Raw genomic sequence first — 72,089 nt, 5'->3', positions numbered from 1 at the left:
GGAATCTGGAAATGGAAGAAGACAGAGGAGAATTTGGAAAGCCTTTAGGGAAAGGACTTTTCAATAAATTCTTTCACAACTTCACTAGGAAATTTTAAAACAAGGTCACTCAGGAAAAAGCAAATAATTGCTTTCCAAAGGAATTCCCATGGAGAAGGGAGATAATGGTGACTCCTTTCACGTTTTATCCACCTCAGCTTCAAACCCTCCATTGCTCCATTATTAGACATTGCAACAACAACAACAGCAAAACATAGCTCTTCTTTTTCTCAAAGAGAATAGGAAAAGCATTGATAAAAAGGTATGTGCCAGAGTCAAACTCAGATGACAAGGTACTCACTAGCTAAGTGCCTTGGGGAAGTTCATATACATTTTCAGAGCTCAAATGTCACATCTATCAAATGGGCTGATGACACCAGCTCTAGCTCCCAAACACCATTGTTCAAACACTAAAATATCTTGTTGAAGTACTTTTTAAAACATAAAATGAGACAGAAATGTGTTATATATTATATTGTTACTGCTGTTTTTATTATTATTTTATATCTTGGGACCCCTGGTTTAATTACAACGATACCTGAATATCAATAATCACCTGAATCTGCATCCCTGAGTGTGGCTTATCAATACAGCTACAAAGAATGCTCTAATATTTCCCAAATGAATATTCAGTTTGCAACATAATAAATTCATACAATGTCAGATAGAAGTTCAAAAGCACCTCAAGGTAATAAAGGTAACTAAAACTATTTTAATGAAGCAAGAAAAAGTATTTAAGAGAGATTGTTGGTATTGCCCAGAAAGAACTAAAATAGAAATGGAGATGAGTTGCATATGTAGGATACACGATATTCCAAATTACATTAAATAGAAAAAAATTCCAACCTTATAGTCCCTTGATTATCCTGAATAAAATAGCATGGCACTCTGATTTTATTATTAAAAAGACAACAAAACCTCAACCCTCCTGGACAAAGACTTAGTTCATCCACTTTCTTACATCTGCATTCTTTTAAAAAAAATTTCTATTGGTATTTCCTTTTATGTTCAGTGATTTCACAATTTCATGAATAGTTCAAAGTTTATTGTCCTCTATGTCTTGCTTTAAAAAGTTCTTCATGCTGTTTTATCTGTGTATCATTTTTCATTTTCTCTTATTAGGGGTCATTTTTAATTTCCACTGCTTTTGATCTTCTCTCCATCTCATTTGCATGAGTGTCCTGGTGTGTCTGCATTATGCTGATGTTTCCTCTGCTGTTTCCCCCTCCTCTTTCTTAATCCTACCCATCTGTCTTTCTTCTTATTATTATTATTGTTATTATTATTATAAAACACAAGTGGGTGGCCTTAAAATGTTGCAAGAACAATTTGCTACTAGGATACTGGAGGGGAAAAGAGCCACATCAAAGTTTACTCTAATGAGTACGTTTCTGTGAGTGTGTGGTGGGGGGCAGACGTCGACTCAAATCACTAGGTGGCACTATTCCAGATATAATTCTAGTCAGATGGCTGTGCCCCTCCCCCTTCTTCCTTAACGTTCATGTCCTATATATGGATTTTTATTCAAAAATTCATTTGATCCTCTGCAGCATCCACTTTTAAAATCTAGGACATTCACATCAGTTCTCAAAAATAACATAACTTAACACTTAAGGCTTTATGACTGCTAATTTGAGCATGAACTGGGGAGGAAATGGTTCAATTGATTTGCTTATCTTGCATAAAAATAATTTAAATAACTTTAAAGAACTTTATATGTAAATATGCTAATGCATAAAATTCTAAATACCAGTCCAAACACCCAGTTTGTGAAGCAGAATGTATTAATGAGCATTTCATACAAACATGTCTTTCAAGATTTCCAAATCTTGATTATTAGATAATTTGAATGTGCTGTATTCTAATGATTATGTTGTGAAAACCTACTATTTTTTGCTCACCCTGCCCTGTTGTCTTTTGTGAACCTGACCTTGCTCTACCATTTACTAGCTAAGAGACTTTGGACATATTATTAAATTTCACTGTCCTTTAGTTTTCCAAATCTGTAAGATGAGAATATTAATGGTACATATCACATGGAGTTATTCTAAAGTTTAAATGAGTTAATATCTGTAATACATTTAGAATGATATCTGACATATAGCAAGTTCTCACTGATACCTATTATTTGTTAAGATTTCTTAGACCACCTATTACTTTTAAGCATTTGATTGGAGGATGGAAATTAAAAGGAAATGTTCTGTAACTTATAAATAAAGATACAGACAAGTAATCAGAAATCACAATGCAGTATGGTAAGTGTGATGATTAAGGAAGAACACAGAACTTTATAGAATGAAATACAATCAACTGACTCAGTGTTTGGGCATAAGAAGGAGAAAGAGAAATCCGCCCAGGGAGTTACATCCCTATTGAAACACAGAGAGAAGGTTTAACAGAATGAATTGGAGGAGAGGTTGGGAAAAGTATTTCTGGAAAAGGAATGAGCATATGTTCTTCCTGCAGGTATGACTAAGAAAGTAACACTGGCTTTATTCAAGAAGTAGGCCAGTTTTTTCTAATGCTCACAGGTATTTGTGAATAACTCATTCTGATTCTCTATAAAACACAAGCAAAGGAGTCATTTCAAGGACCAAGAAAAAGCGATTAAAGCCTGGCCTACTGAAGTGTGACTGTGAAATAATGAAACAGACTTTTAAACAAAATGTGGCATGACTCTTTTCTCAGATAATGTGCTGGTCTCCTCCCTATAAAATGCTACTAAATTTGAATGAATTATATTTTCCACAAGTGGTGATGGGTTTATACTGACTCATCGATTATTCTCTCCTTTGGGCCAATTGTGTGAATTTGCAAATTAGCTTGATGTAGGATGGGAGAATGGCACAGTCTGGAACCAGTCACTAATTGAAGCCACTGAACACACCAAAAAAATAAAAGTCTGGATTAAGTTGATTAAGTTTTTCATTTTATTTATTTATTTAAACAATCAACTGACCTTAGGCTTTACTCACTGGAATGAGAGCACCGAGGGTGAAAGCTGGAAGGAATGAGTTCCCCATAACTTCTACTCCCATAAAGATGTAGTCGTGAGTTCCCAAACGGAGAAAATAAACTTCCTCTAGTATGCAAAACCTAAGCTGACCTCACTTGCCTTTTTTTAAAAGCCAGCGGCAGAAACGTGAAACAATGATTTTAACTATCCAGAAATGGAGCCAGAAACCCACCTACAAATCCCTGCAGAAAAAATATATTTCTGTAAAGCAGAGACTTGTGGACACTTTTTGTGATGAAATATGTAAGAGAAGCCTCATGGGTCTGTGTGTGGATGCAAAGTGATTAAACTGAGCACTTACTGTAATTGCTTTCTACTACTGAGTCAAGTAGTGATTTAAATGGCAACCAGGTGGTATGGGTGGCAAAAGGGTCAAGTATATTTCCAGCTCTGGGTATGTCCTTCCAGTCTTCTTCAACTTCTCTTTTTATGATCTCCCTAAAGTGCATCTCCCTTTTTATATTAAACTATCAGGCTTGAAGGTTCAGAATCTTTCTTTCTTTTTTCCTCCCCTCCCCTCCCCTCCCCTCCCCTCCTCTCCTCTCCTCTCCAGATCCAGATTTAGGAATTCAAGAGAATCAGGGATCCTAAGTAACTCCTCCCTGACCTACAGCAATGATGGGTCAGATAGAGCTATGAAGACTCTGAGAGCAAGGTCTCCCCAGCCCCTGCCTGCCAGCAGGTATGTGGTTCCCACAAAGGACTTCACACTTCCTCTTTCTCCTCCTGTTTGAATTATGTATGGAAAACCCTTTCACCTCCTCTGAGCAATTTGCCACCTGGTTTTTAGGAATTTCCTGGAATGAAAGTAGCTAGTGATACTACTTTTCTTTTCAATTTTAGATTTTCCCTGATACAATATCTCTACTTTGAGAAGAAACTTAATGACCATTATTCCCTTATGATTATGTCTCTTTTTTACTTCCAATTAGTTGCAATACCACATGTTTTTAGTATAATATCCTATAAAAATCACATAGCATTAAATATTCAACAACATTCTCCTCTAACACACTGATACACATTGCATTATTGCATTCCTTTTATCACCCTTGTCTTTTACCATTACTATTTAATTATACTCTTACCTTTACTATTTAAAATAAAACCGCCCAACTATTCCTGGTCTTCTTTCCACTTGGATTATGTGTGTCTCCTTTTCCTAAAGGGTTCCACTCAGCTAGGCTCTTAACTTCTTTTCTTTTACTCTATACCTGCTTTTATATTCCTTGCCCAACCCCCATTTTCCTACCTTCCTTGACTAACTGAGTAGTTTCATCAATGATCTCCCTCAATACCATCCCTTAGTATCTAATAACACTTAAGTATTTGTCTATCCCATTGCAGCTCCACACCAAACCCTTTGAAAAATTTATTCACTTTGCAGAAGAATCAAGGGAAACTCCAAACCATTAGAGTACATTAAAGGGAAAAATAAATAAATATATATTGAGTGAGGACACTATGATGTAATCAACAATTTCTAAAACATTAGATGTTAGAGTTAGGACATGGCAATTCAAAGATGAATGGCTAAGAATAATGTGTGTTTGCTGTGTGTGCATTATGCTGTACCTTAGATACTGAAGGCTAACTCCTCTGCACCTGATATGTTGGAGAAGTTTTTAAACAGTAGACAATTCACTATCCATAACTTACTCCTCTGCCTGGGAAAATCAAAGTTCATTCTCAAGCATTCTGCTGCCCTGCTAATTGTGCTTTCACTACAAAGGAGGCTTGAACTTAAATACGTGATCTTTTTGTCTCACTCTAGGTTTTCAGAAATGGCCTGTTTTGTGGTCATGGTTTTGACCTTGATCCCCTTTCTTCACACCATGTAAGAACATGAGGTTTTTAATATGACTCATTGAATAGCAAATGTAGTATCTCATCAGTGAACTACAATTTTTCCTAATTAGACCTAAACTCTGTAATATCAGGCTAAGCTAGGACAAAGACAGGGAAAATGACCACTAAATTGTCCTGGGCTCTGAAGGAAAGGTATCAATGCACTTATCGAGACACAATATACTTCTTTAGTACTTTCAATATTATCAAGTAAATTATAACACTTCCATTTTTATTTCAGATCCTGAGTGAACTGAGGTAAAAAGTGTCTTTAATCCCAAACCACCAGAGTCTCTTTCAAGTGGAAACATCAGAACAGGTATTATTCTTCATGGTCTCCACATTTCCTGGTAGAAAAGGGTACATAAGAACAATGACCAAGCATCAAATGCAGAGAGGGCTGTCAGGAAGTCAGCAAAATTTGAAAAAAGACCTAAACTGAACAGCTTTTCTGAGATTGAGTTTCAAGAGTCACTCCAGTCATCGTCCTCTTTGCCCAGCCTCCGTCTTGCCCTCTCAGTCAGCCTCAGGAATGCTAAAGCCTGACCAAGCAGTTTCAGTGAGAACTTGCTCAGCCCTTGCCTATGGGAAGAGAAGCAACTACTCTGGGCCCTCACCCTATGGCATTTGCCTGGCAGCAGAGTTTCCAAGAATAGCTATTTTCTGTGGTTTTCTCAATCCCCACTCCCTGGGGAAACCGGGAAGTATAAACTTTTTTGGTCCTAAGGTTGTTACAAGCATCAGCAAAATGTTTGCCTTGAGTTTTTGCCAGCATCTTATTTAGTCCAAATGAATTCCCAGATTTCAACTTACTCAAACCAAAATGCCTACCAGACAGATCAGTAACTTCCTATTCTGTAACTTTAATGGAAGCAGAAGTAATTAGAAGGAGGCTCAGTGACCTCCAGAAAGAATATTTTTTGAGCAGCAGGTAAGGAAAGTTAAACCTGAAAGCCAGTGCCTCGGTCTGGGAGTAAAGTTTTGTTTTGAGCCACAGTTGATGTTAATTGCTAGCTAAGGGAGCTCTTTCAACACACCTCTGACTAACTGAATGGAGAAAGTTAAGAAGGAAAACAGAGTATCTCTGAAAATTCATTTTTAATAGAAAATGAAAAGTAAGGCAGGGCACTAAGCAAAAAACTCACAGCTTCATTTAACCTCCAACACATAAATAAATGTTTTGAGGGGACTGCTTTTGCCACTCGAGTCAAGACTGGAATTACAAATAGAACACTTATGAATGTCTCCATAAACTTGGAGTGCAAATAAGTCATATATCTTCTGGTTCCTAATTAACCAACCTAAGCTTTCTCCTATAGTATTAGCAGGAAGCTCCCTTGAGAGCCAGCATAGCAGAGTGGGAAAGATTACAGACTCTGGGGCTAAATTGGTTCCGTATTCTTCTCACTTAACCATTTGCGTGATCTGGAGAAGCATAGAAAGATTAGGTAATTTTTCCAGGATTACACAATTACAGTCCCATTTCCTCACCAAGCAGTCAGAGCAAGGGATCCTATAGATTTACTTCTGCTCCCCCTGCTTTGCCACACAGTAGAGCTATAAACAAGTATCCATGTGAACTGGATGCATAGGTTATTGATAAGAAGTCCTATCAGTTTAATGAATAAAGTAAACTCCCACAGATCCAGCTCTGTAAATGGGCCACCAGTGGATATCCTGAGAGAATAACTCCCTTCCCTCCAAAGCTGCCCCTTGCATAGAAATGGTATATTAGCTTTCCAGGGCTGCTGTAAGAAATTACCATGAGCACAGTAGTTTATAACAGTGCATCCTTGTTCTCTCACACTTCTGGAGGCCAGAATTCTGAAATCAGATTCACTGGACTGAAATCAAGGTTTCTAAACCATGCTCCCTCCAGCAGCTCTAGAGGAAAATCCATTCCTTTCCATTTCCAACTTGTGGTGGCTGCCAGCATTTGGCTTGTGGTGGCTTCACTCCAATGTCTGCCTTTGTGGTCACATCACTTCCTCCTCTTCTGTATGTGTTCATCAAATCTCCCTCTGGCTCCCCCTCAGAAGAATACATGTGACGGCATATAGGGCCCACCTGGATGATTCGGAATAATCTCCCTATCTCAAGATCCTCTCCGAGCAGAGAAAGACACAAGATCTTTTTTTCTTTACTTTTTCAGTAATAAACTTATTTGCTTTTTCTATTAATTCTAGACACAATATTTCCCTCCCAAGAAAAATTTACATACCACTGCACTTCCATATTCAGAAAATGGGAAGGTTTTCCAATTCCTCAAAAATTAATAACCCATCTAAGGATAACCAAGGTGACTCTCCAGTTTTGGGTTTTTTTTGGTTTTGGTTTTGGTTTTTTGCATTAAAGCAAATTAAAAGCAACTTTGTCCATGTAATGCCACAACAAATAAATAAGTTCCTACCTGTGTTGTGAGGTAGTGTGCAAACCAGAGAGTGAACTGAGGAGACTGCTCTTCCTTTCCCTCTAGTATATTTTAAACAATTTTCTTCTTGCTCCTTATTACAATCTATAGAAGCTTAGTCCCATAGCTTCATGGTCAATATTCTCTTCTTGGCTTGTTGTAGAAGTGTATACTATTGTTGCATGTATAGTTGTTAAGGATATGGACTCAGGGCCACAGAGGCCAGGGCTCAAGACTCTGCTCAACATTTTCCTCGTTGTGTAGTCTTGGACAAGTTACTAAATCTCTGCTCTATACTTGTTTCTGATCTGAAGAGTAAAATCATTGTCTCACTGTCTGTAATGAAGGTTAAATAAGTTAATATAGTACTTAGAATAGTGTCTGACACATACTAAGAACACGGTAGATATTAGCTGTTATTTTCCTCTTTCCCTTCCTTATTCTTTCCATGTGGAGAACTCCCATTCATTCATTCCCCCACATTCACTGAAGGCTTTAGCATGTTGTACACAGGCTACCTTTCAACTTCAAGAACTGGAACCATGATAGATAATTTTGGCATCCTCAATGATGACTTATTTCCAAACTCTTAACCTACAGGTGTGAATTTACCCTGAAACCAGTAAAGCAGAATCTTTAGGGTCCCTGCTTACTTGCATATCCCTGTTCAAGGCCAATGACTTATTTTGTCATTTATAGTCATAATTTGTATTCTGTCTTTTAAAGAAGATTCTGCCTCAATGTTGTAAGCTTCAGGTCCCACGAGACTTGAATCGATCCCTGCTCCCATCTAGTGAGTTTCTTAACCAGTGATCACTATGGAAATTGGCAGCTGCTGAACCTGTCCTGGTATTAAAGCTGCCTTCTGTGAGCCAAACACACTAGTTTTTTGAGTTTTCTCTCTAGAGTTCCTTAAAAAAGTCAGGTTTATGATGCCATAATCATTTTGATTTCCATAAATTGTTAGTTAGCTTTTCATTAAAAAATTAAAGAAACTATGTAATCCACAGATAATTTAAAAATTCAATTATCATCATGCATGAGGTACCTTAAAATATTTTGATCATGGAAAAAGCCTTTATTTTTAACAAATTAAAAAACCCTGCATTGGAGTTACTGGTATAAACCACACAGTTCATTTTAGATTGCAGATCATCAACTTTCAATGTACCTGTTTACAGATCAGGACTTTCCTTACCATGGTGGTATTCAGTGGAGCTATATTCACAATGAGATGATGGGCAAAGTCCTCTCTAACCACAAACACATACCCAGTGCCACCTGTCACTAAGAACATTGCCTCAGAATATTGAAAATATTCTAAGGCAACCATCTATGTTCTTATCTTAGGCCCAAAACTAATATTTCAGTATACTAGAACTCAAAAACCTAAATGCAAGTGTTAATGAGGGAAAATTAGCATCAAAGATTTGCCTTGGTTTCTTTGATTGTTCTAGAATATTGTAATAAAGAAGAGGCAGTACATTGTTTATATGTCAGAATTCACACTGCTGGATTTTAATTTCTGACTTGCCAAGTGTGAGACCATAATGAAATTAACCAAACTTTTCTTGCTTCATTTTTCTCATTTGTAACCTAAGGATAGTACAGCATCAACATAATGGGAATGTTTTGAGAATTAAATGTTAAAATTATGTGGAATAATACCTGACTCATAGGAAACACTTTATAAACATTAGCTGCTTTTAATACCAAATGTCATCTTATAAAAAAGCAGACCATTTGTTGGACTAGAGAAGTATTTCTAGTCATATTAAAATTTGGTGTAAGTTTTTATTAGGATTGTATTTTTATCCAAGATTTTACCTTCAATGTAGGCTAGAATTTTCTCCAGAAATAGAAAATTATATAATTATGAAATCGATGTCCAAACTTTAGTAATAAAGCTGAAGGACTAGAATTTCTGATGAACTGTCTTTAAAATACATATTTACACATGGTATACAAGCCCAAAATATCAAAGACTAAAAGTACACCCAAAACTGTGTGTTGCTCCAAAAGTGTATTTTAGGAGAATATTCCCTGATCAAATGTTTATTGAAGATGGCACGATAATCATATTAAAATAAAAAGTATCAACAAAAATTTATATTCTGATGAGCTTACAATCTAGTAAGAGATAATACACCTGTATAACACTGTGAAAAGTGTAAGGATTGAATATATAGGGTTTTCGAGTATTTAAGTTTAAACTTTTTCTTAATTAGAAATAAGCCATTTTACCCATATTAAACAGTATGGACATACATTTTAGTGATTATTTTTATTTTAGACTCTTTGTTTACTAATGAATTCATCTTCCCACCAATGAATTCATCTTTCCACCATTGTTACCTGAGGCCACGCAAATGTGTTCTGTTCTAGTCCTTTGATGAAGTTTTAATGTCAAACATGTTAACATACTGGTTAATTTTCTCCTTTAAATAAATTGAATATAGAATGATTCAGTATCACTCAATTTAGGTACATAAACCCAGAGACCCCTTAAACAGGACAAAAATTAAGCCTGCTTGTCCTCCTTGCCAAATCAGTACCCAAGAGGAGGAGAATTTTGAGCAGAAGATTAGTGTAAATATATATCCAATATATAGCAAATTTTGCACCCAAGATAGGGCTTGCCTTTCAAGCAATCAAAGCAGTGTGCCTTGCATTTTGACACCAGAAGTTAAAAGTCAGAGAACTTCAGTTTGGCCTTTGAAGGCTGCTGGCCAATAAAAGCAGAAGTGTCTCATCTAAGCCATTCAACTCAGATGTATCAAGTGATTAGGGTTTTTCCCAACTTTCTCCCACTTATTCAGTGTGTGTGCAATGCCTATATGGCTGATGCATCAGTGAGTATGGCCAGGTTATGATGAAGCATAAGCAAAATCCCAACAATCCAATTGCTTGTGGTGAATTTAGCCTCACTTCAGAATCACAACATGTAGTATTGGTTAGTTCCACCTCCCAAGGGCAGAGAGCAGAGAACGAATGCTGGAGCTGGTGGTAGGGGTGTGGTGGAAGGAAATAACTTTCTTCCTTTTATATTTGAGGAGGGGTCTAGAAGAGAAATGTATGTGAAATGATTTATGCTTCTCTACCTTCTTAACTCTTCTCTGGAATGAATAGACTGCTTTGTCATACAGCTGCAGGAGGCTGACCCTCCACATTCCCACAGCCTCCTCAGTCTACTGCCTGAGCACCTTTGAAGCCAGGATTTAAAACCCTAAAAATAGAAGCAGAATTACTGGTTGCAGACTGCTGAAAAACGTTAAATGCTTCCTGGAAAGAGGTGGGGGAAGAAAGTACAATGGCATGAGAAGGGATTCATGGGGAAGGGGAATGTCAATTTTTAAAAGAAATAGTAAACTCCACTATAACACAGCAGTTCCATAAATCTGACTTTTTTTTCCTGACTGTCCAAGATCTTGTGGATTTTTAGTTAGATTTTATATCCAGTCAATTTGAGTCCTTATAAAACGTCCTATTTTCTTCCACCAATTTAAATTCATTCCTTCCTTATTATCTGCATCATTGCTAAGACTAAATTAAGATATCCATTTACTGATTTTGCTGGCTCATTTTTTGCCGGGGTTTTCTGGTTGACAGCTTCACCCTGTCTACATGTTTATGATTACCATAGATAACCCTGGAGACAGGGTCCAGCAAGGTGCCACCTACTGGCTAAAATAAGCAAGCTTTATGTACACTTTTATAAACCGAGGCCTTCTACATCAGCACAGAGTGAGTGGTAATAAATATATTTTAATAATAACATTTGATACTAGATTTGAAACTGAGACCCTTGTGGGTACCTGAGGTCTTGGGGCTGGTCACGAATATTTATTTTCACACTCCTGTCAGTTTCTATTAGAATAATAGCACCTCATCTTTATCGACTCAAATATGGCCACGTGATTTCTTTTGTCCAGTGGAAGGGTGTTATGAATGTCAGTTCCATGCAGAAGCTTTAAGAGACACTGCATATTACCACATGTTCCTTGCCTCTGCCTTGCCAAATGATAGTGTTCCAAAGGAAAGCCTGAATCACCAAGAAAGGATAACAGCAATGTGAGAACACAGACCACAGTCAGTGAGTAGAAATAAGCCTTTGTTTTAAGTGAGTGATATTTGAGAACCGTTTGTTACTGCAGCACAACCCAGCCTATTCCAACTTATATATACCATAACATGCTTCTGGGTTCATTAAGTTATTGAATATCATTGTTTTTCACTTTCAAATATCTTTTAAGGAGCCTCTTTTCATTGAATGTCTTCAAAGTAATTTTACATATCTTAAAAGCACTAGAGGAGAATGAAAGTTAAGTCTAAACCTAATGAAATCCTGGCAGAGTAAGAACAGAACTCAAAGCCGCAGCTGTCCTCTAGCTTCCACTGTATGAATATTTTTGTGGGAAAGATATTTTGCAGACAAAATTAAGTACATTCTTCGTACCAATTCTTCACTAATACAAGAGCAAATTTATTGCCCACCACAGGACAGAAAATACAGTTTATTATTAGTTTATCAACAGTAGCCTAGAGAATATTATTAAACTGAGATAAATAAACAAAAATGTTGTTTTAAAACAGAGAAGGTAAACACATAGAGATTTCTAGCTCCACCTTATTGAGACTGGACCACAATTAATTCAGCACTCCAAGACATTCTGATACAACATTTTACTAATATAGAACACTTTTCTCAAAATCCCAGAGGGATTACTTTTCTAATTATTTTCCTTTTCATGAATTGAAACTTTTTTAAAATCCTTTTGCTATTTTTCTCCTGCGTCTATTTTATTTTAAAATTTATCATATTGCAATTTTCTTCTCTAAGTTTTAGTAGAGTAAAATAATGTCATCTGTTCATTTGTCAGGTATGAATTAGAATTTGAGATTGTTATATGGAAAATATGTCTGTTTCTCCAGAAACAAAAGATTGATTTCAAAAGCCCCTTAGAATTTCATGGCTTAATTCCACAGCATTTAGACTTCACTCACTTTAGTGTTTAAGAATAACAACTCTTTACCTAATCAAGACCTCCCTAGCATAGGGCTGAAATGGTGAATATTACTTTCAGTATAGCAGAACTTTTTACCTGTTGCATAGGGTGGTGATTCTCTCAGAAATGCACAGAGAAAGGTAAAGACTGGAGATTCCTTAGTGATATAGACTAGAATCAGCTATTTTGTAGTAGTAAAAACAAAACTGAAGTCTGTCACTCTATGTCTCCTTCACATCAGTTTTCTACTCAAAACATTTTTATGATAATGGGACCTTCTCTGTGGATCTGAAGGCACCTAGCAGATCTTCCACTCCTTTTCTTTTTCATTCTTTCCAGATAATGTTGCTACAAAAAATATTCAACCTAAATTCTTGACATTTTAGAACTTCTTTCCACATTTTTAAAAAATTTAATGCATGTCTCCTATGTGATAGGCTATGCTAGCCTTCAAGAATATAATGGTGAGCAGAATCTATATATATTGGCCCTTTCCTGGGGGAACATGTATTGAGAAAGATAATCAAGTCACCAGCAATATAATATATGGTAATAGAGGATATTCCAGAATCACAAGAATGTGAAGCATAAGCACCTACTCTAGTCTGGGAATGAGAGCAGAGGGGGATACAAGAAGACTTCTGATCTATTACCACCATAAATTAAGTCAGCCATGCAAAAGCATGCAAGCATATCTCAGGGTTTAGAAGCTAGAAAAAGTACCTTTGAGCACAAGTTTCTGATCAGAATCTTTAGGAAACTAAGGTGGATATACACTATGGACAAATGGAAAGTTCTGTCATGTTTTGAGCACCACAGTTCTAATAGCATATGAAGCAGAGAACAGTGAAGAAGCAGGTGACCATTGTGTGAAAAAGAAAAGGGTTGAAAAGAATTGTGGAAGCAGGTGAGCTGGCACTAACTATTGTAACTGTAAACTGTAGCACTGCCAATGCAGAGTCCCTACGTGTATTGTCATTCAACTGCCACCATAAAGCTGTAAGGTAGGTAACATATTAACCCATCTTAAAGATGAGCAAAATGAGGTTTAGATAGGATAAGTAAGCAAGGTCTTTCTACCTTCCAGTCCTGAGCTCTGAACTACTCGGCTACTGAATTGTCCATTAGAATTTTCCATTACAATCACATTTAAAACATGTGGTTTTTTTAGATCACAATGTCCAGGCCCACCCCAGAGCAATAAAATCAAATTCTCTGGGGTGGGGCTCAGAGAATTTTATAGCTTTCCAGAGATACTCTAATGAAAAGCCAAAATTGAGAAAAATCGAGCCAAAATCTAGTGGCTCACTCTGCCGCTGAGCCACTAGACGACTTTGAAAAAATATATAATTTTTCCACTTAGATTCTTATAAATAAATCAAAGATCTAAGACTATATTATTTCTCAGGTCCCTTCCAAGCCAAACATTCTTAAGTTATATGACAAAAATTCTATTAAATGGATGTTTCCAAAAGATTTGAAAGTGAGTAAGGGAATTTATGACATAAGTAGGACATTAATTACATAGATCTCATCTTGTCAGTAGTTAGAATACTGATCTATACTTATGGATAATCAAAATCTGGCCTTTCAATATCATAAAAAGTCCACTATTGGAATCCAGTGAGAGAGTGAGCTAATTACTCCAGTGTTATGTGATAAATTAGAGAAAACAGGAAAAACTGAAAGTCAGTTCCAGTTAGTGATCTTAGATAATATACAAGCCATTGCAGTAAAAGTTATATAAAATTATGATGCTTATTATTTTTTAGAATTAGTATGTAACCTATGTGCTTTTTCTTCTCACAGGCTTCCTCTAACATCAACTTTCAGAGAGCTGTTAAATTGATCCAGCCATGAAACAAAGTTAGACGTTTAAAGAAAGAAATTGGGAGCCCTGGCTGGTGTAGCTCAGTGGATTGAGCGCGGGCTGCAAACCAAAGTGTCGCAGGTTTGATTCCCAGTCAGGATACATGCCTGGGTTGCAGGCCATGACCCCCAGCAACCGCACATTGATGTCTCTCTCTCTCTCTCCCTCTCTCTCTCCCCCGCCTTCCCTCTCTAAAAATAATTAAATAAAATCTTTAGAAAGAAAGAAAGAAAGAAAGAAAGAAAGAAAGAAAGAAAGAAAGAAAGGAAGAAAAAGAAAGAAAGAAATTGAAACTGAGGTCCAGTAATAAGAAAGGGTCTGCTAAGACTAATAGAACATTTTCCATGCTTAGTGGAGCAGTTCAAAAGACCAGAGAGTAGAAAAAGAGAGCAGATAAACTATAGATAAGTGAGATAGAAATCCAGAGGATTTATAATTTGAAAAATAATCAATCAAGGCCTCCCAGGGAACTGACTGAGCCCATAAGAAAGAGATAGGAAAAATAGGAATTCTGATTGTAAGAACTGAAGAAGGGATCAGACAAGCAGATGCAATAGCACTTAGGCAATTTTCATGTTTTCAAATCCACTGCAAGGTTGACAGCCATACGATGGGACCATGTTCAATTGCATAATGATGAGGCAGAACTGTTCATAAAAAGCTCAGGCTCCTTTACTTCCAATAAAACAATAATTGAGCTTTTAGTCATAATCAAATATGATCTCACAAGTTAAAAAAAAATAGCCACAACTATCCATTAGGCCTATTCACAGAAAACGGGTCTGAAGGCAACCTGGACTTTGGAATGCTTGAACCTTAGTCACAGGCATTAAATGTTAATTCACTAATAAACAGCATCTGGTGTTTTGAATGTTTCCTGTCAATGTTGCTTTCTCCACCAGGAATTACACAACAAAAAGAATTAAGGAATCAATCATGCTCCTCATCACTTCACCCCAAGGTTGTAAGCCATTATGCCCCTTGCTCCCTACATAACACTGCACATATACAAAATGGTGAGTCTGCCATACAGCTTCCACCACCTCACTTCACAGCTACTTTATAACTCGCCACCATGAAATTTGTCTACAGACATTTTTACCAACCACTCAGGATAACAAGCAAATAGAAGAGTCATGGGAAAGAACATATATGTCATTAAAGTAAAAAAGCAGAAAAGGGAAAAGAAAGAAGGAGGATAATAGAAACAAAGGGGAGAAGAAGGAGAAAGAATATAGAAAAGGGAGGCTGTGATATGGGGTGACGAGGTGCAAATTACCCTGAACTACATTCAGTAAGAATCTAGTTCAATTCAACAAATATTTGTTGACTACCATCAAACTGTCAGGCACCATTCAGACACCTATAGGTAACAATGTACAAGATCCAGTCCATTATTTAAGGAGCTCACTGCCCCTTGAGTAGACACACATATATGCATTTAAACATTAAACTGATAAACTATTTGTTGAGTAAATACTATACACCAAGCATCATCCTAGGGGCTTAGCATGCCAAAATTAATGTCATGTCAAGTACTAGCAATAAGAATAAAACACCATGAGGGCACAGAAAAGACAGTGAAGACTTCCATAACAAGGCCATAAAAGGTTTCCGAAAGCATTGCCATCAGAGCCTGGGGGGCAGTACTAGCTCTTATACTTACCAGCTTGTGACTTTGAACAAGTTTCAAATTACCATCACCCACTACAATACAGAGTGGGGCAAAAGTAGGTTCGCAGTTGTGAGTACAAGGAACAGAGTTTATTATTATATTATTATTTATTTATTATTGTATAATTTTTTCATACCAACAACAGTAACCCAACTTTTGCCCCATCCTGCATTGTTAGAAGACACACATTATTTTTATCCTGTGACAATTGTAATAATAGTGCCTGGGCATCCACATTCATAGATTAAAACCATTGAAAGGACAATTCTTTTACTCTACAAGGGTGACTCAATCAGATTTTCCAAATTGAAGACAGTCTGCAATTGAGGCAGTCTATGCTGGTCATCACATTTCTAGATAACCAGGACTGAGGACCAAAGGAATCTTAAAGGAAATACAATGCCTGCTCTCTGCCCATCAGCCCGAGTGACGGCAGGCCGGCCAAGGGGTATAATTACACTGGACACAGAAGCTTGCTGGGCACTCTCACAGTTTCCCACTCCCACACTCTTTATGGCTCATCGAAATGAGTAATTCAAAAATTTGTCATTTTATGCAGGCATAGAATGCTGAACCTGCTTAAATATCTAATCTAACTCCTGTCAACAAACAGTAAAACAAAGGAAAAAAGTTGAATGATATCACAAAGTTATACAGCTAGTTAAAAAGCATCTAACATAAACGGCTACCCAACCCAGTTAAGAAAATGATCAGGTTTTGGCAGGGGGTAAAAAATCGTTTTTGTGGGTCTGCCTATGCTTCTGTTTCAAGAAAAATGGTGGAGTGATAGTGGAGTCAGGAGGAGTAGGAGAGGGTTTTTGAGGAAAAAAATAGAAGATGATAGGAAAACTAACTAATCACACACACACACACACACACATACACACACACTTAGTTTTAAACATCAATAAGCCACCTGTTCTTGAATATTTTAAAGGAACTACTCAGTTCAAAAGAAATAACTCTCTTATGCATGTCTTTGAATTTAACCAAGAGCTTGCTTTTCTATTTTAACAGGACAGCAACCCAATTTTTTCTATATGCCTGACGTTACCAGTTCATAAATAAATAACTAATAAACAGCTGCAGACAAGTAAACCTCAAGAGGCTTACAAGGTACAGCTTGGATGTTTATGTTGATAAACCTAGTCTCAAATAGACCTGGCAATCTCAAGAGGAAATTGTCTGGAGCAATTCACATCTTCACCTATTGTTGCAGGCACCTCTCCACAAGTGTTTCACTAACCTTAACCACCACTTTATAATGCAAAATGGGATTTGGGTATATCAATCTATATTTGTTGCATGTTTAAAAAAATGGCTAAATATGTCAGAATGCTATATTTTATCTAGAAGAGTTCAGTCCACTTATAGCTTCTAATCAAACCAGCTCTTTAACAAAACTAATATTAGAAAAATTTTTATCACTACTCCTTCCCTCCTGTTTTGCTGCATATTGGTAACTCCTCATCTACAGATCCTAGCTTATTCTGTATGTGATGGCAGCAGGGAGAATCAATGGTAAATTGAGGAATCTCTAATTCCCATTGAGATTCAACATAAAGGTTGCAATAACTCATCCGTTGGTTGATATGGTTGTTCATTTCTTCCATCATATTTGAACTCACATTCAAATATGATTGTGTGGGGGGGGGGACTGTGAAGGTGAGGAGAAGAAAATAGACAGATGGTAATGATAGAACTTAGACATAGTATCTTGAAAGGTATGTCTCAACCACAGAAGTGACAAAACTTGGCCAGTTCTTACTCTTTTGTAAATGGGTTGACTGGACAGCAGAAACTTTAGTGACTTTCCTCACACAAAGTGGACAAAGGAACTCATAAGTTAATGCTTATTATCTCCCAGATTATACATCCCCCTTAATACCTAATGCGTTATCAATTTGCACTTAACCAGTTGCTTTAGGAATCTTCTTTTTTAAAATTATATTCTATTGGTTATGCTATTATAGTTGTTCCAATTCCCCCCGCCCTTGGTTTACTTTGGCAAATGTTTTATTATCCCAACTAGATATGTTTCTTCAAGTCATACTCTGTATCTGCTCTGTCTCTGATGCTCCTTCCGTGTTCCTTATCTCCATTGTGTCTCTGATTCCAACCCCCACCCCCATTTATGGCCAGAGCACCTAGGACCTGAGGAAACTGAATAAATATTCATGACTTGAACACAAGTTATACCATCTTTTCTGAAGCAGCTATGATAAGGCTAAACTTTTGAGACTACAATATGCTTCCTGTTCTTAGATTCACATTTTTTTACTTCATGCCTTACAGTCTCAGAGCTTTTATCCAAATCCTGCCTTCTCAACAAATAACTGTTCTGATTAATTCTATCTTTCCAAAACAGGCTATCAGAAAATTCTTCACTTTTCATCTGTAATAAAATTCTAAAAATAAATAAATAAACAAATTCTAAATGTCTCTTGCTTTTGACCTCAGCCTTACAAAATTTTTATCAAGGGTACAGTGAAGAAGCAGTGGGCTGACGGTGAGAAGCTGGCAGCTAAGTCTTGCTTCTGCCTGGTCTGGATGCTGTGGCTCTCTCAGTGTTGCCGTGTTTATGGCCTGATGGGTGAATTAGTAACTGGGTGAATGTGTCCCGGCTTAGAATTCTACTTGTGACAGATTACATAGTCTTTTGGAAACTTGATTCCCTCATTTGCATAACAGGAGTAGTATAAAGAAACAACACCATCATCTAAAAAAAACCCTGAACTCGCCATATTCATCACAGCATTACTCACACTAGTCAAGGTATGGAGACAACCTAAGTGTCCATCGACAGGCAGATGAGTAAATAAAATGTGATGTGTGTACACAATGGAATGTCATCCAGCCTTACAAAAGAAGGAAATCCTGCCACTGGCAACAACATGGGTAAACGTAGAAGTCATTATGCTAAGTGAAACACAGATGGAAAGACAACTACAATATAGTATCACTTATATGTAGAATCTGAAAAAAGTAAAGTCACACTCATAGGTGCAGAGGGTAGAAAAGTAGTTGTCAGGGACTGGGGATGAGGTAAATAGGAAAAAGTTAGTAAAACAATACAAGCTTTCAATTATAAGATGAATAAGATCTAAGGATTTAATGTGTAACTAGGTGATGATAGCTGATGACAATATATTTTATAAGAGAGTAGAACTTTAATGTTCTCACACAAAAAAGTGAATATAAGAGGTGATGGATGTGTTAAATAACTCAGTGGGGGGTTGTTTTTACAATGCATACATATACAAAGTCATCACATTGTACACTTTAAACATCTTACAATTTTATTTGTCAATTTACATCAACTTAAGAACCACATAGAAAAATTAAAGGAAATATCAGTTACCTTATCCTGTATTTAAAATGTAGAGTTGCAAAAATACAGATAATGATTTCAGTCATTACACTCTTTTTACACGGGAAGAAAACTGCAATTCACTGAAACTATGTACCTAGCCCAAGGTCTCGCGGTGAGGAAGCAGCAGAACTGATTGACAATCTCAGGTTTGTCTGCCTCCAGCATCCGTGCTCTGGCCCCTCTGCCACCCCACTTCTCTTTATCCTTCTAGTTCTGTATCTCTGTATGAATTCCAGTGACCAGTCTGCACTTGATTTACCTAAAGAATGCCTTAAATCTCATTAGCTTCCAACACTTTTCAAGTGCCTTTAAAGAAAGCATGCCATTCAGAAGAGGTAGGGGCTGTTTCCCATAATTAATAGACCAATGGAAGGGCTGTGTTATAGGGGATACAAATATCTCAATTTTTAAAAAATCACATTTCTTCTCAACGTTTATTCATGGTAAACACTTTGTGGTCCCTTACTGAGTGGCTTTTACAACTCTGCATAGAGTTACACACTGGGCTTCAATAAATGCAAACAAAGCCTTCCCTTTTCTCTCATCAATTTCACTGAAAGTTTAATTATTCTAATAGTCTGACATATCTGGATTTACAAGTAATCTCTTAAGAGTGCCCTGCATCCATTTTGCTGTTCCCTGAAGCTAACCATTTCTGTCTGCTAAAAGAGCACACAATTCAGCAGCTTTGTTTATTTTAGTGCTTATGCCAACCTGCAAATCAGAGGTTAGTGACAAGAGGGGAACTCAGACTGCAGGTTCCTCCATCTTTTCTGCCTGCAAACAACAACATGAGGCTGTAAAAACTGGTGGCATTTTCTACTTTTAGGAAAATGCCCTGTATGTCCCAGATATAATATTAAGCCAATTTCATAGTTGTTTTTCAGGCTCTTTTCACTGACTTTGCATGTGGTTTCCTTTTACCAAAAAAGGTTTCATAACAGAAGAAAAGTTATTCCACTTTTTAAAAGAGATGATCTCATGAAATCTATGACAAATTTTCACAGGGTTTTTTAAATTAAAATTTAGCTTAAATAACAGTATACAGATGATGTATCATAGAATTGTACACTTGAAACCTATAAAATCTTATTAAGCAGTGGCACCCCAACAAATTTAATTAAAAAATTAAAAAGTAAAATAAAAATTACAACACTATATTGTTGAAAGCTTATGACCAGTTATCAGGAAATGAACCTGAAGTGCAACCCCAGTTAACCAAAATAGACTGCTCCCTGCCAATGCCACCCCATCCCATCCATTGATCTGGTTCTAGCCCTCAGCACCTAGTCTCATTTTCCTTCCACACTCATGGTAGTGTCTTTAGATTACTCATGTTTTGAGTGATGATCCAAGGGCGTTATAAAACCAGAGTCATCCAAAAAAGTTCAAGCAGCATTAGACACCATAATTCCAATCACAAGAAAGCTCATTAATACATTTTAGAAAGCCTATTCAGTAACTAAGTTTCAAATAGAATATGGTCATGGAACTCATTCTTAAATGAGAAATCCAACTAAATAGAACAACCCAATTACCAAGAAGTCTGGTTAATCCTATGTTCCAGTGCATTTCATACTTGAATTCACAAGGTCAGGAATATCCTGCTGTCCCCAAAGTTAATTTTGGGTTGATTCATGTATAAACAGATATTACACAGAAACGAGGCCAAGTGTTCCTGCAAAAAGCCAGTGAACTTTTATGGTTGTTCCTCCCACTGGTGGGAGGCAGGAGGGGATGGAGGATAAAAAGGCAAAAAAACCTCTGAGGTCAAATGCCAATTTCTATTGAGGTTCAGTTCACATTGCTCCACTTATTCGACCTGACTTCGTCACAGCAGAGAGTGCAATGCCATGAGCCAGATGCGAACACCCTCTTTTGGAGCTGTCAGACATTTTTGGTAGTTCACCAGTCTGACCTTCAAAATCATGTTCATGACATTTATCTCAAACCTAAAAGTTCCATGCCACAGAATTGAAATTGTGTAAGCATAGAAATAGCAAGCTTTTACATCAAAGTGCAAATCTCTGTTTAATTAAAATAAAACATGCAAAAAGCAACTTTGTCCCACCACTTAAATTTTTAAATCCTAGGAGGGGTAAAAAACAGAAAATATTGCTTTGTTTTGCTTTGTTACTTCATGATATCAAATCATAACAACTGAAATTTAAAATTGAAGCTGGGGCACTAAGTATCTTTTTCTATATATAAATAACCTACCACATGAGTCAGGTTTCTCTCCTCTGTATGTTTTCTATTTATTTCATGTTCTTAAACACATCTGAAAAACTCAGTCATAAAAGTAAAGTATATGGTGGATTTTTTTGTAAATACCTCAAATGTTTTTACAGCCAAAGCTGCCGGCTGTCTTTCTTTGGTTAAACCATGAACTCTGAGTTACACTCTAAATAAGACAGACAGCTTTCTCTCTTTGATGGAGCCACCCTGGGCTATCAGGCTACACTTTGTAAAAGTAAGCAAAATAATACATTTGCAAAAAAAGAAAAAAGAGAGGCAAATCTACCTACACATCAAGTAATCAAGGCCAGCCCTCCTGCAGATTTCCCCAGCTATTTTGTCCTCCAGCTCTGATTGGTCCTTTTCTGACTCTGATTACACTTCCAAATAGGTCATCAACAAACATAAGCACTTTCTAACTTTCTAAACGGGCATACATGTCAATCTCCCTAAGCTGCTGGATTGTGAGGAAGAAATCTTCTCTTCTCTCCCTTTGTATTCTCCACAGTGCTCAGCCAGTAAATATTTAAGAAATACTTGCTGATTTAGTCTTTCTTCAAAACCACAAAGCTACACAGAAACATACAAGAAAATTGTCCTTCCAAGATAGAAGGGGGCTTCTTTGTTATACAAAGTAGATGATCCTTTTAAAAGTAGGTTCAGGGGGCTGAAAGAGAATCTGATGCACTTGGCCAGGCCCAGAAAAACTGTCCCAGTGCTCTGTGCAGTTGAAAACAATGAGGTCCATACTGACACTGGCACTTAACATAACACCTGCTGGCCCACCCTGCTAAGTGGGCCAGCAGTGTAAGGTAATTATCCAGGTGACTCATGGAAATAAGTCATTTTTAGCTGAAATATCTAAGCTGTTCAAGCTAAACTAGGTTGTTACCTGGGTCATTCAGGCAAAAGCAGGTTGTTTTGTTTAAATTTTCTCACAGGACAGGGAAGGGTGGAGGCCAGCTACACCAAAAGGTCAGCCAGAAGGTCTCCCCAGACTCTGGAATTGTTGCTAATAGCATGGCAAACAGGCTTCATGAGCTCTTGAGAAGGGAAAGAAACTAACATTTTCTTGATCTCATGTTCTACTGCACACAGTTTTAATTTGAAATCAGGAGCTTCTTATCTTAAGAAACTACCTTTTACTGTGTTGGTTCGTGGAAAGAGGAACACTGGATGGTAGAGACCCTGGCAGTTGAAACACTGAAAGGTGTTTCACAGACATCAGTTTATTTTAATGGTAGGTCCTGACACTACAACCACAGTAAAGTTCCTGGTCCTTGTAGGAATGACTTTTAAGATCTGTGTTGTTCATGTTGAATACAGTACTGTTTCCTGGCTATGGCATCTGATGCACATGAGTCCTTTATACACTCTAGCAAAGGGTTGACTGATGACTGCTATCAGGAGAGATGGGTGCTAGCACAGAGCTTCCCCAACTTGTGTCTGCTTGGGAGCTTTGTTGAAGACTCCTTCCTACTCTTTCCCACCAGGGCCAGAAACCATTCTGCTTTGTTGGCTCCCTACAGCAGCACTGCTTGAACTTGGGCCTCAATAAGATGTTCCAAGTTTTGTTTGCCTACTCTGCTTACTAGAATTCTAAACCACAGTCCTTGCCAAAGAGACTCTTGTAAGTCATTGTGTTGTTTTTTTCTTACCACAGCAAGCTCAGCTTCAGACAAAGGGGACAGAGTGACAAAATAACATAGAGTACAATGGGTAAGACGCCTTTGGAATAAGGTCACTCATGCAACCTCCAGGGACATTTCTTGGCCATATATTAGTTCACTGATAATCCATTTGATAGTAGTTCACAGTATATATACTCTCTGGAGTTAGGCCAGTTGTGCATAGAATTCTGGTTCTTCCGTTTATGAATGGAATGCCTTTAGAAAAGTTGTTTTAACCTTTCTAAGCCTCAGCTTTCGTATCTCCAATATTAATACAGCTCTACACAGTTGTTGGAAAGATTAAATCAAATAATGCCTGTAAAACACTTAGCATAAGGATGGTACAAATAAACTTTCTAAACTGGTAAGCTGTTTGATCACTATCATCATTTTCTTCATAGTGCTTTATTGCATGCAGCTTATTGCTCCTCAGGAGTGACATTTCTTCTCTGAGCCACCACAAAATGAACCAGATTAAGAGCTTTGCCCTCACTTTCTTTTGCAACCCAAATCGAGTTTTTCAGGATGAGATAGAAGAGAGGAAATTCTAGCTGGTGAACCTGAGAAGAAAGGAGAATTCTTGATGCCATTAGACATAATGGCTATACTTTTTAAAACAAGAGTGAGTCACGTGGTTATATCTAAAAATCATCAGTGTAGCCCTGGTGGTGTGGCTAAGTGGTTTGAGGGCCAGCCTGTGAACCAAAGGGCTGGTTTGATTCCCAGTCCAGATATATGCCTGGGTTGAAGGCCAGGTTCCCCAGTAGGGGGTGTGTGAGAGGTAACCACACATTGATGTTTCTCTCTATCTCCTTCTCCCTCCCCTCCTCTCTGTCTAAAAATAAATAATCTTTAAAAAAATCATTAATGCACCTAACATGCAAGAGAATATTTATAACAAAACTGTGCTAAAAAATTAGAACTTTGGGGTTACTACCAGCTGGGACAACAAATCTTGGAAAGCCTTTCTTAAATATTAGAGTTTGGACTGCTGGTGTTTAATCTAGCATGAAGTCCCTTTCTATGGGACCTCCTTATCTAATGATATTGAGTCCCCATCTGTATTAAACTGAACAAGTTTTTCAGGTAGCATTATCAGCCTGTGCAAATTTTGCTTCTCCTTTAGAACTGAAAAAAATCTATATCTATGTTTTTTCAGTTTTTTAAAATATATTCTAAATGTATTTTATTGATTATGCTATTACAGTTGTCTGATTTCCCCCCTTGACTCCCCTCCCCCCTGCACACCCTCTCCTACCCACATTCCCTCCCTTTAGTTCCTGTCCATGTGTCATAAGTTCTTCAGCTTCTACATTTCCCATACTATTCTTGCCCACCCCTTGTCTATTTTCTACCTACTATTTATGCTACTTATTCTCCATACCTTTTCCCCCTCTCTCCTTCTCCCACCTCCTTGTTGCTAACCCTCCATGTGATCTCCATTTCTGTGGTTCTGTTCATGTTCTAGTTGTTTGCTTAGTTTCTTTTGGTTTTGTTTTAGGCGTGGTTGTTAATAATTGAGTTTGCTGTCATTTTATTATACATGTTTTTTTTACCTTCTTTTTCTTAGATAAATCCCTTTAACATTTCATATAATAAGGGCTTGGTGATGATGAACTCCTTTAACTTGACCTTATCTGAGAAGCACTTGATCTGCCCTTCCATTCTAAATGAAAGCTTTGCTGGATAGAGCAATCTTGGATGTAGGTCCTTGTCTTTCATAACTTGGAATACTTCTTTCCAGCTCCTTCTTGCCTGTAAGGTCTCTTTTGAGAAATCAGCTGACAGTCTGATGGGAACTCCTTTGTAGGTAACTGCCTCCTTTTCTCTTTCTGATTCTAGGATTCTCTGATTAATTTTTAATCTTGAGTAATATAATTATGATGTTCCTTGGCCTGTTCCTCCTTGGGTCCAACTTCTTTGGAACTCTGAGCTTCCTGGACTTCCTGGAAGTCTATTTCCATTGCCAGATTGGGGAAGTTCTCCTTTATTATTTATTCAAATAACTTTTCCACTTGTTGCCCTTCCTCTTCTCCTTCTGGTACCCCTATAATTCAGATGTTGGAACATTTAAAGATATCCTGGAGGTTCCTAAGCTTCTCCTCATTTTTTTTGAATTCCTGTTTCTTCATTCTGTCCTGATAGGATGTTTCTTTCTTGCTTCTGGTCCACATCATTGATATGAGTCCCAGTTTCCTTCCCATCACTATTGGTTCTCTATACATTTTCCTTTATTTCCCTTAGTGTAGCCTTCATTTTTTCATCTAATTTGTGACCAAATTCAACCAATTCCATGAGCATCCTGATTACCAGTGTCAGATAGGTTGGCTATCTCTTCATCACTTAGTTGTATTTTTTCTGGAGCTTTGAATTGTTCTTTTGTTTGGGCCATATTTTTTGTCTTGACATGCCTGTTTTGTAGTGAGGGGCAGAGCCTTAGGTGTTCACCAGGGCAGGGCACCCCATTTCTGGGTTATGATGCTCTATGTAAGGGAAAGGTCTGAGAGGGAACAATGGTGCTTGCTCCATTCTCTGCCAGATTTCAGTCATTTCCCCCACTTCCCACAAGAAAATTGGGCCCTCCAGGTGCTGATTCCCAGGTGGGTGGGCTTGTGTACATTCTAAGACCCCCTGGGTCTCTCCAATGAACTCTCCGGTGAGGCTGGGAGTCTCTCCCAGCACCTCAAATCCATAGGTGTTTTCAACTGGTGCTTTGAGACTTTATTTCCATGTGCTGAGACCCTGGGTTGCATGGTCTGTCTTGCTCCCCAGTTTCACTTGCTTTATCTGCACATGAATGTGGGACCTCCCCGTCTACCAGCTGCCACTTGTGTGCCCGGGGTTCACCCCTCCTACCGTTCTGGATGAATGTGCCTTCTTTAACTTCTTGGTTTTCTACTTCCATGAGGCGTAGGTAGACACACTGTACCCCCTCACACAACCAAAACAAGGACAACACAATTTAAAAACAAAAAACAACCAGAACTGACAGAAAGTTGTTTTTTCAGTTTTGAAGGTATTTGGAGACAAGTTCTGATATTCACCTCAGCTCTGTTGTGGCTATGTGTCATTTTTTAATTAAAATTGTCTCTGGTTCCATTTCTAGTATTTGATATTGGGTCACTGATAAGAGGTCTGCCACTTCTAAATCACAGTATGACAGATAACTAAATCCAGCAGAAAATTTGCTATTTACAAATTCTTATCCCTCACAAGGACTTCAAGCTAAGAAGAATGTGGTCCTTCAATTACATGCAAATTATCTTCTTTACTATCTGCAAAATAAATTAGAATAAAAATTAAATTGAAAAGTATGTCTTCAGTAGGAAAAAAACCTGAAGGAAAATTACTTCCATAATCAACAACAGTATGTTTTATTAAAATCCAATTAAGTTGCACTGTTTATCATGTCTCTCTCCTGCTTAAAGCCTCTCAAAGACCCGAGTTTCCTTCCTGTCAAATCTATGATGCTGCACACGATTCAGCCCTCCCTATCTCTCCACACTCACTTACCACGTGCCACTCTCCTCCCTGTTTTCCTTTCTCTATCCACACAAGCCTTCTTTAATCTTCTAAAGAGCTACAGCATATCCCTTCCTGCCCCAGGCCCTTTGCACATGCAGATATCATTACTGGGTGCTCTTGCTTCTCACCCTGCCCCTCCTCCACTCTTCATTTACCCTGTTGCACATACTCCTACCTCTATGTACTTATCGTTGATAGTACATATTTATAATCATAATTAATTAATTAATTGTTGGAGTGCTATCTTTTTTCCTGCTAAACTCAGATTTCCATGAGAATAGAAATTTTATCCTTCTTATTTATAGTTCTATTCTCTTATTCATATCTCTATCCTTTAACAAGAAAGCATAAAGTAAGGTGTTCACTGAACTGATTTGTTGATGGAATAAATACCACAGATTTTAGTGAAACCTATCAAGTTATCATATTACAGCTTCTTCCTTGCTTAACTATCAATGTTATAGTTCTGAAAAGTTGGCACTCTTTTGTAGGTACTCAGCAGTTAATGCCAATAGTCATGTTTTTTAGTCCTCGAAGGAAATGATTCCTGCAACTGTTCGCAGTGCATAGAACCACCTTGACTTGTGTTTGCGTAAGATGAAAATACCTAGCTTTTCCATGAAATTTGTTGCCTTCTGTCTGTCAGTTTCAACTAGAATTCTCTCCTCCCCACCTAACCAAGCTTGTGGAAGATAAAATATTTTCTTCTGAAAGTTGAATATTATATGTTTATTTTAGCTTTATAGGAAAACCCTAACAACTAAAACCTGTTTCATTATGAAATTCTTACCTATTTTCCTTCTTTCATTTTTTAAAAATAGTTGTGTTATCAAAAAAGCAACTCTGGTGTTTCACCAAACACTGTAGACCAAGAATTGAAACTATGTTGCAATTGTCCAAATTATAATGAACATAACATAAAAAGTTTGCTATTTCCTGTTCTCTATTTTCAGAAAATGTAAGTAATTAAGAACAAGCAGAATTACTACTGCACGCAACATTATTCATTCTAGAAATTTGAAGAGGGGGAGAATAGTCCTGTACTTTCAGTAACATAAGTGGAGGTCACACAAATTATCTTAGCAATCCAAGTTGACCCAGAGCATCATGACCAGCCAAGCCTCCTTTAATGCCCTGCATTCCCCACCCCAATGTCTACTATACAACACTGCTATTGTTTACTGTCCACATGTGGTTAGCACTAAAATGGGGAGGTGAACCAACCGTAATCATGTTTGTGAGACTTTTTAATAATTCATACCATAATCAAATAATTCTCAAACTGGCCTGTCCTGAGATTTAAGACACAAGACCCATTCAAATAAAGAAAATGGAAAAGCTGTAAAAGCTGTTTTTGAGTGCCCAAAGAGAGGTGTGTTGATACTGGTTTCCTTGGAGCTGTCCTGTGATTAAATCGAATCAATAGCACGAGTGTCCCCCTAGCCTTGGAGAGGGTTAGTTCAGGGAGCAGCAGAGTTTACACAGGATCAGCTGCCAAATGTGAACCTGGGTTTGGCTCCACTTCCCCTGTGAAAGTAAAGAATGGAAAGTCTTCTCACACTGGACATTCAGTTAAACTTGATTCAAATATTTAGTCTGTGACTACCCACAGTTAAGTGGGATTGAAGCACAGTTAATTTGACTAATGCATTCCCCCTTGCCCCTGGGCCTCAGTTCCCTCCCCCTCCCTAACACACAAATGAATGCGCTCTGCAAACTTGAACGTCTCTTCCCTTTTATAGTCCTCTTTCACCCCATCTCATGTCCTCATCTCTGGTTCTATTCCCCTTCTCTGTGTTCCCACAGTACCCTGTGCTTACCTCTGTCAAATAATTTAGAGCTTATTTTTAATTACCTGTTTCCTTGTCTTTCACCTGAATAAGACCCACAAACTGCTTAATGACAAGAATCTTATTTTATTCTTCCTTATATCCCCAGCATCCAGTTCTGTTCCTGATCAGTAATAATTTGATTGAAAAATGCATTTAGGAATTATACTAAAAGGTTCCTTATAGAATCACAAAATACTCAACAGGGTAACATTCTTAGAACTGAGGATGCTGTATCATGTGACTGCTCTCCTGAAATCTGTAGCCAAAAAGTACTAGCTCTGAGATTCCCAGAACTGCTCTCAGAAATGACATAATGCCTGAGGAGCACTGCAATTGACTATGAGCAGCAGTGACTTAAAATTCAGGAAAAAAATTTTTACCCAAAGACTGCCTTCATGTCAATTGAACTTTCTGTGAATGCTGTCACTTCCCTCTGTACCTCCCATGAGAAGTGCTGCTCATTGCATCCCCTTGGCCTCTCATATCAAGGGGGCAGAACGTGCAGACTCTTGATTCTTTCCCATGGCTGTTTTGCTCCATCATCTTTATCGCTTCCTTGAAAGCCTCTATCCACTGAGATTGCTCTACTACTCACCCCATCTATCATCAACCAATATCCAGTGTGCAATTCTACATTCTTTAAGGATACTGGAACTTAATTTAGTGTTTTTCTCTTCCTATAGTCTCTACCTATTATCTTAGCCAACTCCATTATCCACCCTAAACAATCATTTATATCTCTAATTCCTTGAGCTCTTCTGATTCAGTGTCTTGTATCCAAGCACCAGACTCTTGATTCTTCAGGTTACTTGCCCCTTTCTGGCTGTTTCAACCCTATATGGAGCTGCTGATGAGGAAAGGAGGTGGATGGGTGGAGGCAGTGGGTAACTTAGGCGAGGAACCCTAGGCAAAAGAGAAATGGGCTGTGAGCCAGCCAACAAAGAGAAACTGGTAGCTCATCTTGGACAAAGAAGAACAAGGAAGTAAGGGTGGGTCGAAAACAATAAGCACAATGAAGGGAGGTACAATTAGCCTGACTGGTTAAAATCAGGAAAAATGTTAATACAGAAGTAGTCACAGTCTTTGGCATTCTCTTAGCTGCTTAAAGGACTCTGTAGTTATTGGCTGAGCATCCCCCTCACATTCCCCCTCCTCACTCTCATCTCTGTCTTTGGAAACAAACCTGACTCAGCCAAATCTGTTTCTAGACTTAGGTGAAGAAAATGTCCACAAAGCCAAGAGGGAAACAAATTATTTGATTCATTCAAGAGCTGGGGGAAAGTAATAGGAGGAACATGAATAGGGCCACTCCCCCGAGGCCTAGGGAGGAGGAGAAGTTGAAAATCGGAGGCCCCAGCAGTATATGCAAATTTCAAAGGAAAGAAAAAAGAACTCAACAGTTGGATTCCATTTCTGCCTTCCAAGGAATACAAATGGAATTCCTCATGTTGTGTACATATGTGTATCTGTGTTGTACACTGAGCTTGAATCACACAGGTCACACCCTGGGCTGAGTTACTTTGGAGTTCAATGTGGAGGGTGGGCAAATGTCAGACAGTGGACTGCCTAAAGAGAGGACATTCAGGACACGGAGCATCTTGTGCAGTGCTAGTGACCAGCCCCTGAGTAACAGAGGGTTGTGGAGGCACAGAACCAAACTGGGCAGCCTTGATCTCCCACTACTGCTAGTTTGAAGAATGCCAGCCCAAACCTGGATCAACCCAACCATCTGTTTCTGTGGGATTGCTCCCAAGCTACCAAATGTAGTTGCAGAAAATTGGCTTTAAAACAAATGTATAATTTTCAAGCTGAGCTAGACTGTTAGTGCAGCTCAGCAATTCTTTTATTTACCCGTGACTGGTTCCCTTTCCCATTCCCAATATGCCAATATTTTTTTTTTCCTGGGATCCAACCCACCCTCTCCATTCTTGCATGCACTCAACAAAAAATTATCGAGCACTTACTATATTCCACTTTTTTAGGGCTTTGTGGAAGGTAATAATCACAATTTCTTTGAAGGTTTTCTCATTAAAAAGGTTGATCTATTTTTCTTCACCCCTGAATCTGGTCTGGCTCTTGGATTTGCTTTGGACAATAGATTGCAGCAGTAATAACATTGTTCTACTTTTAAGCAAGATTTCAAAGGCCCTGCAGCTTCCTCTCACCCTCCTGAACACTGACACCACCATGCTCTGAAGAGCCCCAATTTAGTCTCCTTAAGGATGAAAGACAAAGAAGACAGACACCTAGTTCACTCATCCATCACAGCTGAGCCAGCCACCAGCCAACCCACCAACTGATTGAACTGCCTGAGAAAGTGTGTCCCTCTGGTCTCTCTCTGTTTCCTTCTATCACTGCTGGAAAATCAGCTAATTCTTAGGTGTTCTCACCTCTTTCATGTAAAACTTAAGGAAGGTAATAGTAGCCAATGCGCACTCTCACTTTGACACTTTCAATAGCTTCCTTTTGCAACAGAGTCAAGGTCTTTCAGAGTCCATGGGAAACATGCTCTTTTGTCTCAGTCTACTCCACTATTCATCACAGTCATCAGTCCTATCTGTGGTCCAGGCCTCTGCACTGCTCACCGTTTCCCAGACATGGTGTGCGTGTTCACACCATGTCCGTGCCTTTGCTCATCATTGATGATTAAAACTCCAGATGTATCTTCAATGTTCTTAGTGTATTTTTGTGAAGTTTCCCACAACTTTATTCCATCCAATAACTTCAGTAAAAATCAGGTTCTTTTTCCTAATTTGTCCCAGAACAATTTGGTTTTAATCCTAGTCAAACATAACATTGTTTTTAGAGTTATAGATTATATATTTTTTGTCCCCCAGTCTGACTCTTGACTATTAGTTGCTAAAGAATGGGGATTTGAGTTTACAGATCTTTGTGTCCATGGTGTGCAATCTGGAACATAGTAGGATCTCAATTAATATCTATTAAAATTAAATATATTCATACAAAGCTAACAGTATTCTTTTTAAAAAGATTTTATTTATTTATTTTTAGACAGGGGGAAGGGAGGAACAAAGAAAAAGAAACATCAATGTGTGGTTGCCTCTCGAGCGCCCCCTACTGGGGACCTGGCCCATAATCCAGGAATGTGCCCCAACTGGAAATCGAACCCACAACATTTTGGTTTGCAGGCTGGCACTCAACCCATTGAACCACACTAGTCAGGGCAATATTCTTGTTAATTAAATAATTCTGTCTTCCTACCCACCAATCACACCAATCATAATGACCAAAACAATCTACCCTGATATTTAACTCAGCAACGATGACCAAGTCAGCCAAGGGACAATCAGATCATTTCATACTGAGAAAACTATTCTAATTTTTTCAGAGCATTAAAAGGGAGAAGTTCTCATAATACACAGGTGGCTTCAAAGAGGCAATGCATGCTCTCTCCAAAATGGAGGCACTTCATTCTTGTCTCACCACCGAGACAAGACTCATTATTTAATTTTGTGCATCTGTCTTCAAGTTATTTATAAATATAGACCATTACTTAAAAGGACAATTTTTGGTAGCTGTTTAGAATTACCTCATTTAAATGCATGAAATCCTGAAAATGTAATGCATTTTCAATGCATGAAATCATAGAAAAAATGCAGAGAAGCCTAGAAAAATGAGTGTCTTTGGAAGATACTAGTCCACACTGCTTTATGTTCCTGCTCAAAGCACAAAGCTTGTGAAAAACATGTAATTTTATTTGGTGGAGGTTGCAAATATGTACGTAAAATATTCTATTATGTATCTTTTATTTCCTATTCATATTTATTTTGATAATATCTCAAATTTTAAGCATTTCACAGGTGCTTTCTAGCTGTGTTTTTATATTTTTTCTTAGACCTGCAGCTTCTTAGACCTAGAAGGAACCTAAAGATCCTATTAACTGCATCCTTTTATTTTGCCAAAATTTGGAAATGTCAAGCTTCTTGCCCAAGTTTACAGAAGAAGAAAACAGTAAGGTTAACAACACATTTTTCTGACTCCACTCAAACTGGAAGTAGCAGAGTGAACCTGACATTTACCACAGAGATTACAAGATCTCTGAGTTTCACTCTCTGCTTAGGCCAATGAAACATGTCTTCCTTTGTAAAAAATAGGACAGAAAATATAATCCTGATTTACTAAACTGAGAGAGTACTACATAAAGTACATATCTAACATAATTCTACCAAAGTCACAAATTACTTTAAAAATTCCTATTCTTAACATTGAGACTAGACATTTATTTTGTATTTCAACTCAGCTTGCTCGCGCACGCATTCACACATGCATACATGCGCACATGCACATCCAACAGCCTAGGTTAACTGAACGTACCTCCTTAACTAATGTGCATGCCTTACCAACAGTAGTAAGAATCTATGCCTGAATTGCTCAGATGCATCAGTCACTTTTTGGGGGGTGATTTAACCACTTCCTTCCATTTAATTACTTTAAGGATTAACTGTAAGCAAATGTATTCCAATAATAGGCCAATCTACAAAGAACAGGAAGATTTCCTCATGGTCCCAGGGGGAATGTAGCACTTCTGACTGCAGCTCTGCATGACAGCTCATGTTTCTATTAGCTCGAAGCCATGTGTGTCACCTTACTTGTCTGGACATAAAAAAAAAGTGTTACGGGATGTACTGTTTACATGCTAGCATTTGTACACAATTTCTGGCAGAAATAAAGATGGCTCTTCTTAATCCGGGCCATACAGGAAGCTATTTCTTTCCAAATCAAGTCATTAATGCTTAAACAAGCAAACAGTGCAGCCAAGACAAAAATCAATTTGCAGAAAGGGAAGGCTTTTTTCCAAATATTCCAGCAGTCACTGGGGAAAGATGCTTTTACAAACCTAATGCTTGTGAGTATTACGGTATTATGTTAGGTTGATCCTATTTTTCTAGTTGGATTTATTTTATTTGAGAATCAAGGTGATTAATAGTACTGAATACTATCAGCAATGTTTTCACTACCAGAAGAAATATTTTTCTTTCTGACTAACAAGCATAGAAATCTGTCCAGTGACCTTCATTTGACCTGTTGGCCTCATGTGTCTGGGTGTCTTCCAATTGCTATGTTTCATGACCGTCACTCCCAAACTCTGCTGCACATGAAAATCACCTGGAGAGCTTTTTAAAAACCCTGATACCCAGGTGGCACCCTTCCAAATTAAGTCAAAATATCTGGTGGGTGGCAGCCAAGCATCAGTATTTTTCATGATTCCCCAAGTGAGAGCAATGGGCAGCGAACTTTGGAGACCACTGTTCCAAGACGTTGTAGACTCATGTTGCTTTCCAGTAGATAAACTCTCAGAATAGAGGGTAAGAAGGCATTTCCCTTCACTATTTTGGCATCTACACTTGTAAAAATAAAAAAATCTTAAAGATGTATGTATTGGGAGATATGTTTATTTTTAAAATAGAGGGATAATGATATTTATATCATGATTCATGAAACAGTTTATACCTTGAGACATACCTATTTTAATTTATGAATCTATGTCAAAGGTACCTTTTACAGAGCAGTTAACCAGTATGCTTTGCCATTTAAAAAAATGTGGGGTGGGGGAGGTTGAATTGAAGAGACATCAGAACACTTTAGACAGTCTAAGTATTTCCCATGGTTGAAGCTTAAATGTTCTTCACATGGTGGCAATCATAACTAAGACAAGTGCCCACCAAAAAACTATAATGTAAATCATAATAATGTTGTTTAACAAGGAAACTAAATGGACAGAAACCCCTATGTGATTTAAGAGAGGAAGATGGAGCGAAGAAGCAAGTGAAAAGAGGGAAACAGAAAACAGTGGGCGAAATACATCGAGAAATTTTCAGACAAATAAAGGAATTTAACAGGAGCATAACTTCTATCAAAGATACTTGATTTTGAGAATTTTCAAAAGGCTTAGTTTAAGGAGGTAAGCATCCTTCAGTTTGTGAATTTACTTCTAACTTGAAAATGAGGATGTGATAAAGTTAACTAAGAAGTCAAACCCGCCAGTATGTAGCAGAGATTTGGAAATCCACGTGACTGTGGACAAAGGTTAGGTTGGGTGAGGAAAATGTGAACAAACAAGGTTGTAGGAGAAAAGAATGGTCTGTGAAAAAGCGGGCAGACGTTCCGGGACTAAATTGGCTTCACTCTGACAAACGCCATGCCAATTTTTGCTCAATCAGAAATCCCAAGAAAGTTGATCACCCAATCCTTTATTTTTCACCAGGAAAAATAAAGATTACTTTATTGTAAATAAAGATCTGAATGTAAAGAAAAATAATTAACATAGAAGGCACACTCTGCTGACATAATCGTGGCTAAAATTAAACCCAGAAAATGTTAGTGGTTTCCTTCTTTATGAACACTTCAAAGCAGGTGTTAGCGGGTTGGTCTTCCAAGCAGCAATTCGAGACCACAGGCTCCTATCATCTTATGGCCACACCATCTTCCGGAACCTGGAAACCTTTGACTTCAGCCAATGAATGGTGAAAGAGAAAGTGGAGAGGTGAAAGTTATCACTTCTGCTCACATTCCAATTGCAAAAACTGAACATAAGGCTCCCCCTCCATGTAGCTCCCAACTAGGCACATCCTAACAACAGCACATGTGAAAAGAGGAAAGCATGAATCTTGGGAGGATGGTAAGCCATTGTGGCCACAACTGCCATTTCAAATATCAGTGATAGTCTTATCAGAGGTTCATTCTTAGTGGTCTAACCTTGATATAATTCCAGCTCTATCTATTTGCACTTGCTTATAGTTGTTCTATAGTTAGAACATGTACATGTGCTTTTAGTTCTCAATTGGATTGTCAGAGTGGAGACCATCTTTTCTCAATTTTTTATAAAATTCCTTTCTACCAGGAGTTCTAATAGTGCAATGATTATACTCAACCAGTGCTGACTCTGGAAAAACTCTCTTAATTTCCACCCTCACCCCAGTCTGAGAGGTATAGAACAGTTTCTGTTTCACTCATAGACTCTGAATAAATGGCTGAGATACTTTCACATTGTAAAACAAACAAATAAATACCTCTTAAGTAATAAATCAACTGAGTTTTAAGGTGGGCAAATATCAACTTTAAATTTTTCCCCATTGACATTTATGTTTTATTCCTTTCCTTTCATTTTTTTTATTTTTTAGCATTTTACTTCCCATTTTCACCAATGTTTATGGAAGACTTTATTCTTTTTTGCTTCTTTCATGGCAGATTCATATGTCACTTGGGCTAGTTGTTACACTTACCCAATATTTTGTAGCCAATGATATGTGTTTATCAGACAAGATGGTTACTTAGTTTCTAAGATTCTGCACTGGCAACCATGTATTGCCTTGTAGAATTATTACCCTAGTAATTACCTCTGACATTTCCTGTATTTTAATAAAGATAACATCTGTATTTAAGATTCTCCTCAATTATAACAATCTCACCAGTCATTCCACACCTATAGAAAAAGGCCTTATACCTGTTCTTATCGTCCCCAAGTACTGGCTGCCTATAAATTGGATGCTGCCTGTCACAATTCCCAATGCACAAGTTGCCAGGGACTGCTGCTGGGCAAGACAGTAGAAATGGATCCAGGCAGTCCCATCACTGCTGCTGGAGAGGCATGTGCCCTCCTGAGGCTAAGTCACATGTTAAGAACGGTCTATTTCTATGTCCTAACTTTTATACCCCAATGAGTTTGTGTAACCTTATAATAATTTCAACCCTGTTGTCTAAGTCCATTATCATATACTGTTAATACAGAAGTTGTTCGGTGATAAAGAAAATATCTAAAACAGTGTCTTTGAATTGTGACAAAAAAACTATGTAAATATAATATTTTCTTATTACTGTAAGAACAAACTGTTCTCTATTACGATACCCCATTCTATACCAATGGCTAAGAAAGTACAATATCTACATATTTCTTTGATCTGCATTTGACTGTGTCTATTTGCCAGAGCTGTAAGCATTTCTCAATTGTGTCTGAGAGAAAGAAAGAGAAAGACAATCTGTGAGCTGTGAAAATACTCTTAAAGGGTACAACCAAAGCTCTGGTACTGTTTTAAGAGTATCACAGAACTTAGTAACATCTGTTATTATGCCCCTTTCCAAGGCCATGTTATGTTCTGATCATAATTTTCTAAAACATTCTTAAAAATGTATTCCCATTAACAAAAACGTAATAATCACCTCCGATGTACGAGGCACTGTGTCAGGTAACAGGGTGGAAATGAGGTGTGGGGACTAGTCCTGCAAAGACAAGTAAAAGCTTCATTACTTAGCAAGGCAGACTTTAAGGTTAACTGTGACTGTGTAACCTAGACATTGTCCTACCTGTAGATGTAACTGCAGCTGTGAGAAATCTCGATTCTCTAGGACCAAATCCATTTCATTATCTATTGCTCCTTATCACTGGCTGTCACTCTCTATCTCTTATCAATCATGTATTTGCAGTGCTTGGAATTGAAATGGTCTCAACTTGAACCACCTGAATAAGACCTTCAGTTTTACCAAACTTTTTAAATTTTATTCTCAAGTCATATATAACTTCATCTATGTGATCTTGTTCAAGCTGCCCTAGGTGTTGATGCTTTCCTGTGGTTTTCCTACTTCAGAAAATATCCTGGGGAGTTTTAGTCTGGCTAAATTGTTATAACATAGAAATACCATATTTTCTGACCTATTTATACAGACTGCAATGAGAGTATAATAGAAGTCTTTATGCTTATTAGCAGGAGAGTATTACCCCTCATAATAATACTAATAAGTAAAATGTTAAATGTAAAATAAGTTCTATTACCATGCAGTTAGAACCTTTATTTTATAGATTAATTTGCTGGGTAGAACATTTCCAGGAACCGCTGCTTATTGCTGATAAATATAGCTTGCTTATTTAAACTCTTTACCTTTTCCTAACCCTGCTGAAACATCTTCTGAGGCAAGAAGCTTTAGAATGACATAGGTGATGTGCTGAAAGCATTGGACTACCTCTTATTGGAGGCACCATGATCAGATAATAAAGGAACCATTGTAGCTCGAGGTCAATTAATCCTTAATCGAAAACAATCTCTAAATGGCATAAGAAGGACTTTAACCTTAACATCTTCTGCATTTGAGGCCCCATTTCATCTCTGCAGAGTAAAGTCAATAATATGAGAATCATGAACCAAACAGAATTGCAAATCCTTTTATGTTACCTGCTAGAACTCAAGTAAGTGAGGGAAAGCATTCTTTCAAAACTTCACTAATGCAAAGAAATGAGAAAGTAGTTCACAAGATGATTGTTCAATATACGCAGTGGTCGAATCATGTTATTGGATGGAATGTTTTTCTCTTCTGGCTTCCCCAATTCTCTATTTAACATTCAAGGAAACTATTCTGATGAAAAAAAAAAAAGGTAGAGGTATGCAAAAAATAAAACAAGGCTTGATAATCATACTTTATAATTGGAAAAGTTGAACTTTTTATTCTAAGAGAAGCTTTGTAACTCTACCCCATACATTAATTACTCAGAACCTAAAGCAGCAATTAGATTCAACAACTCACATTTTTATATTGAGTTTTATGCTCAGAATACTTTATATTCATACTTATTCCTACAACTAAAGAGAAAAAGCAGTCATTTGGATAATTTAAGAAAAAAATTAATTTGTTAGAGACAAAAGACTTGTAGAGTAATGCTTCTCAAACTCTAATGTGCACAAGAATCACCTGGAGATCTTATTAAAATGCAGGTTCTGATTCAGCAAGTCTGGGTTGGGGCCTGAGCTCCTCCTGCCTTTCCAATGAGCAGCCAGGGACAGCTCATGCTTTGGGTGGTAAGATCATAACATTCTGTGTTATTTCTGAATAGAGAGAAGTTGAAGATAGAGGAAGTATGAAAATGAATTTTCTGGATTTTCTCATTTTTTGCTTTCATTTATATGCACAGATAAGTCTGATATTTTAAAAAATGCAACTAGGACACTGGCCACTTGGCTCAGTTGGTTGGAGCATTGTCCTGTACACCAAAAGGTTCTGGGTTCAATCTCCAGTCAGGGTTCATACCCAGGTCATGGGTTCCATACCTGGTTGAGACACCTACAGGAGGCAACCAATAAAAAATTGTCTCTCTCTCATCAATATTTCTCACTCTCTTTCTCTCTCTCTTTCTTTCTCTCTCTTTCTCTCTCTCTCTCTCCCCCCTTCCATCTCCCTCTGCTTCCTTTCTCTCAAGAATCAATAAACATGCTCAGGTGAGGATCTAAGAAAAATTTTTAAATGACCAAAAAAATGAAAAGCAACTAGAATGTATGTGGTTTATCCTCTTGAAAATGTAAAATATGACACAAATTGGAATGAGCACTCTTATGATTTATACTGAGCTTTGTTTCAAAAGGTACTGCACCTTTTATTAACTCAAGAACTGTTCATTTTAATATTCTTACTGGGATCTGTGAACAGGTACACTGCTCTCAGATTGTTGAGGTACAAATTTAAATGTAGCCAATCAAATATTCAGTTAGGTTCTATTGAATAGTTTACAAGCAATAAAAAGATCATTTCAAATTAAAAATGCACAGGGTAATATTGTCTTTGTTGAACTCAAAAATTTATTATTTAAAAATTATTTATTTATTATGTAAAAATTATTTACTTAAAATGCTGACTCAGCCCTTGGTCTGGCCCTGGAACTTCACTGAGGAGTTCAAACTATGTTAAAGCTCTTAATAAAACTCAGGGGAAATTCCACTCCCATACAATGAAATTCCATTACGTCTAACTTATTTTTGGCTCCCAAATTGATAATAAAACATATCAAATGGCATTTCCCTTTATTTTTTCCTGAGACATGGTTATTGTTCTATTATGCATTCTTCAAGGACTAGTGTTTTTACTTAAAAAGGCTTTTAACTTTGTTCTTCAAGAAATACTAAAATGTTTAAATATTTTTATTATAATAATGAAATAGCATATTAAAAATATGTATTAGCAATCATCATCCTTAATGATTTCCATAAATATTCTGTCATTTATAATGTTAAAGTGCCAAGGAATAACTTTATGGCAGAAAAAAATTATATTTTCCCAAGTTTTGCACATAGTTAGCATCCAACAAATTTTTATGAACTGTAGCCTGATTCTCAATGGTTGATAGAGGACTGCTGCCATGGTCTAGAGTACTATTAAACTTAAAGGAAGAAATACATATATTAAAGAATAAAGTTAGAGATCAATATTTTTATTCATATCAAGTACCTATCATAGGGCAGGTCCTTAATAATACTCTATGATCATGGTATTTATTATAAAAATTAATTAACATTTGTAGAAAGTTTTAGTTAAAATACTCTGTCTCACAGAACCCTGTTAAACAGGTGAAAACACTCAGAGATCTGTGTCCCAGGCCTCTCTTCAGGAAATGACTTTTCTCCCACAGGAGTGGATCCCAAAAGCCTCCCCTAAAACTCCTATGCACTAAATTCCTCTAAGAGTTTGTTTGCCAGAGACCTGACCTGATAAGGATACAAAGGCTTGAAAACAGCAGCTTGGCCAAGTCATGGGCTGAATCTTACTCATTGCAAACCCTAGTTCCTCTACCAGGAGACTTTCATCTCTATGGTCTGTCAGATCCTCGATATAGATTTCGTCTGCACTTGTGGAAATGTACTCGACTAAGCAGCTTGGAGTCCCTTTAATCATTTTCTAAATGTTCAGTTCCAGTTATTCCTCTTTTCCATCTTCATCCCAGGAAGTACAAAGGGAAGTTGCACTTAATATTGACTGCCCTCAGGCACACTGCTCTACATCAAATTCAGAATGCTATCATCCCCAGGATCCTTGGCTGCAAGGAGAGGGTAGGTATCGATACAGGAGAAGAGTCTGGGGTAGGGTCAAGTGCAGGCATAAACCAAGGTAGGGGTAGGTTTCCCATCCAATTGCAGAGATGTGCTAAGAGCAAGGGAAATGTCTGGGACTGAAGGAAAGGTAGGGGAGGGGCACACATGGGAGCTAACTACAGGGTTAGAGGCCTGCCTTCCTGGATTTTTTGCAGCTTCTCTATCAAGCAGATACTGGCCATCCTTCAAAAAGATCTGCTCTTATTACTGGTGAGCCACTTTTCACTTGTCCGGTTATCCTGCTTTAGCCCATAGGGTAGGAAAATCCTTGAAAGATCCACATGAAGCATACTCTGTAGTTGTGAATAACTTGGAGTGTGTTGTGGTGTCTGGGTCAAACCAAGCACGGGCCACCACTCAAATGTATTGCAGGCAGGCCTCCATTACAAGAATCATTATAAAAGAAGAAATTTTGCAAACCCAATTTATTGGCCCACATGCTTTAAGTATTATTTGATAGTACACATTCACAATAAAACAAGGAAAAATGAGAATTGTTCCTTTGCATTTTTTGTAATAAGATTTGATCAATTTTTCTCAAGCAAAAAATGTGTTCACTGGGATATGTATCAGTTTATTCTGGAGGACTTTAAATTGAAAACAAAATGGAAGGAAAAACAGAGGGAGAATGCCTGGGTAAAATTCTAAGTATGAATCCAATGTTGAATGTAATGAGTAATTCATGGGAGAAAATAATTCAGAAGGAAGTAGGGCATTACATTTAGGTTCCTAGTTGCTTGCATACCAATATACAAAGCATGTCATCTGGTGTTCACACAAGAAAACCAAGACCCTCCATAAACGTTTTTGCATCTTGGCAAAATAACACAGACAAGCGGAAACTCTTACAGAATGTACCATGTTGTGCAAAAAGAGTAGCATTCTGCATCAAGAAGATAAACACCTTTGGGTAAAAAACCCAAATCAGGGGTGGCAGAATGATAAAGAACATCTGGGTAGAGATAATAAGAAAAAGGATCAAAATGATATTGTGGTTAGCAGGGGTAGCCTGAGGGTGACAATTGGTAAAGCAGTCATTCTCAGCAGACAGACATCAATCATGAGTCTGGCACAGAAACAGAGACAAGATACAGAAGTGATGAAGGATTGTGCTTATCTAGACATCTCCAGGAAGTTAGTCAGCTGAAAGTAAAGCATTGGATACATCTTATTGACAACTTCATCTTTTAGAAGGCAGAAAAAGCAACGAAGGGAATTACTGCTTAGGACCTAATTCTGACACGCAAACTACTAGATGGCAACATGAAAATGATAGAATCCTTCAGGAGGAAGGGAGAACCAGTAAAAGCATCTTACAGTCTGAGATAGCCTGAGCTCTGAACCCTAAGTAAAGCTAGATCTATGGCCTAAAGTAAAAGAAGACAGATTCCCAGGGAATCAGAGAGAATACAGGCATGATGTCATAGCCAGAGGCTGGGGGAGAAAAGAAGAACTCCAGGCTTTTAAACACATTGTTCTAAGAAGGGAATCGTGAAGGGGAGGCAGAGGCAGCTAAGAAAGCCATTCTGGCAGTTTCACCAGCTCTTGGGTAAATGGAGACATTTTAAAGTCATCATTTATAAAGTACGGAAGGACCAACTTGTAACCACAAACAAATGAAACTAATACCAAGGGAATAAAATGAAGCTTGTGAAAATCGCCAAGGAAGATGAAAATAGGTTTTCTAAAGTTATGCAGAGAGCAACAGAAAGATTTGGAGTCGATACTAGGGAAACTTCAGAGGATAGGCAGAAACAAGACTCTCAGTTGTCTCTACTATAGCAGATCTCTGCTGCTTTGCCTGCCCTGCCTCATTCCCTGTTCTCATGGCCTGGGGCGGCTCTGCTGGCCGCAGTGCCCAGCCTACCCCGGCCATGACTGTGAACACATGATCAAACAGGGCCAGTCAGATGTTCCCCATGAGATCCGATGCATGAATACCAAGAGAGAGATAGCACAGCCCTGCAACTATCTTCTCTACCACGTGGAAAGCCCATCACAGAAAGAATCAGATCTCAGATATTGCAGGAAACGTAGGCTCCTGGTGACCTCCTTTGCATCCCTAAATCCAGCTAGGATTGTAACAATACTTACCCCTGAATTTCCCAGCTAGGCAAGCCAAGGTATTACTTTTTTATCCTAAGAGAGTTTGAATTGGGTTTGTTGTATTTGTAATCAGGAGCTTCCTGACTAAGACATTAATTGAGAAAGATAATTGTCAGGTTAGAAAGGAGAAAGCAAATACTGGTAGGAAGAAATAAAAGTTTAAGCTAAAGAAGTCGGTTGAAAAACTGCACTTTTCAAAGGATTTCGGTTCTATTCCATAAAAGCCAAAAGGCTCAGGTTACATCAGTGAACTGTAAATAGTCATCTTTGAAGCACTATGGGAACAGAAGTCTGGCTGGCAGGTGGGAAAAGGGCAAGTAAATTTTTCCATTTTCAAAAAGGTGAAAGAAGTTAAATTTTTTAAACTTTATGCCAAAGAGATTATATGAATTCCTAGCAAAATGTTAGAGTATGGAAGGTAAGTAAATACTTAAGAATCAAAGAGGTAATCATTAGGAACCAGTATAGGTACAAAAGTACAATCCATTCTGGCATTATATCGTTTCCTTTTTGAACTACATTAACCATAGACATTCAGGGGAATACTCATTATGCCAGGTACTCTGTGAGGCACTACTCTAATACAGTCCCAAGCTTGTGTTTCTTACTTATTGTGGCAGACAGATGAGAGAGGGCATCTGTAGCCGTATTAGGGTCCCACTGCTGCTGTAAAACATCACCACAAATCTGGGGGTTAAAACCACACAAATGTATTATCTTATAGTTTTGGAGGTCAGAAGTCTTAAGCAGGTCTCATTAGACTAAAGTGAAGCTATCAGGAGACCTTCACTCCTTCTAAAGTCTCTAAGGAGAATCGACTTCCTTGCCTTTTCCAGCTACTGGGGGCTGCCCCTATTTCTTGTCTTGTGGCCACTTTGAAACAATCTCATCACTCTGATCTCAGCTTCCATTCTCACACCTTCTATCACTCTTCTGTCTTCCTCTTTTACTTATAACCCTTCCAATTATATTAGGCCCACCAGAATAATCCAGGATAATCTTACCATTTCAAGATCTGTAATTTAATTACACCTGCAAAGTCTCTTTGCCATGTAATGTAGTCACAGCTTCTAAGAATTAGGACATAGACACATATGGGGCTGGGATTCTGATGGCCACAGCAGCCTCAGGCTAAACCTTAGCAAGAATTCTGAGCTATTACTATAGCAGCTGGAAAAAGTATGCTGGTTCCTTTTTTAAACCTCTAGTAAAGGTAAGAGGACAGATGTTTTAGCTTAGCAATGAAATAGCCACAGAGGTTAATCCATTAGATCTCACAGAGGAGAACATTTCAGAAAAATCCTAAATGACACAAATATCACCAACTAAATGAAAAAGAGGAGTGCATAGAGGTAGGATCGCTTAAAAAAATTTCTCCCACTCAGCGTGGTTGTATAACCACCATATAGGAATAACAAGATTTTTGGCTTACTTGGTTTTGGAAACATTTTTAATTTTAGTATTTTCTATCCCCATAAGAAATTCAAATCATTATTTGGCAGGGCATCAGGGGAATTCAGGCCCTTGCAGGAAAATTTCCCCCAAATCTCCGTACCAATGCTCAGAAATTAATTGGGAAAATAAAGAGGAAGTGACCTTACTTGAACCCTGATTTGGTGAAGTGAGTCACAAAAGCCACATCAAAAAAGAATCTTTTATTTAGCACAGTTTCTAAAAATACCTGCCTCAGTGGCATGTTTTTCATTTCTGTTTTTGCCAACTCCAGACTGTAGCCAATCCCGGAATTTTTTCTTTTTTCTTTTTTTTTTTTTTTACTTTGATGATGGCAAAAGACTAGCCAATAGTGCCCATTTCCTTCTATGGCACAACTTGCTTATTAGAAATTGTAGTTACTATATCCCATGTTCAGATCAACTCATCTCTGAATGTTGGAGAACATTTTGACTGGCAGCCATGGGAACTGGAAAACAAACTATCTCAAGTTCTTATACTGTAGTCACCAGTATGTGAGGAAAAAATTCTAGTTTCCCGAAGCAGTAAAAACCAAGTGTTAACTCCTTGTCTACAGGCTACCCAGGTAACTTAGTATCATTAGCCACAGAGGATGAATACCTAGCAATGTCAAAATAGATGCCTAGAAATGCCCTATCTACAAATAAAACATAGTATTCTTCTCATTATACTACCTACAAATAGAATACAGTTTTTTATTATTCTGATGAAGCTAATATATTTATTCTTATTTTAGCAGTAAAAAATTGAGGTTGTTAGCTTTTCATTTTAGCAATCATAAAATGAGGAAGTTACCCTCCATGTCCCAAAAGAAAGGAGTAACTGTTAAGTATTAGAAAAATATCAAATGGCCATGGATGAAATTAATCCTGAAGCAATGACTTCTGGTATCTTTCTTAGTACTTTTATAATCTGTACGTGTTACAAGTCTCTCACAAAAGGATATATAAAAATTACAGGATGTTGATTATTTTTTCTCCAGCAAATATAGCACTATTAACTCTAGTATATTTTTATTCAAAATAATTTATGAAAGTACAGAAAAGGGATGCGATGTCAAAGTTAAATTAAACCTATGCAACCTCCACCTTCGATGCTGCTTAATTGCTTCATGCTATATATAGCATTGCTGTGACTGAACTTTTGGGTACTCCCTCCTGGATTGTAGATAAATAAGTAAAGGCTTGCCAATCATATTAGGAGCCTGATAAGAACAGGTTCCTCAGGTACACACTCCCCCACCTTTGACTGAGCTTTGTGAGAGGCTGTGGAGCTGCAGGAAGGGCCAAATTATCCACTATTAATTTAACAAACTTTTAATAACTGATTACTCTGTTAAGGACCTGAAAGACTCAGAAAATAACACTTTTAAAAAATTATTTTTAACCCTGACTGATGTGGTTCAGTGGACTGAGCACTGCCCTGCAATCTGAATGGTCACCAGTTCAATTCCTGGTTAGGACACATGCTTGAGTTGTGGGCTGGGTCTCTAGTTGGGGGTGTGTTGGGGGCAACCACACACTGATGTTTCTCTCACACACCAATCTTTCTTTCTCTTCCTTTCTCCTTCCCTTCCCCTCTCTCTCAAAAATAAATAAATAAAATCTTTATTAAAAATACTTTTACACTTATTTTTGTTAAATACAGTAAAACTCAACCTTTGTGGTATAAAATTCTATAAGTTTTGACAAATGCAGAGTCATCTATCTACGACCAAAATCATGATACAGAATGGTTCCATTAACTCAAAGAATGTCCTTTGTAGTCAATTCTTTCTCCTGTCTTGAGCTCCTCATAGCCACTGTTCTATTCCTCCATTCCTGTAGCTTTCTTTGCCTTTTCCAGAATGTCATTCAAATAAAATGACTTTGTCTGTAGCCTTTTGATTTGGCTTCTTTCAGTTAGCAAAAGTACATTTGTGACTTATCCATGTTTTTGAATGCACCAATAGGGTTTCTAATTTCAGTCTTGTACATGGGTGTACTGCAGTTTGTTTGCTTTTATTTTATTATTGTAAAAACACTAAGCATGATCTACTTTGGTACTGGTGACTATACATACAGTGTTGTACAGCCGATTTCTAGACCTTATTCACCTTGTTTAACTGAAACTTTATGACCGTCAGTGACTAACTTCCCATTTTTCTCTCCCTCCAGCCCTTGGCAACCATCATTCCACTTCTTAATTCTATGAATTTGATTCTTTAAGATACTTCACAAAAGTGGAATCATGCACTATTTCTTTCTATAACTGGATTATTTCACTTAGCATAATATCCTTAATTACAACATGTCCTCAGTTATGAAATCACAATCCTTTTAGCATAAAACATAGTTACAAAATCATAATAATATTTGTTATCTGAGGATAAAAGTTTACTTTTTAGTTAAAGCACATTCATTTTATTTCTATCTTCCCTATTTATAAGTGAAAAATATGTACCATTGTTTTTAGTTGGCCAAAAAGTCCATTTACTTTTTTTGTAAAATTAAAGACACATTTTTCATTTTAACCAATAACTTTATTGATTTGGATATTTTGAGTATGTTGTCCATCTCCCACTATTGGCCTCTAGTGGGTAGAGGCCAGAGATGCTGCTAAACATCTTCCAGTGCATAAAACAGCCCCACAGCAAATAATTATTTAGACAAAATGTCAATAGTACTGAGAAATTTCACAAAATTGACACTTTTGACACATTCAATCAATCACAGCACTTTCCCCATGCACTGCACAAATCTTTTTTATGCATTTCAATTGCAATTCTACCTTTCTTGAAATAAATAAGCATACTATACCAAAAATGTTATATATCTTCTTCTATCTTCAGTATTAAAATGGCTGCTCCAAAATTCACCAATTTTGATAAGGGCTTTTTTAAATGTATGCTGATACATTTTTAAAATGTATCACAATACAATCTAACAAAATTGTTTCGAATGAAGTTAAAGACAACTAAGCACTACTTAGAACCATTGTAAGGAAAAAACTAAACAAACTTTTTGGCCAATCCAATACTTTTGTTTTCAAAATTAGAAAGATATGCAATGAGACACACACTATAATAAGTGTTAGATCTACTACTGCTACTATACTCTCTTAGGCAAATTACTTAGCTTCATTAAATCTCAGTTTCCCAATTTGTAAAATGGGAAACAATACTTCTTAAGGGACTTGCAGACATCTCCAGACATTATCAAAGTCACCCCAGGATGAGAAGCACTGATTCAGACAAACTTTTCATTGTGTCTGTTTTAAAAGGCCCGTGTTGCTCAGAAGGTTCTTGTTCTTTTTTTCTATTATCACCTGCTAAGTTATAAGACATTCTGCATTCTCATTTGAATAGATTACAAGAGCTTTATTAGGAGGCTTTATTGGATGAACCCTCAAATAAGGAAATGTCTAACTATAATATATATTTCTGCAGCTTTCAGTTTTTGATTTGTAAAAAACAATGGTCAATAATAAATTACTACAGCAATTTTGCCTTTTTACCAAAAAAGGAAAAAATTTTCAAATCTTACACACATATACACAAAATCCAAGTTAAAAATTTAAATGAGTTATTTAAGTATTATAATTGATTTTTTAAATTTTATTTATTTTTTATTTTTAGATACAGGTGAAGAGAGGGAGATATAGTGGGAGAGAAACATTGATGTGCAAGAGACACATTGATCGGTCACCTCTCCCAACAAGGGACCTCGCCCATGACCCAGGCATGTAGGTCGGAACTTGGAATCGAACCAGCAACCCTGCAGTTTGCTGGATGATGCCCAATCCACTGAGCCATGCCTAAATACTATAATTAATTTTTATTCCTCACCCAAGTTTATGTTTATTGATTTTAGAGAGAGAGGAAGAGGAAGAGGAAGAGAGAGGAAAACATTGATCAGTTGCCTCCCTTATGCATCCCAACTGGGGATAGAAACTGCAACCTAGGTTTATGCCCTGACCAGGGATAAAATCCTCAGCCTTTTGATGTATGGTATGATGCTCCAACCAAGTGAGCCACCTGGCCAGGACTAAATAGTATAATTAATTTAATTTTATTATTTGTCTTACATCAAAAATAATGTAATATAAAGTTTAAATCATGCTTTATTAGTATACTCTCTGAAAGTTAACTTACAGAAACAAATAATTTATAAAAGTATTTGCCACTATTAAGTCTTGTATATTTTATTGTGAAGTAGATAGCAACACTGGTGTATAAGATGATGTTTCATAGCTTACCTTTGAATAATTGTCAGTCACAGTGTGTTATTTTGCAATGTCTCAATCTACAAGTGAACTGTTTATTCCTAGGATACTACTTATCACAAACGAGCAATGAATCTGTCCATCTAGCATATGAGCTTATTAAATAAATATTGTTATTATTCATAAGATATAATCTGAGCTAACAATCCACTATTTAAAGATTAGCTAGATCTATATTTATTGATCTGAAATTATGCCAAAGAGATAATGTTAAGTGAAAAAAGCAAGTCATCAAGGTAAGATACAAAGATACAAACCAAACTACAGTTAGGAAAGGAGCTGGAGGTTTAAAAAAGAACACAACTTGGTGAAAGTGAAAAATTGTTCAAAATAAACTTCTTCATGTATATTTGCTATTTATGTGTAATTCATTTAAAACTAAATATTCCTTATCTTCCCTATTTATGGTAAAGAAACCTGCCATAATCCAAGTGGTCAAAAAATACTGGATTAGTTTAACACAGTTGGTTATAATAGCATTTAAAATGTGGTTCCTATATATTGATGAATAACAGGCTTTTATAAAAGATATTAGAAGTCCAGGAAGCTCAGAGTCCCAATGAAGTTAAACACAAGGAAGCACACACCAAAGCGCATCATAATTACATTAGCCAAAATTAAAGATAAGGAGAGAATCTTAAAAGCAGCAAGAGAAAAGGGGATAGTTATCTACAAAGGAGTGCCCATAAGACTATCAGCTGATTTTGCAACAGAAACTTTACAGACAAGAAGGGGCTGGAAAGAAATATTTGAATTCATGAAAAGCAAGGACCTACATCCAAGATTGCTCTATCCAGCAAAGCTGTCATTTAGAATGGAAGGACAGATAAAGTGCTTCTCAGATAAGGTAAAGTTAAAGGAGTTCATCATCACCAAGCCCTTATTACATGAAATGTTAAAGAAACTTATCTAAGAAAAAGAAGATCAAAACTATGAACAGTAAAATGACAACAAACTCACAACTATCAACAACGAACCACCCCTCCTCAAAAAAAGCAAACTAAGCAAACAACTGGAACAGGAACAGAATCACAGAAATGGAGCTCACATGGAGGGTTATCAGTGGGGAGTGTGGGGGGGTAGAATGGGGGGAAAGGTACAGAGAATAAGTAGCATAAATGGTAGGTAGAAAATAGACAGGGGTAGTTAAGAATAGTATGGCAAATGGAGAAGCCAAAAAACTTATATATATGACCCAAGAACATGAACTAAGTGGGGGAATGTGGGTGGAAGAGGGTGTGCAGGGTGGAGGGGGATAAAAGGGAGACAATGGGACAACTGTAATAGCATAATCAATAAAATATATTTAAAAAATAAAAAATTAAATTAAATTAAAAAACGTATTCGACAAAGCTCCTGAAAAACATTCATAATGGATATCTCTTTCTGAATCATAAGTATACTTTATGTTATTTTGCTTTTCTACATTGTATTTTTATGAATGTGTATTTCTTTTATAATGAGGGGCTAAAAATAAAAGAAAAATATCTGAGGAGTGGGAAGTGGAATAAAGAAGCAGCTGACTTTCCAGAACACTGAAAAGTACGTGAGCAAATGGTATGTGAAATAATGGTCTTAAAATGTTTAAGATTAGTTTTGAAATTTGTCTCCAAGATACTCATCAAGAGCTGATGGAGCATCTGAGTCATACTTCCAAGGAATCTCTTAGTAAAGGAGGAGAATGAATTTCGGGAGATAAAAACAGGTTGATGGAAAAAAGCTCCTGAGGATTTGTTTTTTTCTGGGTATGTTTTATTTTACTTCAAGATATTTTTTTGAATATATATAGATATGGGAATATATCCTCATGTGATTAGAAAGATAATTTATATAGGACTAAATCCAAGAATTTATTTTCCACTTGAATGAATTTAGAACTAGTTCCTCTTTGTCCTTCATCACGCAGATACCTTACTTGGAAAGCTTAGTGTCCTAGGCATGTGAACATAGTCCCTGAAATTGTGTTCGTAGGACTGATTGATGCTTCCACAGGTTATCCTTTTGCTGCACAGGCTGCAGCAGTCGTTCCCTTCTTTGCCTTCAGTTACTCCTTCTCCTTTTCCTTCTACCTCCTCCAGCTGGTAAGCTATACAAAAAGCCTCAATTCTTAGAGATTGTACATGATATGTGAGCCCTCAAGCCCTAAAAAGAAGGTTTTAAAATGCAGCAACTAAATACATAACACATGCTTAATCTGTATTATGATTTGCAAGTTTTATTATAAAGTCTTTTGAACATGCTCAGTCAGACTGAAAAGGGAAGCAATTGGTCAAGGAAGTATAGACAATCATAAGAATGACAACAAAATTTGATTTACTCTTGAACTGCATATAGAAAAAGCACAAATAAAAAAGTAATTCCAAGAGCTATATGGCCCCCTATGTTTATTGCTGTAAATGTCCATTGACAAATGAATAGATAAAGAAGATGTGAAATTAAAGCCCTGGCTGGCGTAGCTCAGTGGATTGAGCACGGGCTGGGAACCAAAGTGTCCCAGGTTCGATTCCCAGCCAGGGTACATTCCTGGGTTGCAGGCCATAACCCCCAGCAACCGCACATTGATATCTCTCTCTCCCTCTCTCCTTCCCTCCCTAAAAATAAATAAATAAAATATTTAAAAAATTAAAAAAAGAAGATGTGAAATTATATATATCAGCAATAATAAACAATGAAATCTTGTCATTTGTGACAACATGGACGGACCTAGAAGGTATTTTGCTAAGTGAAATAAATCATATGGAGAAAGACAAATTTCATATGATTTCTCTTATATGTGGAATCTAAAGAAAACACAAAACAAAACAAAATGACTAAAACAGAAACAGACTCATAGAAACAAACTAATGGTTTGAAAAAGTTGAAGAAGAATAAGAGGTACAAAAGTTGTAAAATCAGAAAGCCACTGGGATACAGTGTACAGCATAGGGAATGTAGTCAATAATATTGTAATAACTTTGCACAATGACAGATGGTTATTAGACTTATTGTGATGATTGCATCATAAGATTATTAAATGTCAAATGACTATTTTGTATACCTGAAACTAATATAATATTTATGCCAACTATACTTTAATAAAATATCAAACAAAGAAAGAAAATAAAATAAAAACTGTCAGTGACAAAATGCTCTGAAAAAAATGTTGAAATAAATAAAAGAAGCACAAATAAGAGGTTAAACTGAAAGTTTCAACTGTGATAATCCCATAGGTAGGATGTCAGATTCTGAAGTGAGCTGCTGGACCACTGAGTGGAGATCTCTAACCTAGGACAAGTGGAAAGAGTCTAAACTCCATAAGGAAGGTATAAAGGTGTAGGAGTAGCAACTTAGAGTAGATTTGTGAAGAGATATTTTGGAAAGAGCTGCTTCAGCACTGTGAGTCTCCTGCACTCTCCCCCACAGCAGGAAGTGGGTACTTCTCCCTTAGCCTAAAGCCCAGAGAGCAGGACATCAGTGGAATCTGCAGAGAGCTTCATGTGTGTCCCCTGGACTTGGGAATCACACTGTGCCGGTGTCAGAGGAGCCTTGGGATCTACAGATGAGAGGTCTGAGGGCAGAGCCGAAGAGAGATGCTGCTGCATTGAGATTTGTCTGCACAACTTGAATTTTGCCAAGATAAACAATAATATCTCCTGGAGACCAGGTGTGGGCCATTTTAAATGAGATTTTGCCCAAGGGGGCTTCATTCAAAGGATAAGCGACCTTCATTGAGAGTCTGTGTGAAACGAGCCTTGGGTAAACCAGAACCTGAGGTTGTGGTCTAAAGCAGCAGCTGAGAAAACCTGTTGTATTACTTTAATTATGAGTATTCTGATGGGCCAGAAGGGAGATCTCTGGAGAATCCACCAATATGTCCAGGAGGGAAAAAGAAAGTTTCATCATTTTCCAGGCCCCAAAATCACAAGGCTATTTTGTAGGAGCAATTGTCAAGTGAGAAGTGCCCTATACTCTTACCTCTTTATCTGCCCCTCCCCACCTGCCTCCTGCATCACACCCTGGAGATGTTGGAAACTGCAGCTGGATGACTGATGGAGAGGAGCTGAGCTGAAGACAAACAGCCAACCACACCACTTCCCCAAAGGCAGGCTGTTTGCCGCCAGTTAAGCCCTAGCTCAGAGGAAAAGATAGAAGTCTTAACTTCGAATGAAGATCTAAAAATCGATCCTTTAATTACCAAATTAAGATGATATTTAGTACATTACAATGGATGAGGAATTCTATATTACCTGGAAATGAGTAGAAAATTTAGGAACCTGATAGATTTTTCTTCTTAGCAGGGGAGAAAAGAACTTTTGCTACTGCAACACTTTAAAAGACATTGCAAGATTTATAAAATACAAACAAATAAATTGGTATTTTGAGTATCCCAGTAGCTTTGTTTGTTCATAATACAAAGGACAATAGTTTTTAGAAGAAACAAGGTCATGATTATGTTCTTAGCAGCTGTCAGACCAGGATTATGTTCTATTTTTTATGATGTTCTTCACAAGGAGTGTTGGCAGAGTGACCAAGGCGGTGAAGGGATCCAAACATCAAACCACAGAAAGGGCAACTCAAGGAACTCAAGCTGCATGTGCTGGAGAAATTTTAGGCAAGACGCAATAGCTTATTTAACCTCTATTAATAGGCTCCCATATGGAGAACAGAACAGAATCTTTTTATGGTGTTCCTGAGGGCTATATAAGGGCTAGAGGGCAATTGGTGAAAAATGAGACATATATGATGCAAGCATTTAAAAACAAATGTCTTTCATTGTTTTGGATTGCCATGTATCGCAGTGTATTTCTCCTTATTAGTTGTTGAGCTGAGGCTAGATGACATTTGTCATGGTTCTTCCACAGAGAATCCATTAACCATTTGGTTCCAGGTCAAATTGACAAAGACCAATTTGTTTTAAGCCAGTTTGTCAATTGACCAATCCACCAAATGGCCTTTCACGGAAAACCAATTCACCCAACACCAATCTGTTTCCTTTGATAATGTCATTTTAGTTGACTAATATTCATTTTGTCCTCATAAAAGAGCATTTAAGGAATATTTAATTGATTGTTACCCTAGTTCTATGGGGTCTGAGAGGATTGACTTGAGGAACAGGGAAATAATACATTCTTAAATGTAATCCTGAATATAATGAATTATTACAATTGTAATCTTCTTAAAAAATACTATTGTGCCCCTTCCAGACCCTCATTGTCTATGCCCCTCTTTCTTCCTCTTGGCCTCCAGCTGCAGCACCCAGGCACTAGAATAGAAACAAAGAGAGCATTTATTGGGTTTAGGGATATTAAAAACAACACCCCTTTTTCCTCCATTCTGGAACTAATTGAGAAATAGATACATGTGCCAGATGAGTGAAGATCAAAATATCACCTCTATTCTTGGTAAGCTGTCTTGGAGGACATGGTTCAAATCGGGCCAAATGGCCTCAAACTGCAGGCACAGCCCTTCCCACGAGAAACAAGATTCCTGCAGTGCTGTTTCCAAATCCACAAATATGCAAACATGCCAGTCCCCAACCTCTTGGCAGGACTGTCCCACCTGTGGCCCTTGGGCTGCATGCAGCCCAGATTGGCTGTGAATGCAGCCCAGTACAAAATCATAAATTTACTTAAAACATTGAGACCTTTTTGTGATTACATGTCGCAATGTATTTTATGTGTGGCCCAAGAGGATTCTTTTTCTTCCAGTGTGACCCAGAGACGCTAACACGTTGGACACCCCTATGTCAAGAACATCATCACAGGCAAAATCATGATCTTAGAACTCAAAACCAAAGAAATTCAGTGGTACCTGAGAGAAAGGGAGAAAATAGAGAAAAATGTTGGTTTATACACATAGGCTATGTTCAGTTGAAGCCAGTAATTTGGAGCCCTAGATTTCTGATTTTAAATTCTACTGGAGAAATCACCCAGTAAGTTAAGTGGTCAATTCTGAACTTACATTGTAATATTTCAATGGCTGCCTATTTCTCTCACAGTAAAAGCCAAGGTCCTCCAAAGGCCTACAGAGTTTTCTTATGCTAACATTTCTCTGACCTTATCTCCTCTGCTCTCTCCCTACCTTGGAGATTCTGCTAAAGCCACACTGACTTCCTTGCTGCTCTCAAACATACCTTGCCTTCACCCACCTGAAGGCCTTCACCCCCAGGTACAGTTAGAGCACCTGTCAGTCAGTACACCCATGACCCTGTGCATCTGTGTGTAGGTGTATATAAATATACATATAATACATGTGCATACACATAAGCAATTATACATAATCACATGTATTATATATAAAAATTATATATAATTGTCCTTTATTATATTCAGTTGACATTATTCAGTTACACATGTACTCCCTTGTTAATTTATAAACCCCTAAAGGGTAGGAACCGCATTTTTAGGCCATCAAGTGACTTAATACCATGTCTGGTACTAAAGTTAGATAAATGAGTTAATGGATGGTTGAATGAATGAATGAATGAATGAATGAAATGTTTTTGTATCACTGGTCACAAACACCATCAGTAAAGTCCCCAGTGGAAAATGTAATTCTCATTCAGATAATACAAAACATAGTCTTCCAGAAACCCTGGGTCTGCTCCTAAAATCAAGCTGGTCAAAGTCATTCATGGTTTTGAGTCAGCCTTAAACTGGATGCCTGGTCAACTGTCTTATTCTTGGCCCATAATAGCACTGTCTAGAACCACCATCCTTCTAATATCTCAAGTTCTTTTGCACCTCAGGTTCTTTTAATCTTGCTATTGTAAGGCTTGAAATACAGCCATATTATACAGTTTATAAAATGTACTGTGTACATTTAAGGCATCATCATATTTCTGCTGCTGTGAGCAGCATTCTCCACATCTAGTGATCATCTGGTCTGATAGCTCTCTTCTTTTGCTCCAGAACAAGGAGCAATGTATCACAAGCTCTTTTCAATTGCTAAACTATAGACCTACAATTCAGAGTTCTCTTCTGCTAGATAGACTGTACTCACCTGAGTCATGGAGATCCCCCAGTAAGACTTGGTCCTTGCCATGTCAGATAGCACACCTTCTCAAGTATAGAACAGTAAAGCAAATTAGCATAATCAGCATGACCACACCTGAACATCCAACTTCATGCCCTATGTCTGTGGACATCTGTAGATTAGACTGAAGAAGCCACTTATTTTCTACCATGAATAATTCAACTTCAGGTGACAGAGGACAAAAGACACTTATTTTCTACCATGAATAATTCAACTTCAGGTGACAGAAGACAAAAGACTCTGATTCTCTCTTTATTTTCCATGGTCATAGTATGTGTACATGATAAAAATCTTGTGCTTACATACTTATTTATATGCACATATTTGTGTCAGTATGTGTGTATGCATATATACACATAGATATAGACATGCATACATATATATACACCCAAATTAGAAAACAACATCTTTCTAGATGGTATTTTTAATTTTGTTACTTCTACCAAATTTGAAGCTCTACATCATTTCTTCCTCTATTATTCTTTTATAACATTTCATAGCTTATCTAGATCACACAAGTGCTTTCCTCTAAACATGAATTTTGTTTTAGTAATGTATTTATTCTTTAGTTTGTCAGTGACTATTTTTCATTTCTTTACTCATTTGAAATTAATTTATTTTCTTTTAATTTGCTCTAATTTTTACCTTTTTCTGAAATGAGTCACCCAAAACTCTGTCAAAAATATTTTTTTAAAAAGTAATACAATCAAAAGCAGAAGCCAATAGTTCTGTTTCTACCACTTCTCATAGATAAATCTGTTTAACAAGAAAGTATAATATATGCTGATAGGTATCATCTATATTTGTAAATTGCCGATGTATTCATGAAATCATAGAAAACTACCACTGATATTTTACAAAAAGCCTAAATCCATCCATCATTTTACATAGTAGCCAAAAAGGCTGAGAGAGATTTTATGAGTTCCCCAAAGTCTCACAGCAGACAGAGACTAAGTCAAAACTCGAAGCCAGTTCTGGTCAAGATGGCTTTGTAGGAAAACACAGCTTGCCTACATCACATCAAAACACAGCTTGCACAACCACATCAAAATTACAACTAAACTATAGAACAACGAGCATTTAGAACCATCAGCAATTGATCTGAACAGAGGTTCTGCAACTACAGAACTATAGAACAAAACACCTCAAGACTGATAGGAGGGGCAAAGAAGCAGAATGGACTGTTCCCACACCACATGTGTCAGACAAAACTAAGGAGGGATATCTCAGGAGTAAGGGACTGTTTCCACACCAGGCCACCAGCCCAGGGTTCCAGTGGCAGGAAGATAAGTCTCCATAAATTATGGATATAAATATCGGCAGGCATTGAGGCTATGGAAGACAAAAACTGCTAGAATCCCAGGCAGTTCCTCTTAAAGGGTCCATGCACAGACTTACTTGGACTCACTCCTTCTGAGCTCAGTGTGGGGGTAGCAGAATGAAAGAATCAGAGGCATATAGGGAGGAACTGAATTGTCCAACATCAGGGCAAGAGCTGGAGGGCAGCTTTTACCCAGAAAGAAGTGCTGGCAGAGGCCATTTTTCCTTTTCAGAGCATTCATTCTCCCCACAGAACCAGGAGGCTAGTACCACCTCTGAAACTCCATCAGCTTGGCTCATACTGTTTGTCCCACCTAGGTGATTCCCTGAGGTCCTGCTCTACCCAGCTTTCAAGACCACTGAAGCTGTGTCCATGGCTTTTCCATACAAATGGCTCATCTTGACCCATGTTTCAGATTTTCCTAAACTGCCTCAAACAAGCAACATCTTGCTTCAGCAAGCCCTGTACCTCTCACTAAGTTGCCCCAGACCCAGCACTAGCAGCAGCTGGCTTGCCCTCCCCTGGGCACTTCCAAGTCCAACAAAAGTAGCAGCCAGCTGCAGATTGCTTTGTAGTTTACACTGTTTGACCCCGAACAGAACACTGGCAGTAGCTGACCTCAGATGTGCCAAAATCGATCAAGTCTCAACTAAATAGGAGAGTGTACACAGCCCACGCAGTGGATGCACCTTGAATACTGAGCTTAGATAATAGGAGGGTTGTGTCGCTGGACCCTATAGGACACCTACTACATGAGGCTACTCTACCAAGCTTGGAAGATGTAGTAACTCTACCTAATACATAAAAACAAATACAGGGAGGCTTTCAAAATGAGGAGATATGGCTGGGGTTGGGGGGGAGTGATGGGGGTTAAATGCTGACAACTGTAATTAAGCAACAATAAAATCATTTTAAAAAATAATAAATTAAGAGATAAAGAAATATGGCCCAAATGAACGAACAGAACAAAACTCTAGAAAAAGAACTAAACAAAATGGTGAAAAGCAATTTATCAGATGTATAGTTCAAAACTCTGGTTATAATGATGCTCAAGGAACTTAGTGAGGATATGAATAGCAAAAACAGATCTAGTCAGAAATGAAGGATCACTGATTAAAATAAAGAACAATATACAGAGTATCAACAGTACAGTGGATGATGCCAAGAATCAAATCAGCGATTTGGAACAGAGGGAAGCAGAACCACAAGAAGAAAAAAAGAATCAGAAAAACAAAACAAAACAAAAAACAAGGAGTGTAAGGAACCACTGAGACAATTTCAAGCATACCAACATTTGCATCATGGGGGTACCAGAAGGAGAAGAAAAAGACTATTTGAAAAAATAATGAAAGAAAACTTCCTTAACTTGCTGAAGGAAATAGACATACAAATCCAGAAATCAGAGAGTCCCAAACATGATGGATCCAAAGAGGCTTACTCCAAGACACATCATAATTAAAATGCCAAAAGTTAAATACAAAGAGAGAATCTCAAGAGTAGCAAGAGGAAAGAAGTTACTCACCTACAAGGGAGTCCCCATAAGACTGTCAGCTGTTTTTTTTTTCAAAAGAAACTTTGCAGGCTAGAAGGGATTGGCAAAAAATATTCAAAGTGATGAAAAGTAATCAAGATTAAGATTAAGATCAAGATTACTCTACCCAGGTAAGCTACCACTTAGAATTGAAGGACAGACAAAGAGATTCCCAGACAATAAAAAGATAAAGGAGTTCATTATCCCCAAACCAGCATTAAGTAAAATGTTAAAGGGTCTTCTTTAAGAAGAGAAAAAAATAACAATAAAATAGCAATAAATACATATCTTTCTCTTTTTTCCTTTTGTCCATTTGGGTTTTTAAATATATTTTATTGATTATGCTATTGCAGTTGTCCCATTCCCCCCCCCCCCTTTATTCCCTTCTACCCTGCACACTCTCTCCACCCACATTCCCCGCTTTTAGTTCATGTCCATGGGTCATACATATAAGTTCTTTGGCTTCTACATTTCCTATACTATTCTGTTGGGGGCAGGGATAAGCCTAAAGCAGGCTGATGCAGCCAGAGATGGAAATTGCACGTACATAACAGGACATCTGTGGTCAGAAGTTTCCTGCACAACAGGATATCTGCAGTCAGAAGCATTGCAGGTGCCTAGCCTGAGCACACGGGCGGCACACCAATCAGTGCCTTGATCACGCGCCTATCATGCGCCCCCTAGCCTATCCCAGTTAAGAGCATGCCTTGATCACGCGCCTATCATGCGCCCCCTAACCTATCCCAGTTAAGAGCACGCCCCAAAGCTACCAACCAGAGCTACTTCCCCTATCTGCCTTCCTCTACCCTCCTCTATATAACTCCCTCCATTTTAAAATAAAACTGGCAGCTTGATCAGAATCCTTTGTCTTGCTGTCGTTCTTTCGCGCCTCCTGTCCCATCCCTTTTCATCCGTTACAGGTACTTCGGCGGACCCCGTTGACTGCCTCGCGGGCCGAGGCACTATTCTTAACCTTCTCCTGTCTGTTTTCTACCTACCATCTATGCTACTTATTCTCTGTACCTTTTCCCCTTCTCTCCCCCTCCCATGCCCCTGTTGATAACTCTCCATGTGATCTCCATTTCTGTGGTTCTATTCCTGTTCTGGATTTTTGCTTAGTTTGCTTTGTTTGTTTGTTTTTTCAAGTTTGGTTGTTAATAACTGAGTTTGCTGTCATTTCACTGTTCATATTTTTAAGCTTATTTTTCTTAGATAAATTCCTTTAACATTTCATATAATAAGAGCTTGGTGATGATGAACTTCTTTAACTTGACCTTATCTGAGAAGCACTTGATCAGCCCTTCCATTCTAAATGAAAGCTTTGCCAGATAGTGCAATCTTGGATGTAGGTCCTTGTCTTTCATAACTTGGAATACTTCTTTCCAGACCCTTCTTGCCTGTAAGGTCTCTTTTGAGAAATCAGCTGACAGTCTTATGGGAACTCCTTTGTATGTAACTGCCTTCTTTTCTTTTTCTGATTCTAAGATTCTCTCCTTATTTTTAATCTTGGGTAATATAATTATGATGTTCCTTGGCCTGTTTCTCCTTAGGTCCAACTTCTTTGGGACTCTCTGAGCTTCCTGTACTTCCTGGAAGTCTATTTCCTTTGCCAGATTGGGGAAGTTCTCCTTTATTATTTGTTCAAATCACTTTTCCACTTGTTGCCCTTCCTCTTCTCCTTTTGGTACCCCTATAATTCAGATGTTGGAACATTTAAAGGTGTCCTGGAGGTTCCTAAGCCTCTCCTTATTTTTCTGAATTCTTGTTCCTTCATTCTGTTCTGGTTGAATGTTTCTTTCTTGCTTCTGGTTCACATCATTGATTAGAGTCCCAGTTTCCTTCCCATCACTATTGGTTCCCTGTACATTTTGCTTTATTTCACTTAGCATTGCCTTCATTTTTTCATCTAATTTGTGACCAAATTCAACCAATTCTGTGAGCATACTGATTACCAGTGTTTAGAACTGTGCATCCGGTAGGTTGGCTATCTCTTCATCACTTAGTTGTATTTTTTCTGGAGCTTTGATCTGTTCTTTCATTTGGGCCATATTTTTTCTCTTGGCGTACCTCCTACGTATAAGGGGCGGAGTCTTAGGTGTTCACCAGGGCAGGGCAACCCATGTTGCTATGTTGTGACACTATATATGGCAAAGGGGTCCAAGAGGTAACAATGGTGCTTGCTCCACTCTCTCTGATGAATTTCAGTCACTTTCCCTGCTTCCCCCAAGCAAAGTGGGCCCTTCTGGTGCAGATTCATGGGTGGGTGGGTTTGTGTGCATTCTAGGGCCCTGTGAGTCTCTCCAACGAACTTTCCTGTGAGGCTTGGAGTTTCTCCCACTGCCGCCTCAACCCCTACAGGTGTTTTCAGTCTGAGGTTTGAGGTTTTATTTGCCAGCACTAGAGCCCTGGGTTGCGAGGTCTGCCTCACTCCCCAACTGTTCCTCCTGGTTTATCTATGCGAGAATGTAGGATCACCTGCTCCACCAACTGCCACCTCTCTGGTCTGCCAGCCTTGCTGGCCAGCTGCAGCCTTGCCCTCCTGGGCCCTCCATTACCACTTTGCTGTGAGTCCTCTCTGCCCTGGCTGCCCATCTCTGCCCCTCCTACGGTTCTGGATGGATTTTTCTTCTTTAACTCCTTGGTTGTTGGACTTCTATACAGTTCAATTTTCTGTCAGTTCTGGTTGTTTTTTTGTTTTTAAATTTTTGTTGTCCTTCTTTTGGTTGTGTGAGGAAGCACTGTGTGTCTACCTACAACTCCATCTTGGCTGGAATCCTCTAAATACATATCTTTCAATAATTGATTCTGAAAATAACAACATAAACAAACAAGCAGAACAGAAACAGAATCAAAGGCACAGAGAACATTTTGATGGTTTCCAGATGGGAGGAGAATCAGGGGAATAGGTGGAAAGGTGAAGGGATTAAGAAGTACAAACAGGTGGTTACAGAATAGTCATGGGGATGTACAGAACAGCATAGAGAATAGAGTAGCTAAAGAACATATATGCCAGACTCATGGACATGGACAACAGTGTGGGGATTGCCTGAGGGAAGGGGTGGGGCGCTTGGTGGAAGGGGACAAAGGGGAAAAATTTGGGACAACCATAATAGCATAAATAATAACATATAATTTTTAAAAAGCCTAGAAGCCAAATATTCTAAAGACTCAATGTTCTTTCTAGTCCAAAATGTTGCCTTCCTTAGTAAAGACAAAAATACAATTTCTGAGGTTGGAATTTTACCAGGACAGCCTCTTCTGAGTGTTACATTATAGGAAGAGAATATTATTGGGGTTCTTTTGTGGTACAGGTGGGGTTTTAGGAAATATGTGATAAAACAGCAATATTTAGGGCAAAATTCAAAAGTCTCAAGTTGTTGTTCCTACATTATATTAAAATAAAAGATGATTTTGTTAAGCTAAATACTATAAAATATAATTATAGTCCTTGGGAACAACTCAGCAGAACTAGAGCTATATTTTTCTGTCTTAGCTCACCAAAGCCCTGGAAGATATTCAAAAACAGATTGTATAACAAGTGGAAAACGTCATTTCCTTTAGAGTCTTAGCTCTCAATGATCAGAAAATGTGACCATTTTGGACTCACTAATAATCAGTGTTGAATGCCAAAATTTAATTGCTTGTGTGTCAGCTCGTATTGAATAAGGCTAGGCACTAGTTATTTATCTCTGTATATGTTAGTAAATACTTAGGGTTCTTTTACTGTAGCCCATATATTTCTGTCTTAGGGAGATAAAAGTAATGCTCTGAACCACCAGCTTTTCCAATTTAATATGAATCTGACTTTCTGTCATCTTTATTTTTAGTTTATGAACTGCTTGAGGAGGGCCTTTTTCTTCCCTTCCTGATTCCTGGCTGGAGTTGAAACTGAGATTATGGAAATACTTCGAGTGGTTATTTCTATCCTCAGTGAAATGAGAAATTTGGGATGTTCAGCTGAACATTCAAATGTTCCAGCTTTTACCCTTCACTATTAATACCATCATCTGTCTGTCACACACACACACAGAATCTTTCTCTAACTTCACACTTGAGAATCTTGTTTTTCATTTCATTTTTTTACAGAGCCTTCCTGGAGTGAGTCACCATGTATTGAGGTCATGCCAGTTGCATTCTGTTCCACAGGAGGATATTTCATCCCCTAACACAGCACCAAACCATTGACATGCGTATCAGTCTTAGAAGGGGGCCTCTGGTGCTTAAGAGCCCACCTAAAGAATGAATGGGCTCAGAATCCCCTCCAAATGGCTGTTTTTATTTAGGACAAAACCATAAAGAAGATAAAGAAATTCCTAATAACCTTAGACTTAGACTTTGGTCCCTATCTCCAGTCTTTATGAGAATTAACTTAATACAAGGGTAGGTGGTGCTCACAGGAAGTGATCCAAGTCTCCAAAATTAGGTTTTAGAAGCTTTCAGCTTTCAATCCCAAGTGTCTTTTCACTCATTTTAACCAGTTTAAGTTAGGATATGAGTAGCTGGAAAAAAATGAATTATAAATTACATAGCAAATATGGGGTTTCCAAATTATTCACAATTCACTCATAAAGTGAGGTAGTGTCATTTCTTGTGTGAGTGTTGCTCAGTTAGGGAGGGGTTTCACAGTTTTAGTTTCACCTTCTACTTAACCTCCTTCCTCCATAATGGATATGTACATATTTCATTGTCCTCATAAAACTCACTAGACTTCTATACATAAAGATGATCTTATTGCAGGGAAAAAAAGTTGCCAATTTTTTAAATTTTCAAATAGAATTCTGATTAAAATATGAAGTTTTGCTGAAACTCAGCAATGTATTTTATATAATGTGGACATCTCAGTTGGAATAAATGCTTTCGGTTGTGAGTCTTGAATCTTTTGTGTGAATTCACAGTCCACTTCGACCCTTCACCTCTGTTCCTTCCTACCTTTACTGCTTTCTGTAGCAGTCACATACTTACACACTATTCAAGCTGGAATAGACCTTTGAAAGTAATCATTTAGCCTCGTTCTTCCCTTTACAGAAAAAGATAGCTAATGCCCACAGCATTTGAGAGATGTTCCCAATATGAGCCGACTTGACCCAACTGTAGATCAAGGACAGAACCCAAGATTCTGGATTTCTAATATTCTTTTCCATTCATCACCCCTATCACTGTGGCTTTTAGTTTACACAGTCTCTTGCCAACATTCTCAGCTCTCTTGTTTGTTGCCTTGTCTGTTGCCTTGTCTGTTGCCACTTACCTAGCAAAGCACCAGTAATAGTTAGTCCAATGCCCAATATTCTGGGTATTGTTGGAGATAATCACCCACCCAGTAAAATCACTGCCTCTTAAATTTCAGTGTGTCTCCCTCAACTGACACATTGATGCTGCCCAGATGTTGTTTCACAATCCCATTAGTGCTTACCTTCCACACTCAGCACTGGTGTTTGGCACAGCAGTGATTATAAACTTTCTCCATTCCTCTCAACTTTTGACCTGTCAAGTAACCTGGCATCTTACCTCTCCAAGAAAATACAAGCAATCCAAGTTCTTGCCATGAAACCTCCAAATTTACTCATATGCCATCTGTTTTCTTTGCACTTCCTGTTAAAAGGAATGAGGTATTTCCTGTTTAGGTTTAATTTCTGTGTTCATGCTTTGGATGATAACATTCTTCTTAAGTCAGGTCTCCTTAGCATTTGTTCTATTGTGTTCCCTCAAATGTTCACCAGTACCACTACTACTGTTTTCTTACTATAAACATTTAAATATATGCAAGCATCTTTATTTATTTAATGGCTCTTCATTAGTCATATTCTTCGCTCTTTTTCCTTTGCCAAGCCATTTCTCTGAACTATTCATTAAATCCCATGGTTTTCACTTCCTGTTTTCATGCTCATGACTACCTCCTCAACCCTGCTCCTTCTCTCTCAATCAATCTCTCTCTCTTTCACTCTCTCTGTCACTCCCTTTTTCCAATCTCCCTCACCCCCATGCCTCTATCTCTGTCTCACTTTCTTCAGGTTTTCGGGAATTTCTACTCTTAGGCCCCAGGAACATCTCCAAATCAACATGTTCAAAACCAATGCATAAACTTGCCCCACAAGTCTGTTTTTTCTCTTTTTTTCCTTGTCTATCAAATAACACCATCATCCAGCCAAACATTATCTTTAACTGTAAGTCACCAAATATATTATAATATATTTAGCACAGAGTAAGTTCAGAGAACAGTATTGGTCCTGGGTATGCAATTTGATCTTAAGCGAAGTGCTGAACAACATAAGGGTCCATTGGTAGATAAAAGGATAAAGGAGATGTGAAACATGTATATGCTGGAACACTACTCATCTATAAAACAAATGAAATCTTGCCATGTGCAACAACATGGATGAATCTAGAGGGTATTATGCTAAATGAAATAGTTAGATAGTGAAAGACAAACACCATATGATTTCACTTACATGTGGAATCTAAATAAATAAATGAACAAAAAAGAAAAAAACTCATAGGGAACAAATTAATAGTCACCAGATGGAAGGGGATTTTGGGGATGGGTGAAAATGGTGAAGGGATTTGGAAATACAAATTGCCAGTTATAGAAATAGTCGCAGGGATGTGAAGTACTGCATAGGGAATATAATCAATAGTATTATAATAAATATGTATGGTGTCAGGTGGCTACTAGACTTAGGAGATTACTATGTAAGTTATTGTCAGGATGGGTGGGGTAGGACAATTGGGAACCTAGTTACAATTAGCATTTTGGACTACAAATATGGCCACCGTTTGGACTACAAGTAATATGGCGACTGAACTCTGACCCAGAAGAGGTGACTGACATCAGACCAGGAATCACCAATGATATGTTGCTTCTTTGTTCACCAAGAACCAATCCTTGGCTCCCTTGCGAAGTTAAGCCATATAAAACTCCTACCCTTTCCCTTCTCCCTGTGGACTTTTCTTTAGCCCTTTCTCCGGGTGGAGAAAACGTCACCCGGGAGCACAAACTTCCAAAATAAAACTTATCTGCCTGTTTCCATGGCTAATTGGCTGTTTATTTCCTCGGCGGGGTCTAAGAAAACCTTACAGTTATACAAATGCCTAACCACTGTTCTGTACACCTGAAACTGATGTAATATTGTAGGTCAACTGTAATTAAAAGAGAAAACAATGATTTCTAAGCTTCAGTATCACCTTTGTAGTGGACCATCCTGCGTGGCATGGGCCCAGCCCCCAGTGGCAAACATTTACTGCAAAGAAACTTCCTAAAAACCATCCTAAACCTTCCAAGGACCAGTGTAACCTATTCAACCTCTTGTGCCTTTTCATTTGCAAATATGCCTTTTCAGTGATGTGATTACCAGCATCCTCTCCTGTTTTCTGTATAAGGTAACCACCTTAAGTGAGCCTGTGCATAGTTAATGAGGACCTTCTTGTAATGTGCCCAGTAAGACAATAAAAGCTCATTGGAGCAAGGACCTAGGCTTTTGCTCCCATTAAGAGAAAAGCCACTTGCCCTTTTCTTCCACAGGATTTGGTAGTCCATGTGAATTTCTTTTGTTTCAGCTACAACGCTGTGGACCCCACATGTGGGGGTCCGCAACAACTTTTTGGAAAATAGAGAAAGAAATAGTAACTGTGTAGAATAAAATAATTTAACTAGGACATCTGGCACATAGTAAGCATTCAGCAATTTTTATCTATGTCTATAAATACTATGATTATTTGTATGATTATTATAATTAGTACATGTTTCAAATTGAAGTCTACTTCTCCGTGTGGCTACTACCACAAGCCTAGCCCAGGTAATTCTCATCCTTCCTCTGTATGAGTCAGAAGTTTCCCAACAAGTCTCCCTGGCCCCAGTCAGTCCCTATCCCCCTGCAATCTGCTCTTCCAGTTGCAACTATAAGTGATCTGCCAAAAGTTTGAAGTTCTTTCCTTCCTAAATGTATTCAATGTCTTCCCATCAGTACCAGTATAAAGTCCAAATTTCTTAGAATGGTATAAAAGTTCCTTTGTCATCTGGCTCCTGTTTACCTCTCCAGCATCATCCCTTTGTTTTTCCCATTCTTTCTTCATAATTGAGCCAAAATGATCTTATTAAATGTCCCCTAAACTATTCATGCCTTTCTCACATCAAAACCTGCACCCAAGCAATTTTTCTACCTGTGTAACTTTGTTAAATTTTAATCGTATTTCAGTTCTCCATTTATATGTCTTTTTCAAGAAAGCTTTAGCTAAACTTTATCCTACCTAATCTAGGTTAACAGCCTAAAGTTGCTATCCATTGCTTTCTCATCTATTCTTATAGAGCAACTTAATCTTCTATCATAGTGTCACAGGTGGGCACAGGTAACCAGGGTCATGGTGATCAGGATGAAGAATTGAACCGAACACCCAGAGTTTATAACAGAGAACATGGGAGCAGCTCCAAGCAGAGATTGACCTCATGGGCTGGAGGGACTCTATTCCCATAGGACAGATCCTTCCTGGCTAGTTTTGGTGGGCTTTACTGCGCATGTACGAGTAGTTGTATCACTTCAAAGCTACTGAACATGTGGTCTCCCATGATCCTCCCCGATTGGCCACCAGGGAAGAAGGTCCCACAATGCTACCAAATTGATCCCCATTTCTCCTGGGGTCCCCCTGTACTAGGCTCACCTTTCCCTTCGCCAGAGAATTATAGCTCTCCATGTTAGAGATTTGTGAAAAGGAAAGGAATTATTTATGCAAGTTATACAGACTTAAGAGTAATGACTTAATGTCTTCATCAAAATCCCAAAGTTCCTTAAAACACCCACAAACACACACAGTCCTTCCTTCCCCCTTTGCCCAGTCTGGGGTACTGTATCTCAGGAAAAGAAATTGAAGTCCATGGCTCAGGCAGCCCCCGGTTCTTCCCAGTAATCTGTGCTCAGCTGGTAGGCCTCCCTTGGTTCCCAGCACCATCAGCTGTGTTGCTGAGATCTCCAGCTAAAGCCTCGTGGTGATTCTTTGCTAAAGTGGCATGGTGATTCTTCTCATGGCTGTGGGGGGGGGAGGGGCCACTCTGGCCAAAGCCACGTGGTTCTCCTCACTGCCACAGCTGCATGGCCCTCTCTCCATGGCTGCCGAGTCTGGGTTTAAATATCCTTCCAGCTTTACTGGGCTGCCATCATGAGTCTGGGCAGGCATGGCCCCATGTCACGGAGCCAATCATCTCCAGGCTCTCATGCAGGCACTGTAGCTAGGGGGAATTGCCTCCCAGTTACATCTTGAGGGGAAGTTCCTTCCATCCCCCTGGCTCAGAGCATGGCCACAGCTATTTAACATATCTGTGAAACCAGTTAAAGGTTATAGATGTGTTAAACAACTACACCAGAGGTTAGCTGCAAAGCTGTTGCTATTCAAAACAGTTCTCAATGGCCCTGCTCCATGTGTCCCTTCCCCCAACTCACACCTGTGGTGGAGGGTGAGGACATCCCATATATCTTTCTAATATTTGCTGAACACCTTGAGTTCTGAACCCCATTACAAATCCTTCTTTTGGGGGCCCCCTGGCTGCACCCTCCTACAATAGCACTTGCCAAACAGCATTCTACCAATTTATGAACTTGATGTTATTATTTTCCTGGGCTGCTGTAACACATTACCACAAATTTGGTGACTTTAAAACACAGAAATTTATTCTGTAACAGTTCTGGAGGCCAGAAGACTGAACTCGATGTTTTGATAGAGCCACACTTCCTCCAGAATCTCTAGGGGAGAGAGCTTCCTTTCCCCTTTCATCTTCTGGTGGTTCCTGGTGTTCCCTGGCTTGTAGTAGCATAAATCTGTTCTCTGCCTCTGTCTTCACATGGTGTTCTCTCTGTCTTTCCATGTCTTGCCTCTTCTTATGAGGACATCCTAAATTCAGGATGATTTCATCTTGAGATGCATAACTAATTATATCTGCAAAGACACTGTTTTCAATTAAGGTCACATTCTGAGGTTCCTGATGCACATAAATCTTGAGTAGAGGCTATTCAGCTTATTACACTCATCAATCTTATTCATTAGACTGTAACTCCATGATGACAGCAATTATACACATGTTGCAGTCAGCTTTGCACATAGTACACACTTAAGAAATAATTGTGCAATAAATATTTTCCTTCCTCTCAGTTTTTACCAAGCTTTTCTACCTTATTAACATCCCATCCAACAACTTCAGTGCTTATGTAACAGGGTGCATCCAAGAGGGGGGTCCCAAATAGGGATTTGGAATGGGGTCCAGAACTAAAGGTATCCAGGTGATTTTAAGAAGTCCTCACCCCCACTCCCCAGGTGCGGGTTGGGGGAAGGGACAAATGGAGCAGACCCATTGAGAGCTGTTTCACATAGCAACAGCCTTGTAGCTAACCTCTGGCGTGGTCATTTAACATATCTATAGCCTTTGGCTGGTCGCTTAGATATGTTAAATGGCTGTGGCCATGCTCTAGGCCAGGGGGATGGAAGTAACTTCCCCACCAAGACCTGACTGGGGGGCAGGTCCCCCGAGTTAACAGCCCCTGCATGGGAGCTTGGAGAAGATTGGCTCCAGGACATGGGGCCACATCTGCCCAGACTCATGATGGCAGCCCAGTAAAGCTGGAAGGATATGAGTTCTGGCATGTGAAGACGAGTGTGGGAGGAGTCGGAAATGGGGCTGCAGAGGAAGACTGGCGCAGGGATTTAAACCCAGTTGCAGCAGCCATTGAGGAGAGAGAGAACCACGTGGTCTTGACAGAGTGGAGACTCCCACAGCCCTGAGAGAGAGAATCACCATGCGGCTTTAGCAGAGAACCGCCACTCAGCTTTGGCAGAGTGGCAACCCCCCGCCCCTTTGCAGCCATTGTGCAGGGGGAGAAGCACACGGTTTTGGCTGAGTGGGGACTCCCATGGCCCTGGGAGAGAGGACCATGTGCCTTTGCCAGAGTGGGGACCCCTGCAGCTTTAGGAGATACAGTACTCTGGACTGAGCAAAGGGGGAAGGAAGGAAGGACTGTGTCTGTTTGTGGGTGCTTTAAGGGACTTTAGGATTTTTGGTGAAGACATTAGGTCCCTACTTTTAAGTTTGTATAGCATTAAATAAACGTTTCCTTTCCTTTTCACAAATCTCTGGCATTGAGAGACGTCTTTCCTCTGGCGGCGGACATAACAGACCTGGGGGCTTCTTTATATTGTCTCAGGCCCCCCTTGTTTGTTCTGTAACATTAGCATTAGCATAACTCTTTACCTGAATTTTTTTAAGAAATGTATAACTTTCTAACTTATATGATACTTGAGTACCTTTTATAATTTCTTTAAGAGCAAGAAATATATTTTTATCTTTATATTCCCCAGAAGACAGCAGCAAAACTCAACATAGATTTCCACTATTCATGTTATATGTAAATATGATTATTTACTCATGTATAAGTTCATCTCTGTTAAATAAGGATAGGTTTATTCAAATTTTAGAGTTAGTTTCATTCTTTTTGGCTTCAGAAAAAGCAAAACAAAAAACAAAAAAAGACCAAAGATATACCCCCCAAAATAAAAAAAAAACCTCCTTCACTCAAAGTGCTAACAGGTTTTTCTATTATTTGCTTTAATTTTTTTCTAAAACATATAAATGTCAATGTCTTCAAGTCTAAATGCCCTACAAGTACCTTTTGTAGGTTGCCCTGTTTGCTTTGCTCCATTGAGCTTATCTTCACTCACATTCAGGTAAATTCAGCTGTGGCTTCCTCATAGATACAGTACATCTGCAAATACGTTTTGTTCACCATCATTGCATTATAATGTTGATGAGATATAGTAAATTAACTCTTGTTTATATCAATTAGCCTATGATAAATTGGTTTCATTTTAAGCTGTCTTGCTTAAAGTTGCAAAACCTATGGATGATGTTAAACAAGGACTTACTACTCTATACTCAAAGTTTATCATAGATTTTTTTCAAAATATTTGTTTCAAGTAGATATGAGTCCTACAAAAATAGATATGCTTATATTTACATATTTATGTCATAATGTATTATCAGAGTTTCATCAGGAAAAAAAGTATTATAGATATTTTAGACGGGAAGAAGTTTAATGAGAATTCGGTGCTTTACAAAACTGTTGAAAGAGCAAAGGCCAGAGAAGGCTACCACTAGCAGAGGTTTACCATGAGATTCAAGCAATCAGAAAATTGCTACTGTAACCCAGGTGAGAAATTCCACTGAATTGCTGCCAATGGTCACAAATGTTTGTAGCACTAGGACAAGTAGTAACAAGCCAAGTAACATCCAGAGGTTACTGCAAAACTTCAGTTCTATCAATGACTCTTTATCTGCTTGCTAATACTAGTACATTAATAATATGGTTTCTACCCAGTATGTGCTAGAAATATCCACCAACTGACTTACTGGACAGGAATAAAGTGCTATTTTGTAGTATTTGCCAATTTCCGTAGCGTAACTGCTTTTGCTATCGCTGATTGAAGGTTACTGAATACAGTGTCAGGAAGAGATGCACAAGGTCTGTTTCTTTGAGTTTGTGTGAGCCAGGTCAACACACTTCTGCCTCTCTTCTGCCTTCCAAACATTACAAAAAGTATTTCATTGATTAAATTTAATACAAATTTAGAACTCTGCTGTCACAGAAGATTGGAAAATGTATAGCTCTCAGACTTCCAGACCCTGCAACACAGAGTAGAACAAAGAAGAGTTATCAGGTGTGCCAAGAACCAACACACATGAACATCGAAGTCATGTAACAGACAGACTAAAGTTAGATGCCCCTTCTGTTTGTATGCAAATAATAAAAACAAGTTATTGGTGATTTCACCTGAATAATTGGCTCAGTCTCCTAATGATGTTCCAGCTCTGTATAGTTCATTTGAAAGTTAGTGTTTAAGTAGCCACAACACTAATTCTAGCTAACATTTATCAAGTCATAATAATATGCTAGGGATTACTTTTGTTTTTACATGCATTACTCCATTTAGTTTTTCCAACAACTTTATGTGATAAGTTTATTATTATCCTAATTTTACAGATGAGAAACCTGAAATTTTATATGGTTAAGCAAATGCCCCAGATCACAGTTATTAAGTAGCAACATATTTCAAACTCAAGTTGTCTGACTCCAAAGCTGTTGCACTTACTTCTCTAAAGTAATCTACCTTAAAAATATGCAATATTTTATGAATTCTGCTTCTGAGGCCATGCTTTGTATCAGTTGCCTAATAACATAGGATATGTCACAGAATTAGTACACTACATTATTTTTAGGACTACATTGAATCTTGGCAATCATCTGATGATACTGGAAATAATGTAATGAGCATCTCTCTAAAAGGAAAAAATATGTAATTTACAATTCAAACTAATGTGATTATGAAGTATCTCCTTTCCCTTTGTTTCCATCATTACTACATAAAACTTTGGTCCCTTCTATTCTAGTTTAGATGAATACCCCTGTTTTTATTAGTATCACTGAGCTTAAAATACATGAAAGGATAAACAATCTGTATGCTTTTCAATAGGAAAAGTATGGCAGAGAAACAGGATCCAATCTTCCTTTAAGTTCACATAAATATGCTGGATTAAAGGTGTTTTATGTTTCCTGGTAGAGGAATTGGTTTTAATGTGTAAGTTGTATATTTATACATTGCTTGGAATCGCCTCTAATTTTTCTAAGCTCTTTGTCTTGCCTGATGTAGCAAAATATCACTCTATGCTTTTATGTCACATTCACATACCTTGCCTTCCCTTTTCTAGATTCTATTATGAACGCAAGAAAACATCCCTCTTTTATTACAAAGCATTAAAAGATAATTTAGTCAGTGTGCTTTTTACTTGTGTATTTCAAATTAATTGCATGGTTGTATATTTGTCCAAACCAAAGCAGTTTGATTTCTTTTTTCTATTTTTGGCCATCTTTAAACATGAAAAAATAAAAGCACATATTTGTGGAGCAGTGGCTGTCCTTTGAAGAGCGGTGGGCCCTCTTTCAGGGGCAGGTGCTGTCCCTGTGGGACACCATATCCAGTCTGGC

Source organism: Phyllostomus hastatus, unplaced genomic scaffold (assembly GCF_019186645.2).
Source record: "Phyllostomus hastatus isolate PE091 unplaced genomic scaffold, TTU_PhHast_1.1 phas_contig_152, whole genome shotgun sequence".
Classification (NCBI taxonomy): domain Eukaryota; kingdom Metazoa; phylum Chordata; class Mammalia; order Chiroptera; family Phyllostomidae; genus Phyllostomus; species Phyllostomus hastatus.
The sequence above is the reverse complement of the archived record's forward strand: the minus strand, read 5'-3'. Positions refer to the sequence as shown.